This window comes from Lathyrus oleraceus, chromosome 2, assembly GCF_024323335.1.
Source record: "Lathyrus oleraceus cultivar Zhongwan6 chromosome 2, CAAS_Psat_ZW6_1.0, whole genome shotgun sequence".
NCBI classification, from domain to species: domain Eukaryota; kingdom Viridiplantae; phylum Streptophyta; class Magnoliopsida; order Fabales; family Fabaceae; genus Lathyrus; species Lathyrus oleraceus.
Window position 1 is genome coordinate 421112894 of NC_066580.1, and position 72089 is coordinate 421184982.

General features: G+C 33.8%; 1 protein-coding gene across 4 annotated transcripts; it reads left to right on the forward strand.

The window, feature by feature from the left end:
• The first annotated feature begins 32313 nt into the window (after positions 1-32313).
• On the forward strand, positions 32314-37527 carry LOC127119889 (pectin acetylesterase 8). 4 transcript variants are annotated; one of them, XM_051050250.1, is made up of 18 exons: positions 32314-32638; positions 32794-32869; positions 33050-33177; positions 33570-33652; positions 33742-33871; positions 33952-34031; positions 34147-34233; positions 34317-34441; positions 34541-34601; positions 34776-34829; positions 35002-35079; positions 35156-35261; positions 35380-35525; positions 35724-35843; positions 36157-36231; positions 36638-36700; positions 36801-36865; positions 36987-37527. In XM_051050250.1, the coding sequence occupies exons 3-17, from the start codon at positions 33051-33053 to the stop codon at positions 36810-36812; spliced, it is 1347 nt and encodes a 448-aa protein (XP_050906207.1). In that variant the 5' UTR covers positions 32314-32638; positions 32794-32869; position 33050; the 3' UTR covers positions 36813-36865; positions 36987-37527. The 4 variants fall into 4 exon arrangements, with proteins under 4 accessions (XP_050906207.1, XP_050906206.1, XP_050906205.1 ...); XM_051050249.1 differs by lacking the exon at positions 32794-32869 and having other exon boundaries at positions 32315-32638; positions 36801-36874; XM_051050248.1 differs by lacking the exon at positions 32794-32869 and having other exon boundaries at positions 32315-32638.
• The last annotated feature ends 34562 nt before the right edge of the window (positions 37528-72089 follow it).

Below are 72089 nucleotides of genomic sequence, written 5' to 3' on the forward strand. Positions count from 1 at the left end.
GCAAGAGATCAATGACATTAATGCTGACAATTAAAGTAGTAGCTTGGGAAGACATTTTATCACCAAAATCAGAGCTTTAATGCATCAAGACATTAAGGTTAGGATTCAACACATTTATAGGGAAGCCAACATGTATCCAAATGCTTTAGCTAGAGAAGAAAGATTGCAGTCGACTTCTACGTACATTTTTTAGGAGTGCCCTTTGCTTCTCAATCACATTCTTGCTAGTGATTTGTTTGAGAGTTCCTTCTCTCGGTTAATCCTATTATAATTTAATTTTTCTGGGTTTAGATCCCTCCTCTATAAAAAAAAATTCATGTTCACAATGATACCAACAAATTTAAAATAAAAATAAAAATATTTAAAATGACAATGTTTTGATCAAATCCACGTCTTTGACCTCAATGATAAAGAGTATAATACTTTGACACTCATGTTAATGTGTTTAAAAGTTTTAAGATTTAAAATAATATATCACATAAAAAATAGTGAAGTAAGACTTATTTAGTTTAAACATGCGTTCTCTTCTTCTTTTTCTCACTAAAATAGTCAAATACTTAATCAGTTGATGTTTCTCATTCTAGTCGGCTTCTAAATGTAACAATGTAGTAACCATATTTCATAACGACCACATCAATATCATCGTCACTTGAGATAAGATTACACTAATAATAACGACTAGTGTTTTTTTAGTTACCTTATAATTATTAATTCAGAAATTAAGAGTATATAAATATCATCTTTTTCCTACATGTAGTTGCTTACTATTTAGATGACTTGAGGCAAAAGCAAGCAATTCAGTAGGCAACAACATGAGAATTGAGAGGTGCAGTTGTTGGCTTTCTTTTTCAGTTAGTTAAAACAACTGATTAACAAAGGAAGCTGTGACGTTTTAACTCCTTTAAATCAAACACACCTACCTGCTTTTACTTTACTACCCTCCTTATAATACTAACGTCCTTTTCAGAGTTTCCTTTTCACATTATGAATGAAATTGCAGTTTGTCTTTATTAATTTCACTTCCACATATCATATGGTTGGTGCAATGTACTTAGTTCAGCTGCCACTATATGGATTCGTTTGTCTCATTGTCATATGCCATAAGTAGGAGTAACACATAGACTATATTCGATTGTACCAAAAAATTATGATCTATTTAACATTATCAAGAGAAATTTTCACTTCAATGTGAAAATTGATCTTTTTTATATATTTTTTTTTTATAGTTTTTCAAAATCAACTCTCTTTCTCTAAAAACAATTCTCTAATCTCAAAATTACAAAATTGAAAATCTATTACAAATTCACTCCACTTGGACTTATATATTTATCCAAATTCAAATGCACATTAAATGCAAATTCAAACTTAAATTCAAATGAAATTCAAAACTAAACTAATTTGAATGTTGACCATCCCTTAATTCACATTCAAGTTTAAAAATCAACAACACCAATTTCATCCATTAAATTGATGAAGTGTTCAGTTTTTATTGTCTTTGTCAGCACATCTGCAAGTTGCTTCTGAGTGCTGACATAAACAATCTCAAGTACTACATTCTGAACTTGATTACACAGAAAATGGTACTTGGTATCAATGTGCTTCCTTCTTCCATGCAACATTGGGTTCTTAGAAAGACTTATGGCAGATTTGTTGTCAATCATCAACTTGACTGATTTGCTCACATTGAACTTCAGTCCCTACAACAAATTCATTAGGCAAACAGGTTGACAAGTTGACAAAGCACCAACTATGTATTCAGCTTCACAAGTTGACAATGCAACCACTAGTTTTTTTTTGGAACACGAATAAGTGGGGCTCCCAAATACATAAACATGTATCCTATAGTGCTTATTCTGTCTACTCTCAGAATCCTGACTGCAACTTGATAATGTGACAATTTTAGTTTACTCATAAACATACTCACCATTCCAACTGCATAGCATGTGTCAGGTCTGATGTTACACAAATATCTCAGACAACCAATCAAATGTTTGAAGGTTTTAGCATCTACTTCCTCACCATCATCATCAGAGTCAAGCTTATGATTTATCTCAACAGGCGTGCTTGCTGACTAACAACTCATCAGCTTGAATCTCTTCAGCAGCTCAAGTTCATACTTTAGTTGATGCATAATAATTCTCTTATAAAAATGCAAAATCTCCATCCCTAGAAAAAACATACCATATTTCCAAGATCAATCATATCAAATGCATTCATCAACACCTTTTTGAACTTGTTTATATCAGAAGTACAACTCCCTATCAGAAGTATGTCATCTATATATAGACACACCAGAATCACACTGCCTTCAGAATTATGTTGCACATACACACCATATTCCATTTCACATTTTTTGAAACTCAGATGCTTGAAAAATGAATCCATCTTCAGATTCCAATCTTTTGAGCTTGTTTCAGCCCGTTCAAGACTTTATGCAGCTTGTACATCATTCCTTCTTTATTCTCTTTCATAAATTCAGGAGATTGTAACACATAAACTTCTTCTTGCAATGGACCATTTAGAAAAAATGACTTTACATCTAAATGTATCAGAGGTCAATTCATATTTGCAGCTATAGGAATAATCAACTTTATGATTTCATGTGTAGCTACAGGTGTAAACAATTCAAAGTAGTCTAAACTAGACTTTTGCAGGAATTCTCTCGGCACTAACCTTGCTTTATGCTTAGAAATTGAACTATATGGCTTCAACTTTATCTTGAAAACCCATCTCACACTGATGGTTTTCTTGTTTTGAGGTAGAACAACCAGTTCCCATGTCTTATTTCTTTCAATAGCCTTAAGTTATTCCTTCATGGCGTTCACCCACACCTTCTTCTTGAGAGCCTTATTGTTGCTGACAGGTTCAAATTCCACCATCATGGCACTCTATATGACTTCTTCTTCAAAATCAATCTTAGTATCTTGCAGCAACTCAAAATCTACAAGTCTCCTTGGTATCTGTCTAACTCCATATGGTCTCTAAAAGCCTTCTGAAGCAGGACCACCTTCAGAAGTTCCTCCTTTAGAAGTTCCAGTTTTATAGGTCAGATCACCTTCAGAGTCAAAGTCATCTTTAGAGACATACTCACTTTTAGAGTCAGAGTCATCTTTAGATTCAGACTCAGTTTCAGAGTCAGAGTCGTCTTCAGATTCAGACTCTCCTTTAGAGGCAGAATCTCCTTCAGAGGAAGAATCAAAATCTAGTGTTGACACTACATTAGAGTTGGACTGAGACTTGCTCAAATCCCATGTTTCTGATTCTTTCACTATGTCATCTCTGTTGAATTTAACTTTGTTGGTGACTGGACAATAAGGCTTATAAGCACTTGTACTGTGGTAACCTATAAGCAACACGACCTTGCTTTTGTCATCCTATTTGTTTCTAGTAGCATCTGGTATATGTTTGTAATATACTGAACAAAACACCTTGAAATGGATGACACTTTGCTTTCTTCTAGTCCACTTCTCAATAGGAACTACTTCATTTAACTTCTTTGTTGGAAATATGTTGAGCACATATATTGAAGTAGAAATTGCTTCACCCCACAATTGCTTAGGCAGATTCTTCTCCTTCAACATGCTCTTTGTCATATCAAGCATAATTCTATTTCTCTTTTCAGTAAGACCATTATGTTGTGGAGTGTATGGAGAAGTCACCTCATGCTCAATACCATGTTCCTCATAGAACTTCTTGAACTCTGTTGAGTTGAAATCACATTCACCATCAGTTATGAGGATCTTCAACCTTTGCCCACTTTGATTCTCATCCTTGACTTTGAACTTCTGGAACTCAATAAATACCTCATGTTTGAACTTAATGAGTGCTACCCATATCATTCTTGTGAACTCATCCACAAATGACACAAAGTGCTAGTTTCCTTCAAGTGAAGGTACCTCAAATGGACCACATACATCAGAATGCACCACACCCAAAGCATGAGTTGCTCTTGGAGGCATTTCTAATGAGAATGATAATAATCTTGGTTGTTTTCCTTTCATGCATATATCACATGATTTTTATGGTGCCACAATCTTAGGAATTACATGTACCATATTTTTTGAACTCGGATACCCTAAGCTTCTGTAGTCCAAATGCCCCAATCTATTGTGCCATAACTCACTTTCCCATTCAATACTTCTTGCACTAAGAGTGTCTGTTGTTGCAATATTTACTCTGAATGTTTTATTTCTTCCCAATTCAGACTACATAATCATCTTCTGATTATAGTCATACAACTTCAAGAGATTGTCCTTCTTGGTAACTGAAAATCCTTTTTCAATCAGCTAACTTACACTCATCAAATTTCTATTCATTCCAAGAATATACCATTGTTCAAATTAACTCTGACATTTCCCATTCATTTAGCATTCAGATACTCATCATCATTACATATGATCTTGGTCCTCTTACTAGAGTCAAAATCAACCAACCATTACTTGTTTCCAGTTAGATGATTTGAGCAGTCAATGTCCATATACCACTACTCTACCATTGATCCACCTACATTCTCAGATTCCATTAATAACACAGGTTCATTATCAGAATTTTCTATTGTTATGTTGGCTTCTTCACCCTTGCTAACCTTTTTTGACCATCAATCAGCAACAAAATGGTCAAACTTGTTGCAAATGTAGCACTTAAAGTTTCTCTTGTCAAACTTCTCATTTCCCTTCTGAACATTATGATATTTCTTATCAGATTGGAGAGTTCTGACTTCTAAACACCACCACCATACTTCTTCTTGTTCGCTAACCATGCTTGTTTCTGGTTCTTCTTGTCAGAAGAAGCTTTCAGAGTCTGGGATTTCAAAGCCTGTTCTAACTCGTGTTCAGGGTTTCTTTCAGTCAGACGCAACTTTTGTGCCTCTAAACTACTATGAAACTCTTCAATTCTCATGGTGCAAGTATCTTTAGAGTGTTTTATGGCTAGAACTATGTAATCAAACTGAGGAGTAAGTGATCTCAATACCTTTTCAATGCTTACTTGTTCAGAGAGCGTTTCTCCAAAAGACTTCATCTCATTAGTGATCACAATCACTCGAGAGATGTAATCAAGTACCTTTTCATTGTTTTTCATGCTGAGATTCTCATATTGCTTACGTAGGGTCTGAAGCTTGACCTTCTTCACTGATGCATCGCCATCATAGCACCGTACCAGTGAATCTCACGCCGCCTTTGTCGTCGTAGAATGATCAATTTTCTCAAACACAATTGTATCCACACACTGATGGATATAGAACAACTCCTTCTGATTCTTCTTATTGTATCCACACACTAACTTTCTAATCTCAAAATTGAAAAACTAAAAATCGGTTACAAATTCACTCCACTTGGACTTATTATATTCACCAAAATTCAAATGCATATTAAATGTAAATTCAAACTTAAATTCAAATGAAATTCAAAACTAAACTAACTTGAAATTGAATTACATTCAACAAAATCAATTCTACATTTATAGTAAATTATTTGTTACAACTTTTTTTAATTTTCATTCTTTAACCTCTTTAATTTTCATGAATCACTTCTTTTCTTTTTTATTTAAATTTATTATCATTTTAGTAATTATATATTTAAAATCAATTTTTATAAAAAAAAGTTATCCAAATATAAATCAATTCTATTAAACTCAATCATTTTAAAATTAATTATACCAAACATAATCTTCTCAAAATCAATTATGTTGACCGTTAATCTAAAGATACAATTACTCACTTTAAAAGTTAGGTAGAGTTACCCATAAAATAAAGTGATTGAAAATCTCTAAAAAAATTTAAAAAATAAATAATAAAATATAATAAATAGTATGTTATTATATTTGATTGATTGAGTGTACACTACTTATCCTCTTTTTGTGATAGATAGAGAGATTATCTCTAAAAAAGTGCATTTGATATTTTTGTCAATATACTTAATATTTCAACAAATTAATTGTTGTATTGGGGATGTCAAGAGCGAACACAACATTTTTTGTTGGGAAGCATTATTAAAAAAAAATTACTATTCAAATGCACAAATTAATCAATTTTTTAAAACAAAAATCTTATATCTCAGTTTAAAAAAACGCGCGTCACCCAGATTTTCCTACAAAATACACTAAAGATAAATTTTACAATTTTCTTTTTGAATTTTAACAAAAAAAACATTTTTTAAAACATATATTTAGAATTCCCGCATGAAAAATATTCCACATATTATGAAAATGATGTCGGAATTACAAAGTATAATTGATTTGGTAAGAAACTCACAAAAATAGAAAAGAAGAAAACAATAAGAATACAATGAAATTCATTATAAACTGATATTTTTTAATTTATCTTCGAAACAAGATTATAAGTGTTACAGAATAAGAAATAGCTTTTTTCACCCTAGTTAGAATTTGCACTATGCAATGATGAGAGACTAGTATGTTATTTATAGGAAAACTAACATATTAAACTAATGAGCTTTTACACACAGACTCCTTACACAAGTAAACTTAGAGAATAAGTTAACTTAAACAATTGCGCATAACAAACAGACTCAATTCGACATCTAACAATCCTAACATATTTCGACTACATCATGTGAAGAGCCTTCGACGACATGCCAAGGTCCTGTCGGATTGTCGAACCAAAAAGTTACCCTTCAACCATACTAGAGTTCACTAAAAAATCTCACAAATCTCCACCTTGGATCAAACTCTATAACATCAAGGGAACAAACTAACTTTTTTCATGCAACTTTATCAACTGCATAGTCAATTTTTCTTTATCCTTTAACGCAACGTGCATGGCTGCAGCTCCCTTCAACGCTTCTAAACAATTCTGCTGAACCAGTAGGGCTTTTTATCTTTAAGGGCCAAAGATCGAATTCGTTCACTCCAGTGAACTTTTCAATCTCATACTTTGTTGACGACGTCTTATCCACGCTCACTGCACAAATTTGTTGTGAAAACGATTCTAGAATTACAAAGTATAATGGTTTCTTGATTGGTAAGAAACCCACGAGGGTAGAAAAGAAAAAACAACAACACTATAAATTGATATTCTTTACTTTCTCTTTGAAACAAGATTACAAGTGTTACAGAATAACAAATAACCTCTCATCCTAATTAGGATTTGTACTATGCAATGATGAGAGACTAATATGCTATTTATAAGAAAACTAACATATTAAACTAATGAGCTTTTACACACAGACCTATTACACAAGTTAACTTAGAGAACAAGTTAACTTAAAAAATTGAGCATAACAAACATGCGTAACTCAACATGCTAACAATCCTAACATATTTCGACTATAACATGGGAACAGATTTCGACGACATGCTAAGGTCTTGTCGGATTGTCAAACCAAAAAACTACCCTTCAACCATATTAGAATTCAATCCAATATCTCACATTATATAATCTATAAAATAGGAATAGTCTCATGCAATTAATGTGCGCTATTAAAATTAGGAGTAGTAAACTTGATATTTATCTAATGTGTTGAATATATATTTAATTTGTATCACCACTACCATAGAAACGTCTGCCCTCTTCTCATTATCAATAAAACACTTCCACAGATTTTAGTTTAAAAAGTGTTGTCCCCTTCTCGTGTTTGTTGAGAGAAGGAAACAAAAGACTATTATGCATATTCATTCATAGGAATACCATGATATGCTACAAAAGACACTGTTCCAAAATAATAAAGAAACTAACATTACAAAATATAATTTTCTTTGATGCAGAATTTAATATAAAAATTGTTTGATTTTGATCTAATGGATACAAATATTTATTCATTGATATAACTTTTATAATTTGAGTGTGAGTTAGAAATTTTATATTCTTTAGAAGAGTTTGAGTTAGAACATTTTATAAGTAAAATAAATAATATATTTAATATTTTAAATATTTTAAGGTTTTAGAAGAAATTGTGATGCGTTTATGATTTATAAGGTTATTCAGCTAGAAAATTAATTGTAAATTAAATAAATTAAAAATAAAAATTTGAACAAAATTATTTTTTTATAGTATTTCAAACACTTTCAAATTATCTTAGAGTTTGTACACATAAATATTCAAGATAATTCAATTTATATTTGAGTTTGTATATGATTGATGAAAACTAAAATATATAGAAGATGAAATTTAAAATTTTGTGTGAAGAAAACAATTTTTTCTAATGTAGGGCTGGTTTGTTTCAGCTTTTAAAAATAGATTTTTTTTGGTATTTTCAAAAATAAATTTTATAAAATTGTTTTTTAAAATATTACAAGTTTTTTAATATTCATTTTTTTAATTGAAAGATTAATTTTGAGATCGTATAACATAAAACTATATTATTTAAGATGAAAACATAGTCGAAATCGCAATTTTTTCAAACAATTGTATCTCAATGATGTTTTTTATGGAAAACTATTTGCAATAGCTTCAAAATTAAATGATATTTTGAAATTTTGATATCCAAAAAAAGTTTCAATAAAATGATAAAATATCTAAAATAATATTTTAAAAATAACTATTTAAACCAAATTTTCATTTGAAGTTTTTATGAAAAGTTTCTGTGTAATTTTTTATACATAAAATTATGTTACACTATAAAAATCATTTAAAAAAAGACAAAACAAATGAGCCTGTATTTTTTTTTATCTGAAATGCTCAATTTATAGGCCAAAGTATTTTTGTTTAACAAGGTTGCGACCCTTGATTAAACTTACCTATTCAAAATCACTTTTGGTGAATGTTGCAACTTTCGCCTATTGCAGCACTTCAGAAGCATTGCTTCTTCTGCCTGCATTTTGGAACACTTCACAAAGTGTTGTCTATTTTCAAATTCAAAAACTAACTTTCACTTGCATGACTTCTTGTCATTTTAGAACACACTTATGGTCATTAACTATTATTAATTATAACAATCACTACTATGAAAAACACATAATGACGATTGCAAAACACATATAATAACGGTTGCACGTCCGTTGTTAAGTAGCATGTGATTGTATGTATCTTGGTTTCCACAGCGGACGTGTGGCCGTGGTTATAAACTAGGTAGCACTTGTGTTTTAATATTTCACCACGGTTATTTGTTCCAACCGTGATGGTATGTGTAACAGTTTATTATAAAATATGGGATCACTTGTTTTCCTACCCCTCATTAATCATATACAACAATTCAAATAGACTTTTGAGACAATAATAAGAAAAATTAAATTATTCTTGAAAAATAACTTAAACGGTCCAATGTTTTTCAAATTGCATGTATCTTGTAATTCATGATTTCCTCGTTAACTCATATAATTTGATTCAATCCCAAATTCTTCAAAGTAAAGATGATGAATAGATGTCTTTGAATCAAATTCTATGGGCTAAATAGGAAACCATGAATTACAAGATGCATCAAACTCGAAAAATATTGGATCATCTAAGTTGTTTTTTAAGATAATTTAATATTTATGATTATCATCTCAAACATCAATTTAAATGAATGCAAGTTAAATGAGAGATTAGTGAAACAAGTAATCACATATGATATAACAAACTCACTAACAACAAAAACTCACAAAATTTAATTAACATAGATTGAGAGAACTTGATAACTAACCGTTTTTGGAAATTTAAGTCAAACTTGTAAAACGAAAGAAAGATGAAACTGAGGAGAAAACTACAAACTTGTAAAAAAAGCAACATGTTAACATAAACTAGCAATACATTGTCATCCAACAAAAATTTATCAACATACAAAAATTTGTCAACAACAACAACCAACAAAAAATCATGCGAAATATAACAAGGCCTTCAATCTTCATGCCTAGTTGAATTCGTCAAATTCTTAAGGTCTTCATAGTTCTCAAGGTCTTCATCTGATTCAGAGTCTAATTCAGAATCAGTTGCATTCAGATTCATTAGATCATTCATAATAGCCTCTACCTTCCTCATATTTTCAAGATTAATATTCTTGAAAAGAATCTTATTATAGCCTGTTTCACCAAACGGTTCAACAAAACTAATGTGATCCCTAACAACTTCAGCTTCCTTGGCTTTGTTCAACCATAATTCCACCATATCAATAATCCCTTTGTAACCTGAATCTCATGGATAAGTTTGTTGATCCCACTATTCATATTGAGAGAAGGATCTGAAATATGAGAGAAGGACCTTAAATTTGAACAAGAAGAGAAATCTTTTTTCAAAATAACATACAATAACATACAACAACAATAACAACATACAAAAAAAAATCACAAACTCTCGAACAAGAAAAAAATCATGTGAAACATAACAACAACATAGACGAAAACGAGAGAACAAAGAAGAAGAAAAATAACTGTATGTATGAAGTGGGAGCTAATGACGAATAAAAAGAGAGAAAATGTATGCTAGGGTTTTACTGTGAGAGATACGAAGATACTGTTAAGAAGCGAGATCTAATTCTCTTATATATGGGTAGACAATTTCACCACAGTCTTATTCAAAAACTATGATGAAATATAATGACTTTCACAATGGTTGATATTAACATATATATAAGGACAACAATCATTGTAACGAAAAAGTAGAAAATTGTTGGAGCTGAGATTCGGACCCTGTCACTCCATAAATGTATAATCACGGTTAATTAGTTTGACTGTAGTGAATGTTTTTTCATAAATATAAAAAAAACAAAACGGATCCAAAAATAAGGTATTACAACGGTTAACCGTCAAACCATTGTAATTTAGTATTACGAAAGGTCTATTTTGTAGTAGTGAATCTCCCACTTGTTCTAATAATGACAAAATCAACTCTAGAAAAGGAAAACAAAGAATGTTAATACATTTATGTATCTTTCAATTTTAACTTAACCTTAATAAGGACAACATAAAGCCTAATCGAAATTTTAGGTAGCGATGATTTGAACCATTTGTTGGAACAAGTTTGTTTCTACATATATAATCCTTGAGTTTTGATGATAGAAAAGTTTAAATAAAAATTATGTACTCTAATAGTTTATTGAGTGTGCAGAATCTTAACAAGCCAGATGTTGAGTACAACAGACTCTGAACAAGCTAGACGCTGGACAAAGTAAGACTCTGAACTCTGGATAGAGAGACTCTGGACTCTGGAATTCATCAGACTTTGGACTCTGGATAGAGAGACTCTGGACTCTAGACAACATCCGACTCTAGACTCTAGAAATCATCGGATTCTGAACCAAAGCAAGAATACAAAGAAGTGCTTAACTTAAAGTCAACTCTGGGTATCCCAATCAACGCTTCTGAAGCAATCAACCCAGATCTACTCTGATAAATTCAAGTCTCATTCTCACTAAACTCTTAAGTCTATTTATCAACGCTCTGAACACTAATCAAGCTTCAAAACATCTCTTATACAAAACCAATGATTTAGACAAAATGACTGAATGGATATTCTAGAAGATAATACAATTTGAGCTGCGAAATCAAAAGGACAGACCGACTGATATTTTTAAGGACTGTAGTACCAACGACTATCAAAGATTTTATCTCTACTACCCACAATTTTCGAATCAACCTTGTACAACTATTACAACTGTGAAATTAAAGAAGTTTCCAGTTCCATCCTACAACGGTATTATTCGTCATTTATATAAAGAGGACAAAGGAATTGTGAAGAAACAACGATCAACATACAACGAACTTCATTGACGAAACATTTATACAAATACTGAAAGAATTTCAATAGAGAAAATCAATATTGAGAAAGAGAAAATAGAGAGAAACACTTAGCACTCAATTTCATATATTCTAAGTGTAAAGTCTGATTATTAGTTTGTGTATCTGCTTATTTAGAAGCAATATTGTAAATGCAAATCTTGTATTTAACTATTGTTAAATTCCTTGAGGGACTAGGTTTTAGTCATAAGTCTCAAGAAGTTATTGATTAGCCTTTGATTTGTAATTCCTTGAGGGACTAAGTTTAGTCAGAATCCTTGAGAAGTCATTGAACGATAGTCTTTTAGATTGTAATCAGTTTGATAATTGGATTAAGTCATGTTGAGAAGGCAAAATCACTCTGACGAGTGGGGACTGAACTAGCCTAGTTAATGGTGAACCAGGATAAATATACCTTGTCATTTTTATAATTGTTGCTATTATTTTTTGGTAACGAAAAATCGTCATATTTGAAACCCAATTTAATCCCCCATTTCTTGTGTTTCCTGAACCTTTATTACTATCCCTTGTGATTAGACCGAAGTTACCTTACACACACTCTCTAATGGTTCTTCTCCTACATATCTCGCCTAATACTATTTATTACCATGTGCTTTTTCATGGAAGAAACTCTAGTTGTCACTTTAAGACGAAAACCATCTCGAAATTCACATAGGTTATGTTCATATTGTATCTATTTTCTTAATATACTTATTCTCGTAATTGAACTTCATTAAGAGTTTTGAAAATTCAACCCTCAATATGCAATAGTCAACATTATTACATAATGTCACACAAACATCCAAATCAACAGCTTGTTGTTACTCATTGAATCTTAAGTTAAGGTTTTCTTAACTTCATATTGGGTTGCTACCATTGTTGGAACTCTTATTTAAGGAGTTTCAATCCAATATCTCTCAAGGTAGCCTTTACTAAATCTATGGCTAATGGTCTAGTAAATGGACCAGTCAAATTATAGCTCAATCGTGTATATGTGAGTGAAATGATTTCATCGTTAATTAATTTTCTCACAAAAGAGTGTCTAAGACCTTTGTGCCTAGACTTTCCATTATACACTTTGCTTAATGCTCTAGATAAAGTGGTTTGACTATCGTAATGTATAAACACCTTTAAAACATTGTCTTTATCCAATGGAACTTTCAATATAAGGTCCCTTAACCAATCAGTTTCTTGACCCGCTGAAGCGAGAGCTATAAACTCTGATTCCATGCTCGAAAGAGTAATACATATTTGTTTCTTGCTTTTCCAAGAAATTGCACATCCAGCTAGTGTAAATATCCACTCAATTGTAAATTTATGATCTTCATCACTCGATATCCAACTCACATAGGTGTAACCTTCTAATATGGAAGGAAACCTACCATAATGGAGGTCAACATTTGTGGTTTTTCAAAAGATAATCGAAAATCGTTATGATGGCCACCATATGGATTTCTAGTAAATCTACTCATTTTATTAACTGCAAATGTCATGTCGGGACTAGTACATTGCATCAAATACATTAGACAACTAGTCACACTTGCATATTTCAACTGAGTCACAAATCTTCCATCATTATTTTGAATTTTGACATTAGGATCAAATGGAGTACTTACTTCATTGAAACGTAAGTGTTCGAACTTATCAAGTACTTTCTCAACATAATGTATTTGGCTAAGTTCATAATACCCTCAAATTTTCTTTACTTTTATCCCTAAAAGAGTGTCAACTTGCCCAAGATCTTTCGTCTTGAATGTGGAGGTTTTTTTAACATACTGTGTTTAACTAAGTTTATAACTCCCACTATTTCGATTTCCTTTGATACCAAATGAAGTGTCAACTAGTCCAAGATCTTTTTTTATCTTGAACGTGGAAGTTAGAAACCTCTTTATTTCTAAACTTTCATTCACCTTATTTCCAATGATAAACATGTAGTCAACGTAGCTATAAAGGTATACCACACAATATTCTCACATAACTTTATGTATAAACACTTGTCACAATAATTAGATGAATAAGGTTTTTAGATGATCATTCATGATGATGCAAGAAGGTTTTTAGATGAAGTGAGAGATGAAATTCTGAGCAATTTAAAGCAGTATAGTATGAATTGCAATGAGCATCTTAGTTGTGTTCACCTGTCTCAAATATGTTCAACCTTCTTGATCAACTTCATCATTGATGTGCATACTTTTGATCCTTTTCTTCTTTGATAATCGTTGTCTTCATCAAAATTAAACTAGATATAAGATTTATTCTTCACAATCTCCCCCTTTTGATGATGACAAACTCTTTGAATTTATGTTTTGATAATGATTGAAAAATCTTCCCTTAAGTTATGTATCTTCCCCTTAATTGATGAATCTTACAATGACAAAGTCAAACTTTTGATGCCATTGTTTTGGTGCTTGTTTTAATTCATACATGGATTTGATAAGCTTGCACACCTTTTGTTCATTACTAAGAAGCACATAACCTTCTGGTTGCTCCACGTAAATCTCCTAATCGAGATCTCTATATAGGAATGTTTTTTTAACATCTATTAGATGAACTATAAGGTCATGCAAAGAAGTTAATACAAATAATACTCTAATTTTTGTTGTGCTTGTTACTAGTGTATATATGTCAAAATACAACAACTTCTTTTTGTATAAAACCCTTGACTATTAATCTAAACTTATAGGTGTTTAGTGTACCATCACTATAATACTTCTTTCTAAACTCACACTTGCATTCAATGGTTCTTTATCCTTAGGTATATCAACAAGTTCTTAACTATCGTTTGACATTATTGAATCCATTTTATCTTGGATAAGATCCTTCCAAAAGGAGGAGTCATTTAAAGTTACTACTTTCTTATAAGTCTTAGGATCATCTTCCACTTGAAGAATAATAGAAACCTTATGAACAAAATTTTAACTATTTTCTTCTACTAGATAAAAGAAATAAATTGATTATCAATTTTGTTCGGTCCTATAAAAGAAATAAATTGATTATCGATTTTGCCTTTCAGACTCTCTTGCTTATCCTAAGTTCGGGTTATTTTTCAATAATCTGTGACGAACTTTCGTGTGTTTCAAAATAATCCGTGGAGAACTTTTGGGTTGTGTTTCAACAACCTTTGGAGAACCTTCCTCACGAGATTCTTCATTTGTGGGAAAAATCTTATTTCTTATCCTTCGTGATAAGGTTCTCAAAGAATTCTACATCTGAGGATTCAATAATTACATTAAACTTAAAACTCATAACTCTATATACTTTATGTGCATAGCCAACAAAAGTACACTATTTGAAGAAACTAAATCGATGCTAAACGAACATGTTTTAATAAAATTAATCATGCTTAGAAAACACATCCACATCTTTTGATATACAAGCAAAAGTTATGACAACAAATACTTTAATTCCATTGATTATAAGTCAAGATCCATCTTTGGATGCCCTTTATGAGTCTTATAATAATAAATCTCCTCCAATAGGAACATATGATTCACATAGCATCTAAATCATAATTCAATTGCATATTTTGAAATTATAAACTTTAAATAAATTTGACCACTTTGTTAGTTAACGAATTTCGATTTTAATATAATTCCAAAATATATATGTAACCTTTTCTTTTACCACTAGTATCCGATCAATTTGACCGACTAATTTTATTTAGGGATTAATTTTAACATCAAGTAATTTCAAGTTTCAATCCCCTTTCGATTCCAATTAACGGAGAATAGAAATAAAAATGTAACATTTAAAATTTAATAAATCAATTAAAACATATAATAATTAAGTTTAACTTTAAAATCTCCTTCATTTGCGAAAAAAATATCATGAAGATTCCATTTACTATTTAAATTTCCATTGATTTTCGTGAAGTCACACCAATTATACAATGCATAAAATTCAAAATGAATTGATGTAAAACCCCCCCCCCCCCACCCCATATATATATATATATATATATATATATATATATATATATATACACGTTGTAAATAGTAGCAATTATCAGGAAGAATAAATTTGGTTAATTTACATTAACGTTATTTAATGATATACGTTAGTATGATCATTTGGTAATACTCTTGTTATATCTAGAATGTAAAATATCTTAATTTATTTCCTATGAGAAGATGCATTTTTTTAACTTACATTTTAGATAATAGCATGACAAAATGCATTATAATATATATTACATGAGATATAAATGTTAAAGAAAGTTATTGTAAATAAATGGAACGAAACTAGAATTGTAACGAAACTATTTTTTTTTATATGTATTTTAAAATTTTCAAGTGTCTTATAGTTGAAACGTATGAACATTTAAGATAATTCAGTTTATACTCGAGCTTGTACAAGATCGATGAAAATTTAAATGTAGGAAAGATGAAATTTAGAATTTTGTATGATGAGGATATGATTTTCTAAAAGTGCTTTTCCTGAATCCGGAATGCTCAATTTATAAGTCAAACTGATGTAATTTCATAAAATTGCGGTCATTGATTAAACACACACTCTTAGCAACACTTTTGCTGAATGTTGTATTGTTTCGTCTCCAGCAACACTTTTCAAACATTGCAATGTTTCGTCTACAACAACAGTTTTACCAAATGTTGCATTGTTTCGTCTACAACAACAATTTTCAAAGATTGTACTATTTCACATTCTACAACACTTTACGAAATATTGCATATTTATATATTAAAAATACAAATTGCCTACTGCAACATTTCACAAGTGTTGCCTATTTCATAATTAAAAAATCTAGCATTCACTTTCATATTTTCTTGCCATTTTGGAACACAATCAAGATTATTAATTGTTAATAATTTACTACAATCCCCAACTTGTTCTAATAATGACAATATCAATTCCAGAAGAAAAAAAGAACAATAATACAGTTAGTTATCTTTCGATTTAAAACATAACATTCGTGAGGACAACTCAAAGTCTAATCGAAATGTTAGGTAACAATGCTTTGAAATCATTAATCCATATGATTAGATCGACGTTACCTTACACACATTCTTTAAGGGTTCTTCCCCTACATATATCTCCTAACATTTATTTATGGTCATGTGCTTTCCTGTTTCATGAATTTTTCGTGAAAGAAACTCCAACTCTCACTTTGAGACGACACCATCTCGAAATTCACATAGGGGAAGTTCATATTGTATCCTTTTCCATGAGATACTTACTCTCAGTATTGAACTTCATTAAGAGGTTGGAAAAACTCAACCCTTAATTTAAAACAGTCAACACTATTATCAAATGTTCGACAAACATCCAAATCAACAACTTGTTGTTACCCATTGAATCTTGAAGTTAATGTTTTGTTAACGTAAGATTGGGTTGCTGCCGTTGTTGGAACTCTTATTCAAGGAGTTTCAACCTCATACCTCTCGAGGTTGTCTTTACTAAGTCTCTGTCAGTGGCTTAGTAAATGGACCAACCAAATTATAATTCGACCATATATATGTGAATAAAATGATTATATCCTTAATCAATTTTCTCATGAAAGAATGTCTAAGCCTACTTTCCTAGACTTTATGTTATACACTTTTTGTATGCTCTAGGTAAATTGACTGGACTACCGCAATGTATCAACACCTTTGAAACATTGTCTTTAGCCAATGGAACTTCCAACAGAAGGTCCTCCAACCATTCAGCTTCGTCACCAGCGGAAGCAAGAGCCCTGAACTCTGATTTTATGGTTGAGAGAGTTATCCACATTTGTTTTTTACTCTTCTAAGAAATTACACCCTGGCTAGTGTAAATATCCATATAAATACATATTGATGATATTCAACACTTGATATCAAACTCGCATCAGTATATCCTTCTAATATGGCAAAAAATCTATCATAATGGAGATAAAAAAAATTGGTTTTCATAACATATCAAAAAATCCTAATGATGGCCTTCGAGTGCTCATCATTTGAATTGCTAGTAAAATCTACTCATTTTACTAATTGCAAATGCTATGTTGGGTCTAGTACATTGCATGCACTTGCATATTTCAATTGAACCATAACTCTTCCATCATTATTTTGAAGTTTGACACTAGGATCAAATAGAGTACTCACTTTCTTGAAATGTAAGTGTTTGAACTTGTCAAGTACTTTCTTAACATAACGTGTTTGACTAAGTTCATAACCTCCATTATTTCACTTTACTTTGATTCCCAAGAGTGTGGCAAATAGTCCAAGGTCACTCATCTTGAATGTGGAGGTTAGAAACCTCTTTGTTTCTAAAATTTCATTAATCTAATTACTAATAACAAATATGTAATCAACATAGAGATGAAGGAATATCGTAATATTCTCACACAATTTTGTGTACAAACACTTATCACAAGAATTAGATGAAGAAGGTTTTTAGGTAATCATGCATGATTATGCAAGAAGTGAGAGATGAAATTCTGAAAAATTTAAAATAATATAGAATGAATTATAATGAGTACCTTAGTTATGTTCGCTTGTCTCAAATCTTCACTTCAATTTCTATGTTCAACCATCTTGATCAACTTCATCATTGATGTGCATGACACTTTTTGATCCTTTTCTTCTTTGATAATCTTTGTCTTCATCAAAAATTGAACTAGATATAAGATGTATTCTCCACAATCTTCCCCTTTTGACAATGACAAAATATTTGAATTTATATTGTGATAATGATTGAAAATATCCCCTTAAGTTGTGTGTCTCCCTTTAATTGATGAATCTTACGATGACAGAGTCAAACTTTTGATGTCATTGTTTCATTGCTTATTTTACTTCATATAAGAATTTGACAAGCGTTCACACATTTTGTTCATTACCAAAAAACACATAACCTTATGGTTGCTCCATGTAAATCTCCTCATCGAGATCTTCATATTAAAATTTCATTTTGACATCCATTTGATGAAGTCTAAGTTCATGCAAAGAAGCTAATTCAAACAATACTATAATTGTCGTCGTCCCTGCTATATGTTTCAAAATGATAAACACATTCCTTTTGTTTAACAAACTCTTGGTCATTAATCTAGACTTGTAGGTGTTTAGTGTACCATCACACTATGATACTTCCTTCTAAATAAGATGAGTCCTTTAAAGCTATTGCGTCCTTATAAGTCTTAGAATCATCTTCCACTTGAAGAATAATATGAATCTTACAAACAAAATTCTTACTATTTCCTTCCTACTAGATAAAAGAAATAAATTTATTATCGATTTTGTTGGGCCCTATCGTCTTAACCTTTCTGAATCTCTTTCTTATTTTAAGTTCGAGTTGTTTTTCAACAATCAGTGATAGACTTTCGATTTGTGTTTCAACAATTCGTGGAGAACTTTCCTCACAAGATTCTTCATTTTTAGGAATCTCAAATTTCATATCCTCCGTGATAAGGTTCTCATAAGTCCACATCTCATAATAATTAAATTATAATCTAAATTCAGAAATCTATATAAGTCATTTTACTTACCAGAATAGTAATGGAAGTACCGTTCTTCACATATGGTACTGATATGGTTTGAATTATATTGGATAAGAAAATTAAAAAATGTTCAAAGTTGTATATATCATACCATACTAGTAGAACAATTATATGAACCTAGTTATCTAACATAATTATGTCGGAACAATTTCATGCACACACAAAAAAATCCTTCAATAATGATATACGACATAGAAAAACAAAATGGATATTGTACCACATTTTTTTCGAAATGATAAACAATATATATTTGCTATAACGGTCTGATACAGTATGTATATAAAAAGTCAAAAAGTTGGAACGGAAATGGTAAGAAAATCAATATCTTGTACAGTACTACAAATGGAAAGAAATGAAAGGATATAAGATTAGTTACTTTTAACTTTAAATTTTTTTTTTTTATATTTTTGAAAATGAATTTTACAAAAATGTTTTTTAAAATATTATAAATTTTTCTAAATTCATCTTTTATAAATATAAATATATATTATTGAAGATTAAAGTATAATTAAAATTACGGTTTTTCCAAAAAAAATCATTTCAAAAATAATTTTTATAAAAAATTATTTGAAATAATTTTAAAATTAAGTGATTTTTTTAAAATTTTGATATAAAAGAAAATCGATAAAATGAATAAATAGCTAAAAATAATTATTAAACCAAATTTTTATTTGAACAAAAAATTTCTTTGTAAGATTTTTTTACATCAAAATATGTTATATCATAAAAATCATTTTAAAAAAACAAAACAAAAGGACCATAATGACAATGTTTTTTATTTTTTTATTATTATTATTTTTTGTGCACAAGGTACAACAAAGACCATATTGTATCATTTTTACACTTTACATATATAATGGATTTTCAGAATCATATGTATATTAAGATCATTTAACAATCAATATATAAAATCCTTCTAAAATGAAAGCCATGATTTCTGGATTGATTCGCTAACAAGAAAACCAACAACGATGAGACGTTTTGTTTATCTTTAATTTAAAAAATGTTTATATTAATGAATCATTATCAAAAAAATCATAAAATCGGTAACCTGAGTCTGATACTAACTATTAGATTAGATTGTTTCAAATTTGAATCTTGATATTATGATAAGTAGTAAAACGTATCCGGATTCATAATGTGTTCATGACACAATAGTTCATTCTCATTTTGTGATGCATTTCTTATTTTTGGATTCTAAATACAAAGTGTCTATTGCAACACTTCATAGAGCGTTATCTATTTTCAAATTCAAAAAGAATTTTCACTGGCATATTTCTTGTCCGTTTAGAAGACACCTATGGTCATTAATTGTTATTAATTACAACAACTCCACTTATTTTAATAATGACAAAATCGATTACAGAAAAATGAAAATCAAGAATGTTAATACAATTAAGTATCTTTTGAATTGAATTTAATTTTAGTAAGGACAATACAAAGTCTAATCGAAATTTTAGTTAGTAATGCTTTGAACCATTATTCTTTGTAATTAAATCGACGTTACATTACACATATTATTTAATAGTTCTTTGCCTACATCTCTCGCCTAACACTATTTATGACCGTGTACTTTTCTTGTTTCACGAGTCAAACCATATTTCTCATTTTGAGACAAGACCATCTCGAAATTCAGATAGGTGGAGTTTATATTGTATCTATATTCTTGAGATATGTATTCTCGACATTTAACTTCATTGAGAGTTTTAAAAACTCAATTTTCAATATGGAATAGTCGACATTATTACACAATGTCACACAAATATCCAAGTCAACGGCTTGATGTTACCCATTGAATCTTAAGTTAAGATTTTTTTAACTTTATATTAGGTTACTACCGTTGTTGGAACTCTTATTTCAGGAGTTTCAATCACATACCTCACGAGATAGTCTTTACTAAATCTTTGGCCAATGGTTTAATAAATGGATCATCCAAATTATAGTTTAATAGTATATATATGAGTGAAATGATTTCAACGTTAATCAATTTTTTCACGAAAGAGTGTCTAAGACCTATGTGCCTAGACTTTCCATTACATACTTCGCTGAATACTCTAACTAAATAGCTTGACTATCGCAATGTAAGTTAATCAACACCTTTGATGCATTGTCTTTAGCCAATGTAACTTTCAATATAAGGTCTTTCAACTAGTCAACTTCTTGACCCACATAAATAAGAACTACAAACTCTAATACTATATTCGAAAGAGTAATACACATTTATATCTTACTCTTCCAAAAAAATTACGAACACGTATATATTTTCTTGTCATTTTAAAATACACATGTACTTATTAATTATTATTAATTACGAATACTCTATCCTCAACATAAATGTCCTCTCTAATGCCCCATCATCATCAATAACATGTAACATGGTTGGCAAAACTGTCTCTGTTGGTGCGGATTATAACTTGGTACTATTATTTAAAGCAAAAGCCAAACACATGTCTTGTGTTATCTGTGTTATTTGTTGACTAAACCAATAGTTTACAATAATCATAAAAGGAGAAGAATGGTTGGTTGGTATTCAAGTCAATAATTCAGATGCATCCACTAATAATGTACTAGTATTAAATGCAGGAATTTCAAATACTTATTGGACTACTAGGAACATTTAAGGATGTAGGGTTTAAGTATAAGAAAGTACTTTTGAGTTTGGTAGTTGGCACAAACAACAAAAGAAGGTTGGAGAAAAGCTTAAGTTAATTTATTTGGCACATATATAATAGTTCTTGTTTGTAGGTGGGTATAGAACTAAAATTGGTAGAGTTTAGAGATTTAAGAAAGCACGACACTGTCATGAGCTGTCATGATACAACAACTTTGAAGAAAAAAAAGAGATAAAATTATGGGAATCACATTCCTCAAACCTTGTTCATACTACATGGTCTAAAACATGTTTACTCCTCGTGAGTTGTGTGTGTCTACTACACTCTTTTTATAATCTGAAATAAATGTGAACCAAATTGTTACACTATTAAGGAGTTGAAAGTTTTCAAATCAAAGCTCTAATTAGTTGTGGAAAGTTAGACACACATTTTCCTGATTGGTGTGGGAACGCGTAAGTTGACAACTATCCTTCAACGACAATTGGGTCGATCATGTCTACTAGCCAAGGCCAAAATAGCATCAAAAAATCATAATGTATATCGTATAAAAAATTAATATAATTTAAGAAATTATTTTTAAAAATTGATTAATTTTTATATATAAGTTTATCTCAACTGTTTTTTCCCTACATAATCAATTAAACTGGCGGACTAAAACAGTATAGCCACAATGCGAGGTTAGCGGTAGTGGCGGCCGCATGACAATGGATATAGGTCTGACGGAAAGTTCTATCCAAGTTTGGGTATGTCTTTTTTTTCATGTGTAATGTTTGGTTTGCGGATATGTTTGTTAATGAATTATGTTTTGAGAATTTTAGTGTTAATTTTAGAAAGACACTTGTAAATTTTTAAATATGTATTTTTGGAATTTGTGAAATTTTTTGAGATATTTAAGTAGGATTGAGAAATATTTTTAAATATTTTGGATTGAGTTTGTGTAGTTTAGAGAGAGTGAAAAATATTTTGGTAAAAAATAAGGTTTATTATTAACTTTGAGATTTTTTTTAAATAATCATATTTTTCAATTTAAATTCTAAAATAACCTATTTTTCAGAATAATTACGGAAATAACCATCTTTCATTACGTATGCGGCAGTCCAACCGGCGCATCTAATTTCCAATGAATACATATGATATTTGGTAGAGCGCATGCATGCCTTGCAAATTTCCAAAAGAACATAGACGCCATGCATGCATTTGAAGTCAATTGCATTGGCGCATGCATACACTACATCATGTTTATGCGTCAATGCATGTGGCGCATGAACTATGAAATGTTTTTTTATTTTATTTTATATTTTATATTTATGAATAATCATACTAAACACTTAAATGAAAAATATTATAATATAAAGTTAAAATACATAACAATTGACAAGAAAATCAATTACCCGCCCGATTGAAACGCCCCCTTCTCTACATCTAGATGCGTTAATTTGTCTTCGAGGTCTCCCACGATTTCCCTGAGGTGTTTGGGGTCTTTGAGTGCTGACATGATGCAATGGTGGCTGGTGTGAAGGTCTGGTGATATTTGATAGATTTGTCATAATTTCTCCCCAATAGCTGGGGAGGGGGGTGTTGTCGCCAACGACGCTTCCGTAATTGAGTTTGGTGCCCATGTTGTCGTAGTTGGGTTGTTGTAGTTGGGCGAATTATGGACTGTATGGTTGCCCGAATTGGGACATTGAATAGTTTTGGAAACGAAACAATGGTTCCTGTGGTGTACTAAAGTCAAACAATGATTGGGTGTTGTGGCGATGAGATGTTTGGGTGTTCATTAGTGGGGGGCTACGATGGCATGACGTTGAATCGTATGAATCACCCGGGCTATAGCTATTATGGTGGCTGTGTATGGTTGTTGGTGGTTAGGGTTTGATTCCTGATTTTGAGTTTGATTGTGTGGCATGAATTGGTCGCGAGGTTGGGTGTTTGGTGGTTGGATGTATATGATAGGGTGATGGTGTGGGTTTGGGTGGGTTGACATTGTTCTTGGGTGAGGATTTGTTATTGGGCGTATGATGACAGAGCTCGTTGGCGTGGATCAATCAAATACCTTGGCTCAGACACAAACTGTGGCGTTGTAATCGACCTAAACCATGTCATATAATGTTGAGTTGGTCTAGCACCATGTATGACTGGCTCGTTTAAGATGTGTTATCGTCGATTCCTCCAATGACGACACATCTCTTTTGCGAAGTCTCTCAAATCAGAATAATCCCATTGGCCATCGACTCTTTGTTGATGTCAATCTCCCAAACGTGTTGGAGGTTTTGGAATTTGTTGTTGTATGTCGAACTGCAGTTTTAGACGGTCACTTTGGTGCATCTCCACAGTAGTGAACCGAATAATTGGTGTTTCTGTTGTCCAAAATACAGCAGCATCATGGCTAACCTGATGATCAAGACCGAGATACGGCCTCCAGATAAACTGTATAAGAATTGACAATGCTTAGAGGATATGTAATTGGATAATTTTTTTAAATTAAAGAGTTGTTTAGTAGTAATAAATCATCTGGTCCAATGTGGTCTAAAAGATTGCGATAGACTACTACATCGTGTTTGGGACACCTGCTGTAATTTATCCCTTTAACTGGCCACCTAGATCAAAACGTTTGAAAATATATTAGTTACGGTTAGTTATAGTATAAAGTCTAAAAAATTAGAAGATTAAATATAAACTTACTTTGTTGTATATGGGAATGTGAATGGCTTCTCGTTGACCGGGGCGAGTGACGGCAGTCTTGACCAACCTCATGCTTTTAGCAAATACGTGCAATAATAAAATATACAAGTATTTTTTTGGCATTTTTACACAACGAACTATATAGATGAGACAAAACAGCTGAACCCCAACTATATGTTCCTAGGGCATACGACAACGGTCAACGATGGGGCCACATGACAACAAATCTTGTGGAATCAATGAACTATATCTTCAAAGGCATCTGAAACCTACCTATAACCGCTTTAGTGAAAGCAACCTATTTCAGGCTAGGGGTGTTGTTTGAGACCATACGTTCCAAATGCAGTTCAGTGTTATAATTTGGGCAGTTGTTCAGTGATGCTTTAATGAAATTCATTAAAGAGGAAGCTGCAAAGCTAACTCACATGTGGTCACAATGTTTGACCTTACTAAATATTGGTACAGTGTCGTTGAGTCCATGGATCACAATGAAGGCATGCCGATGGGACACTATCAAGTGGAACTAGATAGAGGTTGGTGTGACTGCTGAAAGTTCCAAGCCTTTCGTATACCCTACTCCCATGTCATAGCGACATGTTCAAAGGTTCGACGGGATCCTTCCAACTTACTATCTGACATTTACAAAGTCATAAGCCTTTGCAATATTTACAAAATTAACTTTTCAGTGGTAGCAAAAGAGGATTACTGACCTGCATATCAAGGGTACATTCTCTGACTCAATGAAATAATGCGAAGAAAGAAAAAGGGCTGCCCAAACAGCACCTGTATTCTAACCGAAATGGATACGACGAACAATATGGTTAGATTATGTAGTTCATGTCGTCAGCCCGGTCATAATCATACTAACTGTCCTAGTGTTTGAATAAGCACAACAAGATAATTTTAATTGTAACTCTTTTGCTTTATATTAAAAACAACACTTATTTCATATGATAACTTTGTGAGGAAATACCATCGCAAACAAATACAACACATATGCAACACATAAACAACAACACAAGAAACTACAACAAATAAAATACCATCACTAACAAATACAACACATAAACAACATAATTATGCGATTACAACAACATAACTATACGATTACAACCATTCAAAACAATTTTGTGAGGAGTATACATCATCTTGTGAACGTCTCTGTCAGTTTTAATATCCACCCTGAAACGAACTTCTCCATTTTGGTTGAACGTCGTATCAAGCCATTGAATTCTTATGATCCTTTCACCATCTGTAATGTCTCCATCTAACCAATAGTTCAAGGTCCTGTTAAGATGTTCGAACGTATCTACATTCCAAAGTCGGATCTTCATCGGAGGCTGCACTAGTGAAAAAATCATATCGACATTTCTCTTGTGAATATATGGACACATGTATGAATATACAGACATTTTAAAGAAAATTGAAGGAGATTGAAGAAAAATGGAAGGATGGTAAGAAGTTGTGTGAAAAATTATGGGAGAAATGTTGTATTTATAGATGAGTGCACAAGCATGCGTCATTGCTTTGGGCACAAACACACATGCTCTATGCATGCGCCAATGCTTTGGACGCACACACACATGACTACATGAATGCGCCAATGCATGTAACGCCTTCACATGCATGACCTAATGCATGCGTCCAAGCCATTGGTGTCTCCTGTTCATTGGAAATTAGATACGCCAGTTTAACTGACGCATACGTCATGAAAGGTGATTATTTTCGTAATTATTTTGAAAAATAGGTTATTTTAGAATTTAAATTTAAAAATATGATTATTTAAAAAAAAATTAACTTTGATGACAATTTTTTTAACTCATTTATAATAATTTGTAACAACTTCTTTAACTCATGTGTAATAATTGTTCTCTTATACATAATAGATCATTTAATTGTTTAGTCACCCATTATTATATTTTTTTTTCAATTTAAATTGTTTGATTGTCAAATAGGATGCCAATTTGGTCAATTTCTAGTGGTACGTACCCACAAAATACTCACAATAGATAGAGTAAAAATTCACAAAAATGAGTATGAACACGAGTTCAGATAATTATCCACTTAAATTAACGGGGATGAGTGTGGGTATGGGCACCTTAGTACTCATTTTGCCCCATACTCGCATAATATATATTTATATATTTTAATTTATATTATTATATAAAAATAAATTATATCAATTTTTAAATATACATCAATTTTAAACCACTATATATTAAATATAAGTGATCATTTATTTCATAACTTGACAATAAATTTTTTTAAAAACTTTTTTATGTTCTTAAGAATATAAAATAATATAATATTTTATACTTGATATATTTATTTTTATTAGTAATGCGGATAATAAGTACAAATACTTACATATCCATAGGGTACGGGTACGAGTACACGTGCCAATATTGATATTCAAGCGGGTATGAGGATTTTTCCAATTGCAGATATGAGGACATGTCCTATAATACCATAGCAAAACTCCACTCATTATCATCCCTAATTATCAATGTATTTTGTTCTTACACATCAAGTTTATTGATGTGGTCGAACCTTTCAATTTCACACTTATTTTAATACAAAAATTACTTTTTGTATACATTAAATAATTGATTTACCTTGAATATATATATAATATATATATATATATATATATATATATATATATATATATATATATATATATATATATATATATATATATATATATATATATATATATATATATATTTGAAAAATATGTTTTTATAATAAAAATATTTTTTTTAATTCATTAATTTATGATATTTTATTAAGTACAATATATATTAGTTTTTAAAATATCAAACTAAATAGTCATGCACAATGAACAATAAAAAATAGAAAACATGACTATGATATTATATTTTTCATAAATTATTTTTTAAATATTTTTTTAATTATATTAATTCGTCGAGTAATCAATAAATGAAGTATTTGCCCTAAGTTTTGTTTGTCAATTCAATTGAAAGCTACGCAAGTTAAAATAAAATAAGCCTGTAAATTTTTTTTGTAAAAAGATTAAAAATAAAATAAGTATTTCAAATATAGAATCAAAATCCTTCCTAGTTTTCAGTTTTTTTTAACTTAAAAAATAGTTTGTATTATTAAAAAATAGTTTGTATTATATATTTTCCATGAAAATATTTATCCTTAATCTCTTTTAAATTTTTTTTATGATTATCATTCTTTAGTCAGTTGTAATAAAATGGAAGAAATTTGTTAATGGATAGGTTTTGATTCTTGTTTAGAAAGCTTCTATAATCTTAAATCTCACACTTATGAATATCACTGATTTAATTGTAGTCAGATTTACATGTGAGTTTGTGGAAGCCTCCTCCAATGTTTTTGCTATATTTCTAATTAAATTTGTGAAGTATTCATCTTTATTTTCCTCAAGCATATTTGAAACGGTTTCTTGGAAGGGGTACTAATCCCAAACTAAATGAAACACTAAAAATATGATTCACCATAAATAAATAAATAAATAAGTAAAATTGAAACATGGGTGCTCAACATTTTTTGTTTTAGGAATAATAAAAATTAAATTAAAAAATAATTTTGCAATTAGGAATAATAAATAGCTAACAAGAATATAAAAAGAAAACAAAAGTAGGCATTATAGGTACAATAAAACTATAAACCTAATAATACTTAAACAGACTTAAAAAGTGTGTGATAATCGAAGAAACAAAAATGCTAAAAATAAAATAAAAATGGAAAGCTAATGTGATAATCAAAGAAAGAAAAATGCTAAAGAAAAAAAAAAAAAAAGAATGGAGAGCTACCGAATGGTTGATGATGGATGAATGCGCGAAGCATAGAGGTGCACGTGATCGTGTTGCGACAAAATCTACGATATAAATCATTATTATAAAAAACACATTTAATTTCGAACGCAAATTTGATTTAATCTAGATTATAGAGGTGTGGTAATAAAAGACTTCATGAAAATTCTCAATTATACCCCTCAATTTTAGAATAATTGATGAGATAGTTGAAATGGTCATTGGTTCAATCCCCAACAATATTGTTTTTATATTTTCAAAACTAATGTCACATATCTCTCTGTTTATGGCCATAACTGAGGAAATTTTTTATTTATTTAAAATACTCATTATATAATTTACACAAAATATTAATAAATTATTTTGATAGATTACATTGTTTACATAGAATATTAAAGTAAAAATATCTTAGAAAAGAACAAATATTCTGCATCCTCGTTTCATTGATCTTGAGTAATATCAAATGTTGGATGTAATATATTCCTATGTCTTTTACATTCATTTGTCTTTAATATAAATAAAATTAGATAAATAAAATAAATATTATGTTATATGATTATTTAAGAACACAAATCTTAAATCCAAATGATTTTCTACTCTTGTAATCCATAGTAGATGGCTTTTTTCAAATAAAATAAACACTTTTATAAGTTTTATAATTTTCATGTCAAATGTTCATTATCATTTTTTAATATTTAAAATACTTTTATAATATCTTTTAGGTTTCACACGAATCACTAATGACAGTGCCTTGAGCGTTGATACTCATTAAATGAACAATAAAGATTTGTTTAAGGGCGGTGATGAAACTCAATAAACACGCTTATATTTTCCCTCAGTTATTACTCAAAACCGAGGTAAAATGTCTTTCTTTTTAAATAAAAAGATACAATAAAATACATTTCATTCCAAGTGCCACATAACTCTCAATTCATGTAAAAAAACGAAGGGAGTAAACTTTTTTCCCTTCGATTATATTTAGAAACCGATGGAATATGTGATATTTTTTTTATATATTTTAAAATAAGAATGACGCACCTTGACATTATGCCTCGATTTTTTATTGAGTGAAGTGTATATTTTATTATAAAATATATTATTTATAGTAGTAAATATTTTATTCCTCTTCTTTCTTTTTTTGATTTGTTATTTTTTGGAATTGTGATATTCTTTTTTTTTTAATTAGTTGCTCTCTAAAAGAACTTTCAAAAAGCTCTGTCTTTTTTTCTTCACAAAATGATATAATAGAAAATATATTTTTTATGAAATTAAATTTAAAGATAAATAATAATAAATATTTTTATTCACTTTTTTTTATTAAAGATTAATAATTGAAATAAAAGATTTTGTGATTAAACTAAATAATGGTAAATATAATGATAATCAAATTAAAAGACTAAAAAAATCATTTAAAAAAATAGATTATATAAAGAGGTTCAACAAATATTCATCAATCAATCATGTCACACAACTTATTTAAAAATATCAGTATGACTTGGTAGAATACATGATGATGATTATTTGACAATATAAAATAATTTTACATTGTCGGTTTATATCCTTTTTTCTCTTATTTAAATAATGAAAATCTACATTTGTTTTAGAATTTTTTAATTGCCATGACAAAATTGGGGCACTCACATTTTCACTTACGTTTGGAAAGATCAAGAGTAAGGGGATATTGAAAATCAAATTTCTGGTCAAGTTATGCGTAGTGTCCTCAACCGTACATATGAAGTTGAGATAATACATCAACATGGATGAAGTTTCCATACTTGAAGTTGATTGGGAAACGCCTCACTCATGTTTTCTCGTGTTACTAAAGAAATACCATGATCTCAAAGAAGCCACTACCTCTGAAGTCACAAGTGCGAATTTGATTGATCAAGATGCCACCTTTGAATTGCGATCCATTAGAGATGACAATGAGGGTGAGGAAGCACTGCCCTTACAGGCATGGAGTAAGGTTGAACTCCTGGAGCCAAATAAAGAGGTAAATGACGAACTTATGAGATGCTTGCATGGTTATATCGATTTTTTCAGCTAGTCTGCATAAGAGATGCTCAACATAGATCGTAAAGTAGTCTGCCAATTTATAGGCACACGTAAAAATTCTCCTTATGTAGCCATCGTTGTCATAAACAATCACCTAAGAAGGAAAAATACACCAAGAAAGTTGTGCAATACCTCGTGAAAACCGACTTCGTGACCAAGGTAAGGTATACCATGTGATTGTTGAAAGTTGTACTCATTGAAAAATTTAATTAATGGAAAATGTGTGTTGATTTCTCTGACATCAGTAGAGTGTTCCCAAAAGACATTTAGCCTTTCGTCAACATACACAAACTAGTAGACAAATAATTTGGATTTAAGATTTAGTCTTTCATGGACACCTATTATAGGTTCAACCATATACTAATGGATCCTAAAAATTGTGCGAAAACGACTTTTATGACTGACATAGGAAACTCTTTCTACAACGTAATGTCATTTGGGCTCAAGAACGCATATGCAACATGTCAACAAATGAGGAATATGGTTTTAAAAGTTCAAGTCAGAGAGACAGAGACATGTTTGAAGTGTACATGGATGTCATGATAGTAAAAATTGTCAAAGAATATCACATAACCCGTATAGATGTCATTTTTAAAGATGTTCGGATGTATAACAAGTGACTGAACACCGAGAAATGCACATTTGACGTTCGAACATAAAAGTTTTTGAAATACTACCTTATGGAGAGGAGGATTGAGGTTAACTCGGACACGTGCACAGTCGTTATAGACATGGAGACATCTAAGACAAAACAAGGAATACAATGACTAAACTATATTCTTTTTATGAACGACCGATCACCTAATCAGGCAGATGCTCTTTAGGTCAGATCTTGCATGAAGGATGACAAAGTAGGTCGTAGAGCTTTCGAAATTCGACATTATCTATAAAACTCGAAAAGATCTTAAAGCTCAAGCCTATGAGGGTTTCATAGAGGATTCTATGTTAGAAACCACCATATACATTATCCAAGTGGTCAGGGTTCGTCAATGGATCACCCAACGTCAAAGGTAGCAAGGCTTGAATTTTGCTTGAAAGTGATAACAAACTCATCATCGAGGTGGCAGTGAGGTTCGATTTTCCAACATCCAACAACGAGATAAGAGGTTTGCTTTGCTTAAATTTAAGTGACTCTCGAGATGGAAACTGTGGACGTAGTGCTCAGGTCTGATTCTCAACGAGTAGCGTTCCAAATCAAATGGGACTACCGGACAAATGACTTGATCATGCAATAATACATGGTCTTTATAAAGAGAACCATGACAAAGTTCAAAAAGGTGGAGATACTCAACATACCTATGGAGCAGAACTCAAGGGATGACCTTTTATCTAAACTCGACAACTCCAAGGCAATAGATTGCAACAAAATAGTGATTCACTAAACATTGACCTCCAATAGCAGCACTAACACGATAAGTGTAATTAAACGAGCAAACGAAGAGTCATAACCAATTACTTAAATACATTTTCATCAGAAAACTACCAAGGGAGAAGAAGGTGAATAACTTTTGTTCTTCCAAAAGAAATATTACATAGTTCATAGACATTATTCTTCATTACAAAGAATTGTAATATATCCATTATAACGATTCTATAGTTGAGTTTGTAATAAAATAAACGCCGAATCTGCCATACCCTAATTTTCTTGTAGGACAAATTAAGATTTTAGACGAACACCCTTTATTATGTTTGTTCAATCTTGTTTTCATCGATACGACCTAAATGGAATGAGCATTTGTCACTCTACAATTTAACCACTTTTAAGTTTTTTAAGTTGATACTTAATGTCAAAATAAAAATAAAAATTGATAGTCTATTTTGTTTACAAACGAATTCATCTACTCATTTCATAAAGGATTTATGTCCTTGCTAATAAATAAATAGGCCATAGCATAGCATATAGCATGCATAATTCATAAAGCATATAAAAAAATGACCATCAATGTATTTAACACAAAAAAAAGGTTCAACCTTACTTTTTTAAGAGTATAAAAACTCAAATAAAGCTACTTAGTGTGTTCTCTCTGTCACCATTGTGTGCTCTAAAAAAGTATATATAAATAAATATTGCCCACATTTTTATTCAGTATGGTTTCTGTGCAAATGAGTGTCGGTTCTTGGTTTCTCTGCCAAAACAGAAAATCTTTGTACTCTTCTTCTCTCTCTCTCTCTTTCTCACACATAAATTGGAATATTAACAGCCACTTCTAATTCCATTCCACTCACTTTCTTCAACATTTGCGTCACCACTCATCAATCATTGTTTATTTTCTGTTAGTTACATTCTGTTTCTTACCGTTTCTTCATTTTACAACTCATCACCAAACTCACCTCAAAAAACAAACTTTCCGCTTCTTTCTTCAATTCAGGTACACTTTATATCTGGGGTTACGATAAAGTTTCAGTTTTTAGCGTCAGATTCCATGATATGATATTGGGTCAGAATTGGATTGATGATTCGTTTAGGTGATACTATATATGAAGTGAAAGTCGATTTTTTTATTGAAATGGATTGAATTTTCAGGTACCCTTTGGATGAAGCAATTCATTGGTCCTAACTAAGATCATGATATAATTCCATATTGTTTTCATGAAATATGGTTTGTTAAGGACATTGGATTCCATTAAAATATATTTCATATTCTTTTTCTCCTTTCCCTTTTATCTGCTTATCTTTCAATGCAAGACATCAAAATGGATTATTTTTTGGTATCCATTCACTTTGAGTTACAAAGGGAAAATCATAAAACTATTTTTTCATATTTGTTGGGTTTGTGCAGAATGGAGAGCACAAGATTAGGCCAATGGTTAAAGTTAAATCTTCTGGTGTTTGTACTGGTATTGCTCAAGGCAGAAGCAGGTTATGTACCAATAACTTATGTCAAGAGCGCGGTAACAAAAGGAGCCGGTTAGGAGTTTTTCCTTCTTTTTCTGTGTGTATGTTGTTAGTTAGCTAGCTTTTTGGGTTCTGTTTGGATAAATTATTTAAGCACTTATAGTATAAACACTTCTCTTATAAGTGTCTATGAATAAGTTATTTCTATAACAAAAGATCGAATTGTTTTCGTATAAGCTGTTTTCATAAGGTATAAGCTATCCTTGAGAGCTAATGGAAATAACCTGAAAAAAGCTTATGATAAGCTCTTTTGGAGAGATAATGGAAATGAGCTGAAAACAGCTTAGTATATAAGTTCAAATAAATCAATTCAAACAAGATTCTGATTGTGCTATGGATGTCTGTTTACTATTTTGATTGATGTTTATGGTAATTGAGAAATTGAAGTTTTAAATACTGTGCAGTTTGTTTGGATGGTAGTCCACCAGCTTACCATTTAGATAGAGGATTTGGAAAAGGAAATAACAGTTGGTTAGTTCAATTTGAGGTTTGTACTTTTCTACAAATTGCCATCAATCATGGAAGATTCGCGTTTATTGGCGATGGATTTTAATCTTGATTTTTCGATTTTGTTAGGGAGGAGGATGGTGCAACAATATCACTACTTGCCTTGGGCGTAAGATGAATCGCTTAGGTTCATCTAAGCGAATGGGTAATCAAATTGCCTTTTCAGGAATTTTGAATAACAAGAGATTGTTCAATCCAGGTATTTTTGTACTAGTAAATGGATCTTGTTTCTTTTCATGAATCGCGTGTTTTTGTTTTAACGAATGTTGTGAATTGCAGATTTCTACAATTGGAACAGAATCAAGGTTAGATACTGTGATGGTTCATCTTTTACTGGTGACGTGGAAGCTGTAAATCCGGTAAGTTTTACAAAATTCAGAATCTAAATTTCCAAGAAAATATTAGCATTTTTAGTATAAACTTTTCCTATTTTTGTTTTTCTTTGAGATGAAACTTTAATGATGTGTAAATCAGGTAACAAAGTTGCATTTCAGAGGAGCAAGAGTTTTTAATGCTGTCGTGGAGGATTTGCTAGCAAAAGGAATGAAAAATGCTCAAAATGTATGAAAAAATCAATGACTTGCCACTTCATTTTTTCTTCCTCGATTGTTTTGTTATTCATAAACCAGAACTTGCAACTACAGGCTATTATCTCAGGATGTTCAGCTGGTGGTTTAACTTCAATACTTCATTGTGATCGTTTTCGAGCTCTTTTACCGCTGGGAGCTAAAGTGAAATGCCTCTCAGATGCTGGTTATTTTATCAACGCGTAAGCAACATCTATAACATGCTTTCTTCATTAACATTTTCATGATCTTTTGAAGTCCCTTAAATCATTTTATTTGATTCAATATGTTTCTGTTAACAGAAGAGATGTATCTGGAACACAGCACATTGAACAGTTCTTCGGTGATGTTGTTACAACACATGTAGCCCTCCTAACTCTGATCATTTACCAAATTAGATAACACTTGCACATGTTGTGTTTCCACACACACACACAAAAACATATTTTCTCAACATTTTTATTTGATCGACGCTTTGTGAAGATTTATTTCAAGGGAGGTCTAAAACATTCTAGTCTGATTTTGTCTCTATTTTAGGGATCTGCGAGGAATTTGCCTAGATCGTGCACTTCAAGGCTCATTCCAAGGCTGGTATGTTACTACTTTCCTTCCTTTGCCATTTTTGGTGTTACTAGTCCCTATGCAACAACCTAGTGGTTTGGCCGTGTGAACGTTTTATGCATGTGTCTGGATTCGATCCCTGGTTTTCCCCTCCCGTGTGCCTGTGTGGTTACTCATCTCTGACTTATGATCCGTGTTGCAGTGCTTTTTCCCTCAATATGTTGTATCGCAAATCACCACACCGATTTTCTTTGTAAATGCGGCATACGACTCATGGCAGGTTAGATCCTTCTGTTGCTCAACATAAATCAGTTTATTTGAGTAGTCCTGATCCTCAAGATATTGCTTTGATTCAGATTAAGAATATTTTGGCACCGGGTAATGCTGATCCTCACGGACACTGGCATAGCTGCAAGCTAGATATAAACAACTGCTCTTCTAATCAACTAGATCTAATGCAAGGTCAATATTTTGTTCTTAAATTTTTGTCACGTGATGAAAATAATGCTAATTTTGTAATCACAGGTTGTGACATTACAGCATTTATCTAAATTTACTTTTACAACAACTTGATTTTCAGGCTTTAGAACACAATTCCTAAGAGCATTGACTGTTCTAGGAAACTCTCCATCCAAAGGAATGTTCATAGACTCTTGCTACGCTCACTGCCAAACTGAAATGCAAGAAACATGGTTTAGAAGTGACTCTCCATTGTTGGCCAAGACAGTAAGAAGCTACGCCATTATTTTTTCCGTAATCTTTTGGCACAGCGTCTGCAAAATCATTGGATTCAGGTCCAAATCCAATTGTACCTAGATCCAACGACTCTGCAGCCGCCGCAGAGAATCCACACATGTAACTATTTTGTTCTGTTTTTGGTTTCCACCGAATAGCTGACTTTATGCATTGCATAACATCTTGCAGACCATTGCAAAAGCTGTAGCAGACTGGTTTTATGAAAGAAGGCTTTTCCATCAAATAGACTGTCCTTACCCCTGCAATCCGAGTTGTCACAACCGCGTTTTTCAACAAGACATCCCAGGAGTATAGATTCATTCCATCAAAATCAATCCATATATATACATAGCATATATATAAATATATTTCATTATTCTTATAAAACCACAATTATTGGTTTTAATTAGTGATTGAATAAGAAGAAAAAAATCATTCTTTTTTACAAATTTATCAAAAACCGCCGCCACTGCACTAAACTTGTGTGCTGGGCTGGGCGCCTCCATCATTAATTGTTTAATACTAAAGTTACTATATTCTTAATAAAGTTTATGGTGTTTTTTACTCTATTTTTATGCTACATGATTTGTAAGAGATTTTTTACATGTTGTGTGAATGTTAGAAAAATGTCACCACCAAAGGAACTTCATCAGATGCATCTGCTATAAAGTCCAGTTTTCCAAAACTATCAAATAAGGTGAGTTTAATAACTGCATAGAATAGAACCAATGCACAAATTTCACACAGATATTCAATGCCTTTAATTTAAGTGAAATATGCTTAATTTAAGTGATTATAAATTAAGATTTCATTTAAAAATTAAAATAAAAAAATAAGAAAAAGAAATTAAGAATTCATCATTAACTTTGTAAAAAAGAGAAGAAAATAATGCATCATTAACACAAGTTAGTGCTGTTTTAACACAAGTTAGGAAATTAAGAATTCATCATTAACTTTGTTTATTGATTTGCAATTCTCGATCTCTGTCGTGACTCGCCGTCGTCGTCACTGCGGCTGTCACCGTGAACTGAACTCAGCTTCATTGGAATGGTAGAACCGGTTACATTATGTCTTATTTTTGCATTTTTAATTCCTTATATCAGGCGCAATGGATTGAACTTTTGTGCAGTAGAATCGGTTGGCTTCTATTGACGACGGTTATTCTGGTAAGCATATCATATCAATGTTAAAGCTGTTAGTTAATCTGTGTTTAATTTGTAAATCCTGCAAATGAGTGATTTTTGTTTCTGTTCTTGCATCTTGTAGGTCATCCTATAAAAGCTGGTTTTTGCTGATTAAATTTGATCCAATTGGCCTATTTCGCCTTACAAGTATGGTTTGTGAGTTATGATTGATATGAACCTATTCCTCATGAAACTTTTCAAATACTGTCTGCTAAACTTTATTTGAAGAACTAATATTCCTGTGGTGGAATTTTCTTTGTTGTTTTAGAAATAATGGATGCTGAAAGTGCTGAGCAAGAAGGAATAAAAGCCAATCCCATTGGATTGAATCACTTTTTACTTCATTCATATAGACTTGCATATACTCCACCAGACAAAGAACTTCAATGTTAAGTTCAATCAGCGTAAACTTCTCGGCTACAATTTCTCAAATCATATGTCAAAATCTTAAATAAGTAACAGCACAATATACATTATGTTGCTATGGAAGCACATAATTCAGAATATAATTGAGCATATTGAAGCCTTGTTTTCCTTTTAATATCCAACTCTTAGTTCAACAGGCCGACATCTCGTGCTCGCGTTATTGAAGCTGATGATCAGTTTGTTTGACAATTACCAATAAAGGAAGAACAATGTTTAGAATGAATGCTGCATCTGAAGATCTTTCCATTTACTCTTTATTTACTTTATCTTTTAAGACACAAATCATTTTGAAAGTGTGACACTTACAGTTGTACCAATGTAACTATAGTTTTGACAGTTAGATTCACTAAATGGTATTAATAAATTTTTATCCAACTGTCAAAGTTATTGATGTTTGTGTAAACTAAATTGATGTTTGTCCAACTGTAAGAATGCTGATTGGCAACTAAATTTAATCGTTCCATCTTGCAAAACAACTTCTTCGCTAAACGAACAGTACAATTCTTGCAACAACAGTCGATTAGTGTAGTGTATATGACAACATTAGGAGACAAACTCGTCTCTTCCTTCATACCAAGAAGCTAAAAACTAAACTAATGGGAGAGATCAATTTTAGATACGGAAAAGTTTGTAATGACCATTATTCGAAAAAAAAAATTTAAAGGAACTCAAATTTAATATTAGTATATTTATGAGGACCTCCAAAATATTTAACCATATTCCAAACACTATTATCCGGAAGAAAAAAAACACTTATATCTACAAAATATTTTAAACTCAGCCCTTGTTCAATCATTCATAGTCAATCAATTTCAAATATTCCTTACAAATTGTTGTGGTATTTTGTTGGTGCACGAGAAAAAAGAAGATGGAGATCATAAAGATGGAAGAGGGAGAAGAGTGAAAAATTATAACTAATTTTTTTGTTGAAAATGATTGCTCTAAAAATTTTTGTTACAACCAAACTCACATTAGGTTTTTATACTAACACCCAAGTCAAATGAAACTTAAATGCAATTCAAATTACATCTAAATCCAAATGAAATGCTAACTAAATGTTGAATTTGGATTACACTTCAACATCATCCCTTAATCCACATTCAAGACTAAAATCAACAACACCAACTTCATCCATCAATTGAATAAAATGTTAAGTCTTTATAATTTTGGTTAGAATATCTGTCAGCTGCTTCTGAGTGCTACAATGAACTACTTCAAGAACTCCACTCTGAACCTGGTTTCTTAGAAAATAAAACTTCGTGTCAATGTGCTTGCTTCTTCCATGCAACACTGAATTCTTGACAAGGCTTATAGCTGATTTGTTGTCAATCATCAACTTCACATGCTTGCTCACTTTGATCTTCAGATCCTGCAGCAAGTTCAAAATCCACACAGTTTGACAAGGAATGGAATTTTCAATATATTTGAAGAAATATCTAGAAGTACTTCTTCTATGAACTTTGTCTCTATATTAATCAGAGTTTGAATAGCATATCAGCTCCGACTCAGTTTCAACACTAGAAGAGAACGAAATTCCATACTTTAGAGTCCCTTTAATATACCTCAGTATCCTAACAACAACTTGGTAATATGACCACTTTGGTTTGTTCATAACCTACTCATCATTCCAATTGCATAGAAAATAGTAGGTCTGATATTACAAGGATATCTCAATGAGCCTACCAACTGTTTAAAAGTTATAACATCTACATCATCACCCTCAACATCATAATTCAACTTGTGATTTGTGTCAGCAGATGTAGACTTGCAATTTGTTAGCTCAAGCTCATAGTTTAGTTGATGCAAGAATATACCCTTATTAGAGTACATAATCTCCATCCATAGAAAATATATCATATTTCCTAGATCAATAATCTCAAATTCATTCATCATCACCTTCTTAAACGTAGTTATCTCATTTGAACAACTCCTTGTTAGCAATATGTCATCAACATAAAGACACACCAGAATCATATTGCTATCAGATGAATGTTGAACATAAACACCATACTCCATCTCACATTTTCTAAATCCTTGAAGCTTGAAAAATGAATCAATTTTCATATTCCGGGCTCTAGGAGTTTGTTTCAGTCCATACAAGGCTTTATGCAACTTGTACATCATCCCTTCCTGACTCATTTTCACAAATCTAAGAGGTTGTGATATATAAACTTCCTCTTATAAAGGACCATTCAAAAATGCAAATTTTACATCTAAATGTATCAAAGGCCAATTCATGTTAGCAACTATACCAATCACCAGTCTGATTGTTTCATGTCTAGCTACATGAGCAAACACCTCAAAGTAGTTTAATCCATATTTCTGTAGAAATTCCCAAGTTACTAACTTTGTTTTGTGTTTGCCAATTGATCCATCTGAATTTAGTTTCACCTTGTAAACCCATTTCACACTTATGAATTTCTTGTTCTTTGGAAGCTCATTCAAATCCCAAGTCTTGTTTCTTTCTATTGCCTTAAGTTCTTCTTTCATTACCTTCAGTCACACTTTCTTCTTGAGTGCTTCTTATGTACTGAATGATTCAGAACCTACCAACATGGTACACTGAATGAATTCCCCTTTAGAGTCTATCTCAGTATCTTGCAACATGTCAAATTCTTCAAATCTTCTTGGTATTTGTATGATTCTTTGTGGTCTCTGAACTTGTTCAGAATCTTCATCAGATGTTGGACTACCTTCAGAGGTTAAATCACCTTGATAGGCATGATTACCACCAGATTCTGGATCATCATCAGAATCTGGATCATAATCTGATTCACCTCCAAAGTCGGATATGCCTTCAGACTTTTCTTCAGCCTCAAAGTCACTTTAAGACTATGTCTCATCTTCAGACTCTGAATCTCCTTCAGAGGAAGATTCTTCTTCAGAGTCTGAAATTTCTTCAGAAGTTAACTCAGGTGTCAACATTGCACCAGAGTTGGATTCAGGCTTGTTCCAATCCTACACTTCTGATCATTTCACAATGACATCTCTGTTGAATTCAACTTTGTTGGTAACAGGACAATAGAGCTTATACACACTTGTATTTTGGGTACCCTACAAGCAACATGAATCTGCTTCTGTCATCCAACTTCCTTCTTTTAGCATCTGAGACATGTTTAATACAAACAGAACCAAACACCTTTAAATGGCTCATACTTTTCTTATCTACAATCCACTTCTTAAAAGGAACAATTTCCTTCAGCTTCTTAGTTGTACGTTTGTTAAGCATATATGGTGTAGTGGAAACAGCTTCTCCTCACAAGGCGTGGGGGAGCTTCTCCTTCTTCAGCATGTTCCTTGTCATATCAAGCAAAGTTCAGTTTCTTCTTTCAACAAGAACATTATGTTGAGGAGTGTATGGAGCAATAACCTCATGCTCAATTCCATTATCCTCGCATAACATTATAAACTCTGTAGAGTTGTACTCACCTCTACCACCGGTTCTGAGAACTTTTCAGCTTCTGACCACTTTATTTTTCAGCTTCACCTTGAACTTATGAATCATAGAAAACACCTTATGCTTAAACTTGATTAATGTTACCCATGTCATTCTTGTGAATCATCCAAAAATGGCACAAAGTACTTGTTTCCTCCAAGTGAAGGTACTTCAAATGGTCCACACACATCAGAATGCACTACTCCTAAAGCATGTTTTGCTCTTAGATCCACTTCTGATGCAAATGACAATCTATGTTGCATACCTTTCATGCATATCTCACATGACTTCTTAGGCTTCACAATCTTAGGAATTCCATGTACCAGCTTCTTAGAACTCAGATTCCCTAAGCTTCTAAAGTTTAGATTCCCCAATCTCGTGTGCCATAACTCATTGTCGCCTTCAGTGCCTTATACATTAAGGCATTTAGTTTCAGCTGTTTCCACATTCGCCTTGAATGTTTTGTTGCTTCTCTATTCAGTTTGCATAATCAGCTCTAATCAGAATCATACAATTTCAAGAGATTTTCCTTCATAGTAACTAAGAAACCTTTCTCAATTAGCTGACATACACTCATCAGATTGTTCTTCATGCCAGGAACGTACTAAACATTCTTGATTAGAACAATTTTTCCATTCTTCACTTTGACCTTGACATTTCCCATTCCTTCAGAATTCAGATACTTATCATTAGCATATCTGATTTTTGTCCTCTTTCTAGAATCAAAATCAATCAGCCATTGTTTGTTTCTAGTTAGGTGATTTAGGTAACCATTGTCCATATACCACTAGTCTACCGAATATCCACCATCAGACTCAGAAGCCATTGATAGCATGGGTTCATCATCATATTCTCCCCGGGATATGTTTGCTTCTTCTAATTTTCTTATCTTATTTAACCAACAGTCAGCAGCAAAGTGACCAAACTTCTTACAATAGTAACATTGAACCTTCTTCTTATCAAACTTCTATTTTTCCTTCTGATGTTTCTTTTCACCAAAGTTGGAGACTTCGGACTTCTGATAACTACCACCATGTCTCTTCTTGTCCTCTGACTAAGAATGCTTCTGATTCTTCTTACCAGAAGATTACTTCAGATCATGCTCTACCTCTCTTTCATAGGTTGTCTCAGTCAGATATAACTCTTGTGCCTCTAAATTTCTTTGTAGCTCTTCAATTTTCATGATGGTAAGGTCCTTAGAATGTTCAATCGCTACAACAATGTAATCAAATTGAGGAGTAAGTGATCTCAGTACCTTTTCAATGATTACTTATTCAGAAAGAGTCTCTCCACAAGATTTTATTTCATTTGTGGTCAGAATCACTCTAGAGATGTAATCATGTACTTTCTCATTTTTCTTCATATTGAGATTCTCATACTGCTTACATAAAGACTGAAGCTTCACCTTCTTCACTGATGTATCATCATCGTAGCACCATACTAGTGTGTCTCACGCAACCCTCATCGGCATTGAATCATCGGTCATCTGAAACACATTCACATCCACACACTGATGGATGTAGAAAAAAGCTTTCTGATCATTCTTCCTCATATCTCTTTACGTGTTTCTTAGTATTTCAATTGCATCTGCTACAACCGCTGCATAACCGTCATTGACGAGATCAAGAACATCTTGAGCGACAAACAACACACGCATTTGAATCATCCACATATTCCAGTTATTTCCATCAAATATTGGAAGCTTCATATTTAAGCTACCATTTCCATAGTTCATCTTCGTTCTTATGCAAGAATTCACTCAAATCTCACCAAAGACCCGCGTTTCCCAATCCCTCAGAATCAAGAAATGTGAATCTGTTATGACTTTGAACTCCAATTCACATTGAATTTCAGAACTGAAATCAATCACACACACCTCACGTTTACTTGTGTTTCCTTTGGTGTTTCCTGTGGATCCGAACTAGAGCTCTATATACCAATTGTTGATGCACGAGAAGGAGTAAGATGAAAATGATGAAGATGGAAGAGAGAGAAGAGAGAAAAATTGTAACTAACTTTTTTACTGAAAAAGATTGCTCTAAAAAAATTTGTTGCAACCAAACTCACATTGGGTTTTAGACTAACACCCAAGTGAAATGAAACTTAAATGCAATTCAAATTACATCTACCTGCAAATCAAATGTTGACTAAATGTTATTTGGATTCCATTTCAACATATTTCAATGACTTTAACCTCATTACTTTTGGTTAGTATTTATTGATCAAGTAACTCCAAACATCGCAGGGGATGCAATATGATAAAAAAAAGGTTTTCTTTAACATTAAAGAAAAATATTAATTATACTTGATTGATTTTAAAAATATAGATGAATTAGAGATTAAGCGCGAAAGAATAAATAATTGAAAAATTAAAGAAATAATGAAAAAGAAAAAATACGTCGGAAATTATATTGATTCAGCCATAAATCATATTGTCTACTTCAGTCCCTAAAGATTTTTCTTTTAGAGTTCCACTGATAATAGAACTTTTACCACAAGACCATCCTACAACCTTCTAACACCAAATTTTTACTCATATTAGACTTGCAACCTTTATAATTATATTAGAGTTATAAGAAAATATCGCTCTCTTGATATACAATTAAAACTCAAGCAGATTTAAACAACAAATGCACAAGCACAACTCTTACTAAGAATTTAGTTATAAAATAGTTCGAAGTGTATAAGAAATATATAAGAAAAGAGTGAGACTAAGATAAATAGTATTATTTTAGACTTCTTATGTATTTTAAGTGAACACAATTTCTTTTTATATAATAAAATATTTGATCAAGAATAAAACATTTTTAGTCTAGGTTCATTCCAAAATTGATTAGACTACGGCTCAACTCGATATGGCCTAGTACATTAGAAAATAATCTTCTACATTTTGAGCATAATCTATTAGAAAACTTCTTTATCGATTATAAAGAGTTTGCTTCATAATCAATTAGAGAGTAAATATGTGCTTCCTAATTGATTAATAACTTTCATAATTGATTAGTTTTTTTGCCAAAATAATTTTAAAGATTATTTTAAAAATATATGAAGTTTAGAAAAAGATTTTAATGTATGTGTGTGCGCGCATGATCCTAGTACTTTGAGGTCTATTCACACTAAATATTACGATTTTTTTTTTAAATATTCAGAATTTTTAAAAAAATTTCAAAAATATCCATTTTTTCCAAAAAATTACCAAAATGGGCAATTTTTGCCCGTTTCCTACATGGGCGCCACCCTAGTTGGCGCCTATCCTTAAAGGGTAGGGCAAGTCGCCACTAGGAGTGGCGCCTACCCTTAAATTTTTTTTTTTTTTTTTTAAATATGTTTTTTTTTTTTTTTTTTTAATTTATGAATTTATATTTTTTCTAAATTATCTTAATTTATATTAACACATATATATAAATAAAATTATTTACAAGATATATATATATATATATATATATATATATATATATATATATATATATATATATATATATATATATATATATATATATATATAATTTATATATATACTAATTTAATTTATAAGTAATTATTATTATTTAAAATTTTTTGGAAGAATTAGGGTTAATCATGTTAAGGTTAATTTATCAATTATAATTAGGGTTTATTGATCGGTTATAATTAGAGTTTGGTAGTTATGACCTAATTGAAACCCTAATTCCCTATAAGATTAAGTAATCAAGTGCGACACTAATTAGGGTTAGGTAGGCTGGTGTACAACCCAGATCTTTTCCTATAAATAAAGTGTTATTTCCTTGCATTTTCTTCACCACTGTTTCCTATCACTTTCTGTATCAAGTTGAGTTCATGGCATCCCCAAGACCGTCGTCATGGCAGCGAACATCATCAAGGCGCCCGGATCCTGAACCAGTAATCTTAAAAAGGGATGGGCATGTTATTTTCTCGCCTTTGAAACCTCCAATGGAGATGAAATTTTGGAACATCCATTCGTTGGACCAACTAAAAAGGTCCTTGATGTCTTGGTTAGAGGGAGATTACCAACCTGGTGAAGTCATCAGAAGGATTCAGAGGCTTAGAACAAGGTTCTCATTTGAAACTGGAGAAACGATACGTTGGTGGGTTGAAGTTGAAAGCGACATTGATTGCATCCAAATGATGCATGGATCAGACGACATAGTGTTAACTGTTGTAATTTCTTAGATTTTAATGGTTGTTTGTCATGTTGTTGTTGTATTTGTTATTGTTCTAGTACTTGTTCTTGTTTTAGTACTTGTTTTTGTTCCAGTATTTGTTTTTGTTTTAGTAATTGGTGTTGTAATGTTAGATGTTTGTGTTTGTTGTTCAAGTGTCATCTTCTATTTGGAATAAAAAGTAAACTTTAATTTAAAATGATTTTGGTACACAGATTTATGAAAGTGAAAACTAAGTTGTGGAACTAGATCCACGATATGGACATTTGTTCTTATTATGCCCTAGTTGTCTACATATGCTACACTTCCTCTGCATTTTCTCTGCGACGTCCATTTCAGTTCTAATGCGCCTGCTATTTGGGCGACCACTTTTATTCCGCCGCATCGATTCGTTGTGCCAAACAATTTCCCCGTCATACTCTGGCCAATACGCCTCCAATGCTACCACCGGAAAGGGATTGTCGTATACATTGAGCAATGTTGCAACTTTGTAGATTTGAGACACTAGCGATAATGCATCGAAGTGGCTGTGTGAACACGCTGCAATGACATGGGAACAAGGCATACGATAGGCCTGAAATTGACCACAGTCGCACCAACGGTCTGGTATTAGGACCCTATACTCTTGTCTGGGCAGCCCTTGGTTGTGGTCAATTGTTTCCTTGACACTAAAAGTGTGGCCATGGCGGTCGAATTCCGTAACCCGATGGCTGCTGGCTTTGGCAGATTCCTGCCTCATAAACTTCATGCAGGCATCACTATATACTTGACTCGTCTGCAACACTTCATTCCAGCGCCTGCCTCTTGTTACGAACAACGTTGCCATCCGAAAATAGGTCGCACTCACCAATGCGGTTACCGGGAGGTTACGTATGCCCTTAAACACGCCGTTCATTGATTCCACAAGATTTGTTGTCATGTGGCCCCACCTCACCCCATCGTCGTATGATCTAGTCCACTTCGCTCTATCGATATTATCGATCCACCTCCCTGCATCAGAATTTGCCAACACTATTTCCCGGCAATAGTATTGGAATCCAGGTTGGTTTAATGCATACCCCGCGTTTATCAAATGTTGCTTCAAGAAGTTATCCTTGAACTCCCGCATAAAATTTTGAGCAATATGCCTGATGCAGTAGACATGGGTAGACGGGGGGTCATGCCAACCATTTGCTGGATTATTGTATGCACTGTCTATTGAAGCGTGCCTGTCAGAAATCACGCAGATGCCAGCTTGTGGAGTCACGTGCGTTCGAAGATTCTTAAGGAAGAAACTCCAAGCAGCAGCCGTTTCTCCTTCCACCAATGCAAAGGCTATTGGGAAAATATTTGAATTGCCATCTTGTGCGACCGCCATCAGTAACGATCCTTTGTATTTCCCATACAGCCAAGTTCCATCGACTTGAACAAGTGGTTTGCAGAATGTGAACCCGATGATGCAGGGACGGAATGCCCAGAAAAGTCTATGGAAAATTCCATTACCTTCTAGACGAGTTCCGTCAGGGGATTGTGCGGGCAAGGTCTCCATTATAGTAACCGTCCCAGGTGAATACAATCGTAGTGCAGCCAGGTAGCGTGGTAGTTGTTTGTATGATTCCTCCCAGTTACCGTACACCAGTTCAATTGCCTTGGTTTTCGCTAACCAAGCCTTTCTGTATGACGGTGTATATTTGAAAACAGCCACACAATGGGAGATAATTGTTTTGACCTTCAGTGACGGGTCAGCCTCAACTAGAGGTAATATGGAATGGCAGATCATGTCATGGCTAAGTTTGCGATGATCCTGTGCCATGTTGGTGTTGACGCAAATGTGAGCTTGAGATATGGACCCTATCACCCACGCATTATGCTTCTTCTTGTACGATGCCATCAACCTATATCCACACTCCGGATTTTTGCATACAATAACGTATCTTTCCGGATTTGATTTGATAACATCGTAGTCAACACAATTTTTCAAGTGCCAGTTCTTTATTGCTAACAGACACTCTTCCTTGGTCCGAAATTGGTCACCCTTCTTTAAGTCCTCATCAGACCTCATATATGGGTTGTAGAACATATCTGATGAGGGCTCATCCTCGCCCAAGTTAAGTGTTGTGAAGTGCGCAGGAGGTGAGTAGCGTTGCGCTATAGGTATTTGAGCTTGGTCTTCGTCTTCAGAATGACGGTTCACCAAGTCATCAACCACGTCTTCAGCATCATCAACCACATCGTCTTCAACGTGGTGCTCAGCATCTTGTTCGTCATCAATCACAGGATCAATAACCTGTGATTGAATATTCTGAGTTGGTTGAGGTTGTTCCAACACAATGTACAACACTATGTATTCGTAACCAGAGTACTCATGGTTACGAAGCATGTATTGTGTCTCCATGTCATTTTGAATCAATGACTTATAAAACTTGATAGAGTTGTTTTCTGAAAAAAAAGGTTGTTGATAAAAAATTTGGGACACGGGTTGTCTTAGTTTGGACTCAATCTTCCTCTTCAGATAAGAGAAGTCAGCTCCTCTATTTAGACAAAAACGAGTGCATTCGGTGTTTCTAAATAGGAAGCCAGACATATCACATTCATAAGTCTCACCATTGACGTGAGCTTTGATTTTGTATTGTGATGAAGATGCCATGTTTTATGAAGACATTGTGAAGGTTTTGTGAAGGTTTTGTGAAGGTTTTGTGAAGATATTGTCAAGGTTTTGTGAAGATTGCTGTGAAGATATTGTGAATACCTTTGCGAAAATGTGTGTGAATATTTATACTGCAAGAATCTTACTGCCTATCCATCAAGTCTTCACCACCAAGTTTGAACTTAGTCTCAGAGATTCCCATGCATGCCTGTTCCCTATCAAGTCTTCACCACCAAGTCTGGCAGATTCCCACGCATGCCTTACACGTGTCACACCCTTGAATGCAACACTCCCACCTAGTCTGTACTAATGCATGCCAACCTATCCACCTAGCCTGAACTTAGTCTCAGAGATTCCCATGCATGCCTGTTCCCCATCAAGTCTTCACCACCAAGTCTGGCAGATTCCCACGCATGCCTTACACGTGTCACACCCTTGAATGCAACACTCCCACCTAGTCTGTACTAATGCATGCCAACCTATCCACCTAGCCTGAACTTAGTCTCAGAGATTCCCATGCATGCCTGTTCCCCATCAAGTCTTCACCACCAAGTCTGGCAGATTCCCACGCATGCCAACCTATCCACCTATCCATATTTCCCCCCATTTTGATGAGGACAATGCATCTCTCAAGGGGGTGGTAAATAAAAAATGTTGGATAAATATTTGGAGTGATTAAACGAAAACAAGGGAGAACTAAAGCCACATTTATTCACAAGCATACAGTGAACTCATAGAATTAACATTTGAAATCACAAAAGCCACATCTAAAATGGATTCCAGTCCTAATCAAACCCAAAAACCACATGCTGTATTCGTACCATTTCCAGCACAGGGTCATGTGAATCCTTCCATGCAGTTAGCCAAACTCTTCCGTTGCAACGGTTTCCACATAACCTTTGTCAACACCGAGTTCAACCACAAACGTTTGATTAAATCTCTTGGAGAAGAGTTTGTGAAAGGTCTCCCAGATTTTCAATTCGAGACCAAATCTCTTGGATTCTACTATCTCTGTGACACTTAACTTCTAATCTGACCTGTACAGTCTGACACTGTACAAAACAAATCTCAATAAATCACGTGAAAGATTCCCATCTAGTCTGCACCAATGCATGCCAACACTACCACCTAGTCTGCACCAATGCATGCCAACACTACCACCTAGTCTGCACCTATTCTGCAAGATTCCCATGCATGCCTTCCACGTGTCACACCTTTGCATCATCAGATTCCACCAAGTCTTCCCCAAGACAAGACAACTCCCACCTAGTCTGCACCTATGCATGCCAACACTGCCACCTAGTCTGCACCTATTCTGCAAGATTCCCACGCATGCCTTACACTTGTCACGTTTTTGCATCATCAGATTCCACCAAGTCTTCCCCAAGACAAGACAACTCCCACCTAGTCTGCACCAATGCATGCCAACACTGCCACCTAGTCTGCACCTATTCTGCAAGATTCCCACGCATGCCTTACACTTGTCACATTTTTGCATCATCAGATTCCACCAACGCATGCCAACACTACCACGCATGCCTTACACTTGTCACATTTTTGCATATTCAGTCTACTTGAAAACGAGTATAAATAGAGGGTCATTCTTGCAAGTTTTCATCAACCACTAACACTTTTATTCAGAGAACTCAGGCGAAACTTCTCATCCACCAAGCTTCTTCCTACATTGCAGTCATGTCGCTTCTTACCATGGGCCAAGAACACAGAGGAACTAGGGCAAACATTGCCTCATTCGTAAGTTTTTCTTGAACATTGCCTCTTTCGTATGTTTGTAATTAGTTTTTTAAAAGTCCAATATAATGATTGTTTATATTGTTTGTTTTTAAAGGATCCCAAGAAATTTCGTCAACGTTCACACCCAATGCCTTATCCAGACCCATGGTGCGTACCTTACATAGAGCGTGCGGGTTTCGGTCATGTAATGCATGTCGTAAATGCCACCATTGATGCCAAATTCATTTTGGCTCTGTGTGAACGTTGGAGACCTGAGACACACACTTTTCACCTACCAACTGGTGAATGTACCGTCACATTAGAGGACGTGTACATGCTTTTAGGTCTTAGAATAGATGGTAAGCCTGTGACCGGAAATGTTCAACAGCCTAACCAAATATGTGTTCAAATGTTGGGGGTAGATCTGGTCGAGGGTGAGGGGTCTGCCAAAGCAAGGGGTCAGGGTATTAAATTATCTAGCCTACAATTGTACCACGACTCCATAACTTTGACTGAGGAATCCTCCGAACAAGAAAAAGTCATAAAAACCCGGGTTTACATTATGCTATTGTTTGGGAACTTGCTATTTCCCGAAGGGACGGGAAATAGCATAAATTTTATGTACTTGAGTTTGCTCGGGGACATTGATAGAATAAGCACATATAGTTGGGGTTCTGCAGTATTAGCATTCCTATATAGCTCTTTGTGTAAAAATGCACAAAATGAGCACTGTACATTTTCTGGATGTGCTTTTTTGCTCCAAACATGGGGGTGGTGGAGATTGCCGAGGCTAGCCCCAGAAAATCCTAATGACTACTCCTTCCCCTACGCAACTAGGTAAATTTATGAACTTATTTCATTTTGTATATTTATTCTATAAATATTTGTAACTAATATTATTTATCTTTTTTTGTTTAGGTTCATTACAACTGGACTGGATTACAGTCTCACCCCCAAAAATAAAATTATATTTTATCGTCAATTGTTGGATCGTCTCCAAGCACAGGATGTATTACCACTAAATCACTCAGCTTCTAACTGATTTATTAATATCATGCATTCTCGATAAATAACATATTTACTTTTTTCTTTGCAGTTTATTTGGAGGCCATATTTGGGATTGGAACATCAACCCAACCCCGAAGATGCAGCTGTTTGGACAGCAAAAACGGCCATAATGCGGTTCACCACTGTGGAGATGCACCAAAGTGACCGTGTCAAGCTTCAATTCGGAATGCATCAAGAAATCCCAGGCCCCCCAATGTCTATGGAACCTTGGCATCTAAAAAAAGTCAGCCACCAGTGGTATGCCCAAAATTGGAAGGAATTTGCTAAGGAGTTTCGTAAAATGTGGAAAGACCGTGCCCACTATGTTCTATAATTTCCGGTGGCGCCCAACGAAATGAAGCCGACAAGGGAATATGTGGATTGGTATAGAGCAAATACCAATCCAAAAATGATTGTGTCTGACCCGTTCTATTTGGACGATCCCCGGATGCAACAACCATATTTCCAACAACAACAACCACCACAGTATTCCCAACAACAACAACCACCACAGTATTCCCAACAACAACAACCACCACCTTATTACCAACAACAACCACCACAACCATTTTACCAACAACAACCACCACCACCTTATTACCAACAACAACCACCACCACCATATTACCAACAACAACCACCACAACACATGTCCACCCCCCAACCAAATCAACAATACATACCACAAACTCAATCCCAATACCATGAAGACTACCAACAACAAACTCAACATTCCCACCACCATCAACAGTCCCAACACCTACCACAATATCAATCCCCCTACTTCCACCAATCCCAACACTTCCAACACGACAATTTCCCAAGCTCTTCCAGTCCTCCACCTAGCCCCGACACGGGTATACAAGAGGACTACCAACAGGACTACTACACACCACAACAAACATTGCACTTTGGCCAACCCGATTCAACCCTAAACTACCAAAGACCACAATTCGAGGGCGCACCCAGCAGTAGTCAGTTTGTCCCACCGAGACAAAGCTTCGAGGGCGCAGAGGGGACCCGTCTTTCCTACAGCACTGAAGGGACTTCGACCCAACCACAACGGCAAGCGGCAAGGGGGCGCGTTAGGGCAAGGGGTGGTAATAGGGAAGCACCACCACCACGTGAACCGTCTAGGCGAGTAACTAGACCTCCCCCGTGCGGATCGTACCAGGGACCGCATCATATGTGATTAATCATATCTTTGTAATATTTGTCTTGTCTATTATTTAAATAAAAATATTTTCTGTTTATTATCTTTATATCTTTATCTTTATCTTTAAAAATATTGTCTATCATATCTTTATACGTATATAAATTAATTTTTTTCCAAAAATTTACAAATAATATTAATTACTTATAAATATATTAATATATATATATATATATATAAATTAATATATATATATATATATATATAAATTAATATATATATATATATATATATATATATATATATATCTTGTAAAAAAATTTATTTATATATATGTCTTAACATAAATTAATATAATTAATAAAAAATATAAATTTATAAATAAAAAAAAATTAAAAAAACAAAAAAAATAACATTTAAAAAAAAAAAAAAAAAAATAGGAATGGGCATAGGCGCCACTCCTAGTGGCGACTTGCCCTACCCATTAAGGGTAGGCGCCAACTAGGGTGGCGCCTAAGTGTAAAAAATGGTCAAAATTGGCCATTTGTGTAATTATTTTGAAAAATTGTATATTTTTGAAATTTTTTTAAAATTTTTGGATATTTTAAAAAAAAATTCAAATATTACACAAGATAGATAAATATAGAAAGTAGAGATCATTGGAGAGTTTTTTGCAACATGATTTTGTTTCCTGGAAGAGATATTTTGCTTTGGTTATTTTTATGCGGATTACAAGAAAACTTCTCATTTTTTGGTTTGATTTACAATGATTTATTTATTTGATGATGTTTATGATTTTACCCTTTTTTTTATATATTCCTTTCATTTTTAATTTTATTTAATGTACACTATCTCCCTTGGATAAATTCTCACTAGGGATTGAGGTTGGTTGTTTTTGTTTTGAATTACCTTCGAATTTGGGGGCTAGGATAGCATGTTGTATTATGGTTCGATAATGTCTGACAATTACTACTCGTAGACCATGTCAGGATTTTAATTGTCTTGCATATAATAGACACCATAATTGTTTTCATCAATTGGTTTGTTACTTAAATTTATCCTCTTTTCATGTTGTTTGTTGATATTACTCGTTACTAGTTAGAAGTGTGTATTTCTTATTAGTGATGATGGTGTTTTGATGCTTTAACTATTTGATTTTTCTTTTTTAGATTGTATGTGTCAATTGATATCCTATCAATATTTGGTTTTAGATAAAGTCCATCTCCTTAAATTTGTCCATTAAATTTATGTTTGTAAACTCTGACACATTTTTCCCATAACACCTTGCTATGGAGTTATGTGTCATAAAGTGCATGAAGAACTTATTTACATCTTCATAGCTAGAAATCCACAATAGTTCATTGTTTATCTTCAATTTTTTGTCTCGTTTCTTAATTGTTATATGTTTAGCATCTAGCATATTAATATACGGTGATTATATTAATGACTCTCTTTGTGTCTGAGGATATCTTTTATCTGATGTGATTATAGAAAAATGGTTAATGAACAATTAAGATAAACACATGGTTGATTATCATGACATGTTTTAGTATGCAAGGAAAAATCTAAAACTTCTAGGGCTAAAATTGTAGAGTGTGAAATAGAGTAATCATCTAGCACTGTTGAGGCACTGTCATCACATTGTCGAGGATCTCCGTCTCATGAAAGACCACATGCTCGTGCTCCTGTCGCACCTGATGTCATTGTGCCTGAGGAATTTCGTTGAGGCCTATCCGTCATGTTGCTTCTCATATTTGGAAAAAAAAGTAGAAACAAATATTTACTTATGATTTTAAACATTTGATTTATGATATTTATATTAACATTAATCATTTTACGTTGAGACACTAATTTTTTAATTTCGTGACACACTAAAATGTGTTTGTTAACCATGGTAGGAAGATAACATAGTTGAAGTCGTCCGATGAACCATGGTTTTAGGAAGTATTAGTATCATCTGGACTGAACAATCTTTATAGGACCGAATTCTGTTACCTTGATCATGAACTTGTGCCCACCTTTGTTGAGAAATGGTACTCATAGACTTCATTATTTCATCTTCCTATGGGAGATATGAGTATCACTGTAGACGATGTATCATGTATCTTGCAACTTCTTATCACATGCACATTATTGGATTGCACTCCAAATCAAATATCCAGTGCATTGGACCCGATCATTACACACTTAGGAGCTAATCCGGGTGAGGCCCAAGATGAGATTATCAGTACACAAAGAACATATACACAATTTTCATTTCTAAAGGATAATGTTGGAACAAAATTGATTTGTCTCATATCCTTTAGGTTTTTGTTATAACAAAGTATTTAAAGAACAATAGAGAATACTAATATTTGTTCAAGTGCGCAGAACCATAGACTAAAATTTCATGAACAATCTAAGTATTGGTTTTGACAATGAACATCCAAAGAGAAGCTTAAAGTCCAGAATTAGATGGATCAGAAGCTAAAGACCAGACTTTGAAGAAGTCAATTTCTAAAGAGGTCAACGTCTAAAGGTCAGAGTTTGAAGAAGTCAACCTCTAAAGACCAAACTTTGAAGAAGTCTTCCTCTAATTATCAGACCTTGAATACTAGTCAAAGCGCAAGGAACAATGTGACTCTTATAGGTCACTTTCAGCCTCTTAGCCTACTTTGTTACGTGAATACCTAAGCTCTTTTTCTTAATAGAGTCAGTTGGGATGTAACTGATAGTTCCTCTTGCAGCAAAGGAATTTCAAACAAGTTTTCAACGACATTAACCATTTGAATAAACATCTCAACATCTCTATTCAATCTTCTCATGAACTCTCTTGTGATGGATCTTCAATGACTATTTTCCTTCTCTATTTAAGAAGCTGAAGACTTGAAGAAAAAGAACTAATGAACTATAAACATTCAAAGAGCAGTTACTCTGTCAAAACAAAATCACAAGTTTAACTTAGGATTTCTCACCTTTGTATATTCTAGAAATCCATAAGTCTTAAAGAGTTCTTCTTGAGTTGTATTTTGTCTACACCTTTTATTGTTAATCAAATTATTACCCCAAAAATATTTTATCTGTTAGGTAGATTGTTAGAAGTCTCTTACTTAGTATTTGAGTATTGAAAGTCTCTTACTTGTGTGCTTGAGAATTTGAAGTCTCTTGTATGTGCGTTTGAGCATAGAACTCTCTTGCTTATGTGCTTGAGCATTGGAAGTCGCTTGTATGTGTGCTTGATTATAGAAACCTATTGCTTGTGTGCTTAAGCATTGAAAGTCTTTTGCTTCTGTGCTTTAGTATATAAGCCTCTTACATTGTGTTTGAGCATTGGACGTCTCTTGCTTGTGTTCTTGAGAAAATTGTAATCTTGTGTGATTATAGTAAAAATCTCTTGTAAGTATAAGGGGAGTGGATTAATCTTGAGTTGTGAGAGGAACCATGATAACTCTGTGTGTCACTCTTCTTTCTTGCTTTTCTTATCCACTGCCTAACTCTTATCTCTAATTAGATTTTATACTTTGTGTTTAGAATTTGACAAGAGATTTAAAAAGAAAGAAAAAAATTCATCATAATTCAACCCCCTTCTTGTGTTTTTCTGACCTTCAGATAATTATGTAGTCCATTTGATTTTCATTGTTACTCATGTTGGTGATGATGCACATGCTGCTTATCATATACAACATCCGTTGAGGACATTTTTCGTGTATCTGGTTAGCACAACCATTTTTATAGACAAAAGTATGGTCTATATGAATGTTATCTATGTTAATTACTTCATAAACCTTAAGATAATTCATGAGTATAATTGAGGAACACCTTGCTTGATTTATTTGTACTCTAATTTGGATGAATCAAGTCATTAAAGACAAGTCAAATGGCAGGAACAAGATAATATCAACCAAATGCTTCTTCTTTGCCATCTTGTCCCCATTCAACAAATGTTTGTGGTAGAAGACATATAGGCTTAAAGTAAAATTGTACAAAATGACTCATTTTTAAAATCCATCCAATAAATATAATACGACCAACATGATTATTTGGTAGACCACTTTGGAGCGGGAAAAAGTTTATGAAAAACTATGCCTTATCAACTCCACAAGAACTCTATCATACACTCTTGATATAAAATTACTTATTTCATGGAGACACGTCCACCTTTCACTAGGTGCGTGAAAATCAATTCTACAAGTAATCACAACTTATAAAGTATCATTGTATCATAGTGTATTCTCGTATAACCCCGTGTAATAGTTGTTATGAAAACTGAAATCTTTTGTAACATGTTGACAAACAAGTGTATGATTCTCCTCCCTCACACTTGTTAAGATTTAAACAACACAAAATCCACAATTACCATCACAGTGAACGTTTATAATCTTGTCAAAGAGAACACCCTTGATAGAACTTTTTTTGGACACTAAAATAGGAGAATACAGATAAAGTGAGCTGACTTGCTCAAAATAATTACGGTGACCGCTTGGTTAAAATCATCACTGGGAGTTTGTTTAACCTTACTTTAAGCACTCTTAGTTTTTACTATTTCTAGATGTGGTTTCATATAAGTGGTTTATGGATAGGCTATCTTCCACATTTGCTCTTTGATATGCAGGTTCATGTTATAATCATCTTTCAAGCCCCTCTCTTGAAACACCTCCGATTCTGGCATAATAAAAATATCTAATTTACCTTCCTTAATCATTCCATCATCATCATACTTAAGTCTTTTCTAATTATCTCATCGATACGTATAAGTTTACCAAGTTTCATTTTTTTGCCTATTAAATAAGCACGGTGAATATTGTATGTTTTCTAAGATTACAACCATTCTTTGAGCTATCTCGACCTATTTTCTCTACTCGAACAACTTCGTGATGGATAAAGTTAAATCATATTTGAGATATATTATTAGTCAACTATGAATACAAATTTTATCCTTTAATTTATATTATAACATGAGGATGCTTTGACCAAATGATGTTTATATTTCGTTACATTATAATACAATCATGTTATTCTTTGCTTATCAACCCTCGCAAAAAACACATTTACTATATTCCAACCATTTCTTCAATTTATCATGCCCAAATTCAACTCAATTAGTTGTGGTGTTACCAAGGTGTCTACTATGATCAATCCATGCACAAACTATTTTCTCTTTCATCTAGTTTATTATTATAGCTTCAATATATTTAAATAAAATATGAATATTTTGCGCACATATATCTAAACAACCTGACAACATTTGAATCCTTTATATAATATTATATTATAAAATTTCACGTATCTATTATGGGTTCCAATCTTTGTGTAGATTTGACCATTTTTTTATCTTCACCATTGATTTGTTTGTTTTTCAAGATTCCTTTAATTTTAGATCTCACATTTTTTGTTATGTGATACCGAAATAGTAAAGAATATGAAGAAGTATCTTTGCAATGGAATTCATCCGTGAAGTATAGCGATCGGTGGCAATCACCTTTGGCATATTTTCTGATTCTTTTAACAAATTGTGACACATTTCTAGAGGGCAAGTAACATTACTTTCTTTTTCACATTCCAAAAAAGCAAAGTCAATTAAACATGTCATCTATATAGAATTAAAACCAACAATTTCAAGCAAAGGTAACATATATTTGTTGGCCTAAAATGTTGAATGAATTATTAATACAGTGAAAAATGTGTTAAAAAGTTTATGGATTCAAGATGCGTTCAAAATATATCTCACAAGAAGTTTCTATCATGGCACACTCTACACCTAGAAAGTTATTGATTCTCACTTAACACTTATAACAACCGTTCCATTTTACTTCTTTGACATTTTATCGCCTTGTTGCTTTTGTGTAGAACATTATAAACATGTTCAATAATTGAGTCGATTTCGGGTCGTTACCATATCAAAGTTGTGGGGATGTTTTTGGGCTGAACCATGCTCATTGTCATCTCAGCAAAAATAACTTCTCTTCAAAATCTAAATGACTTATAGTCGGATGACCGACTAACTTGTGATCATATTCATAGTCATGTAAACGGCAAATCATATTTATGGTCCAAATGTTTTTCTCTATATAATACTCACACAACTTAAAATGATATCCACATTTCTTTATTTCGGTGTCATCGCGTTTCAACTTTCATATAGATTCTTTATACTTACCACTTCTTTCACATCTTATCGTAGAAAATATTTGTCTTCCTTTAGAACCAAAATAAAACCTCTTGATTATTATCCAAAAACCTAACTTGGAAGCTTCCGCACGAACTCCTTTAAGCGTATGATCTTGTAATATAAACTCATGTTCGGTGGTAATTTTTTTCCAATATCAACACGATTATGGACCTTCTGACACACCATCATGTAATGCATTAATTTGGTTGACACCATCAAAGTGAACCACACCTACTGTAACACCCCGATAAAATATGATAATTATTTAAATTAAGTTAATAGTATATTTATTAATTTAATTAAATAATTGGATTATTATTGGAATTATTATTATTATTGGAATAATATAAATTGGAATAATAAAGTTGGAATATATATATAAAGAGTTCCATTTGGTAAAAAGGGTTTTTTTCACGTGAAAACCAGAGAAGCGACGGAAAGTGGAAAGGGGCAAAGAGGAAGAGCAAGAGAGCAAGGGTTGAAGAAAGGAAAAGCTTGAAGCTAAAGGATTGCTGGATTAACTCAGGTAAGGGGGGTTTATCGTTGTTTAATGGGTATTATGGGTTAACATGTAATGGGTAGTGATAAGCCATTGATTTGACCCTAATTGGGATGTTGAATGCTGAAAAATTGAGATGAATAAGTTATGTTAAAGCTGTAATTGAATCTGTAATTGGATGAGTCTTGATTTTCCGAAAGTGTAGCTTTTTACGGAATTGGAATCGGAGGTCCGGAAGTCCTCCAACGGCGGAAAATGCGGAGAATTCTGCATTCTGCTTCGTGTTAGCGCAGGAACAGCTTTCTGTCTTGCGTTAACCGGTTAACCCAGGGTGTTAACCGGTTAACACTGTTATGAATTGTGAAAAATTGCTGTTTGTCTTGCGTTAACCGGTTAACCCAGGGCGTTAACCGGTTAACACTGTTAAAATTTGCCAGGAAGTGTATTCTGTCTTCCGTTAACGGGTTAACCCAGGGCGTTAACGTGTTAACGCTGTTGAAATACTGTTAGAATTGCATTCTGTCATGCGTTAACGGGTTAACCCAGGGCGTTAACGGGTTAACGCTGTTGAAATACTATTAGAATTGCATTCTGTCTTCCGTTAACAGGTTAACCCAGGGCGTTAACCGGTTAACACTGTTGAAAAACTGAAAAATTGTATTCTGTCTTGCGTTAACGGGTTAACCCAGGGCGTTAACGGGTTAACGCTGTTGGAAAAGTGAAAAATTGATATTTGAATATTGTGTACGTTTTGGAATGGAATTATGTGTACATATTTGATGATTGGCCTATATTGGTGAATGATATATTGCATGTATGATATAATAGAGATCATTTCCCGTTGTTTTGAGCGGTAGGGGTATTAGTAGAGCGTGCTAATATTGTGATTGATTATGTGGCATGATATGATTATGTGATAAATATGTGGATGATGTATGATTGTATGCAATTGTGAATGGACTGTTTATGGCTTAGAGTGTGAGCATATGTCCATTGTGGATGATTGTTGATGTTTGCATGACTAAGTGATTTAGCTTGCATATTATGGCCTTTATGGTGGTAGCTAATTCCCATGGTGAGGAATTAGTGAGTGAGTTATTGTGGATTGTTGTTGATGTTTGCATGCTAGGTGATTAGCGTGCATAGCATAGCCCTTGGGGTGGTAGCTAATTCCCATGGTGAGGAATTAGTGAGTGAGTCACTAGGTCTCAAATGAGTGGGACTAGTGAGCTTGGTAGCCGTATCTGGATTTGATCGGTGAGGTTGAACTATATGTTCACGAATAGTCGGTACCGCATGCATGGAGTCTCATTGCATAATGTATGTATGGTGTATAATATGAATGGATGTGTTCCAATATTATACGCGTGTTTTGATGTTTATGTTGAGCATGATTATGAGTATGAGTTGATGTTGCCGTTACTGAATGTGTGATATGATTAGGGTGATGAGATATGTTCATTTACTTAGCATTACATGATATTTTATAATGCTTATTATATCGATTGAGGAACTCACCCTTACAACTATGTTGCAGGTAACATGCAGTGATTGAGTAGAAGCTAGTCCTTGGAGTCTAGTGTAGTTCCTTAGTGAGTCATGCTCTGGTAGATGTAACATCGGGACGGGATGTTTTGCCTTGTTTTCGGTTTGGTTGTTGAATAACCTTACATGTAATGTGTTACATGTTTTGCATGTTGTTGTTAATTTCTATCCGCTGCGAATTATGCAAATGTTTATTTTGATGAATAAATGAGCATGACGAGTTAAATTGGAACATGGTGTGAAGTGTCAAGTGTGACACCCTTAAATTGCATATATACTCTGATTTATGTTTGGTTGTTTTAATTATTTATTGGGGTATTTTAGAAGGGTGTTACATTAGTGGTATCAGAGCATAGTCGGTCGAGTCGAGTCGTAATTATTCTGTTTCCCTGTATGGGATAGGTGTTGTGTAACCCTATCAGTACTTATTGTTTTAGCTTGTTGGATTAAATCAGATTAGAGATGGCTGGAAGAGGTAGAGACGATGCTGCGATTGCTGAGGCTCTGGGTATGCTAGCTGGAGTACTTGGAGGGAATCCGAATGTTGTGGGAATGGGAGCTGCTCGTCAACTGAGTGAGTTCCAGAAGAACAATCCTCCAATGTTCAAGGGAGCATACGATCCAGATGGTGCTCAGAAATGGTTGAAGGAGATCGAGAGGATCTTCCGAGTGACTGAGTGTGCCGATAACCAGAAGGTCAGGTTCGGTACGCATATGCTGTCAGAGGAAGCAGATGATTGGTGGGTTGCTGCCCGCACTGAGTTGGAAGCTGCTGGGAATGCTGAGATCACTTGGGCGGTGTTCAGAGAGAGATTCCTGAGGAAGTACTTTCCAGAGGATGTCAGAGGAAAGAAAGAGATAGAGTTCTTAGAATTGAAGCAGGGCAACCGGTCTGTTACTGAGTATGCTGCTAAGTTCACAGAGCTGTCGAAGTATTACACTCCCTATGATGAGGCTACTGGGGAATTTTCTAAATGTGTGAAGTTTGAGAACGGGTTACGTCCCGAGATCAAGCAGGCTATTGGGTATCAGCGGATTAGAGTGTTTTCTGACTTGGTTGACTGTTGTAGGATTTTTGAACAGGATACCAAGGCCAGAGCGGAGAGCTATCAACAGAGGGTTGATAGGAAAGGCAAGAATCAGAATGATCGTGGGAAACTGTATGCAACTGGCAAAGGTTTCCAGAGACAGAGTGGGATGAAGAGACCTAGTGGGGGAGACTCCAGTGCCCCTGCTAAGTGTTACAGATGTGGTCAGGCTGGACATCGTATCCATGAGTGTACCAGTAATGAGAAGAAGTGTTTCAAGTGTGGAAAAGGTGGTCACTTGGCTGCAGAGTGACGGTTGAAGACTATGACTTGTTTCAACTGTGGAGAGGTGGGTCATATCAGTCCACAGTGTCCTAAGCCGAAGAAAGAGAACCAGTCAGGAGGCAAGGTCTTTGCTTTATCGGGTTCTGAGACTTCTGTAGATGATCGTTTGATCCGAGGTACGTGTTATATTAATGGCTTTCCTCTTGTAGCTATTATTGACACAGGTGCGACTCATTCCTTTATATCTTTGGATTGTGCTGTGAAACTTAAGTTAGAGATATCTGAGATGCATGGGGGTATGGTGATTGATACTCCTGCGAAGGGTTCAGTGACTACTACTTCAGTTTGTTTAAATTGCCCTTTGAGTATTTTTGGTAGAGACTTTGGGATGGACCTCGTGTGTCTTCCACTAGTGTAGATTGATGTTATCTTGGGTATGAACTGGTTGGTGTTTAACCGAGTTTATATCAACTGTTTTGATAAGACTATGATCTTTTCTGAGATTGAGGAAGGAAAGAGTTTGTTTCTATCAGCAAGGCAGGTGAATGAGGCAGTAGCAGATGGGGCAGAGTTGTTTATGCTGTTAGCGACTTTGGAGGCTAAAGATAAACTGGTGATTTGCGATCTAGCTGTGGTGTGTGATTTTCCTGATGTGTTTCCCGAAGAAGTGAATGAATTACCGCCAGAGCGTGAAGTTGAGTTCTCGATTGATTTGGTACCTGGTACTAGGCCGATATCGATGGCTCCGTACCGTATGTCTGCTGTTGAGTTAGCTGAATTGAAGAGTCAGCTGGAAGATCTGTTGGATAAGAAATTTATTCGTCCGAGTGTGTCACCGTGGGGCGCACCGGTGTTATTGGTTAAGAAGAAAGAAGGTACTATGAGGTTGTGTGTGGACTACAGGCAACTGAATAAAGTGACGATCAAGAATCGGTATCCTTTGCCTAGGATTGATGATTTGATGGATCAGTTGGTTGGTGCGAGTGTGTTCAGCAAAATAGATTTGAGATCGGGGTATCATCAGATACGTGTGAAAACTGAGGATATTCAGAAGACTGCTTTCAGAACAAGGTATGGACATTATGAGTATTCTGTAATGCCTTTTGGTGTGACTAATGCGCCTGGAGTATTCATGGAGTATATGAATAGGATTTTCCATCCGTACCTAGACAAGTTTGTTGTGGTGTTTATTGACGATATTTTGGTGTATTCGAAATCTGAAGAAGAGCATGCTGAACATTTGAGAGTGGTTTTAGGAGTTCTACGAGAAAAGAAGTTATTTGCTAAACTGTCCAAGTGTGAATTTTGGTTAGAAGAGGTTAGTTTTCTTGGTCATGTGGTTTCAAGAGGTGGTGTTGCTGTTGATCCTTCTAAGATAGAAGCGGTATCTAAGTGGGAAGCTCCGAAGTCAGTTTTTGAGATAAGGAGTTTTCTGGGACTTGCAGGTTATTATAGGAAATTCATTGAGGGATTTTCTAAGTTGGCGTTACCGTTGACGATGTTGACTAGGAAGGGGCAAGCGTTTATTTGGGACTCAAAGTGTGAAGAAGGTTTCCAAGAGTTAAAGAGAAGGTTAACTACTGCTCCTATTCTGATATTACCAAGTCCATCGGAACCATTTGAGGTTTACTGTGATGCTTCATTGTTGGGTTTGGGTGGTGTTTTGATGCAGAATAAGCAGGTTGTAGCTTATGCTTCGAGACAACTCAAGGTTCATGAGAGGAACTATCCGACACACGATTTAGAGTTGGCAGCTGTGGTATTTGTTCTGAAGTTATGGAGGCATTACTTGTACGGGCCAAGATTTGAGGTTTTCAGTGACCATAAAAGTTTAAAGTATTTGTTTGATCAGAAAGAGCTGAATATGAGATAGAGGAGATGGTTAGAGTTTCTGAAGGATTATGACTTTGGTTTGAATTACCATCCGGGTAAAGCAAACGTAGTGGCTGATGCATTGAGTCGGAAATCATTGCATATGTCTATGTTAATGGTTAAGGAATTGGATTTAATTGAGCAGTTTAGAGACTTGAGTTTGGTGTGTGAGAGTACTCACAATAGTGTTAAATTGGGAATGTTAAAGTTAACGAGTGGTATTCTGGATGAGATTAGAGAGGGTCAGAAATCCGATGTGATTTTGGTTGATAAGTTGACTCTAGTGAATCAAGATCAAGGTGGTGAATTCAGAGTCGATGAGAATGGTGTTTTGAAATTTGGTAATCGGGTGTGTATTCCGGATGTTACCGAACTTAAGAAGAGTATTCTTGAGGAAGGACATCGTAGTGGCCTGAGTATTCATCCTGGGGCTACGAAGATGTATCATGATTTGAAAAAGTTATTTTGGTGGCCGGGAATGAAAAGAGAAATTGCGAGTTTTGTTTATTCTTGTTTGACTTGTCAGAAGTCAAAGATTGAGCATTAGAAGCCGTCTGGGCTAATGCAACCGTTGGCTATTCCAGAGTGGAAGTGGGATAGTATCAGTATGGATTTTGTTTCTGGTTTACCGAGGACAATTAAGAATTTTGAAGCTATTTGGGTGATTGTTGACAGATTGACAAAATCGGCTCATTTCATTCCGATCAGAATGGATTATCCGTTAGAGAGATTAGCTGAGTTGTATATTGAGAAAATTGTAAGTTTGCATGGTATTCCGTCGAGTATTGTTTCGGACAGAGATCCTAGATTTACATCGAAGTTCTGGGAAGGTTTGCAGAGGGCTTTGGGAACTAAGCTGAGATTGAGTTCTGCATATCATCCGCAGACTGATGGTCAGACTGAGAGGACGATTCAGTCACTGGAGGATCTTTTGAGGGCTTGTGTTTTGGAAAAGGGAGGTGCTTGGGATTGTTATTTACCTTTGATTGAGTTTACCTACAACAATAGTTTTCATTCGAGCATTGGTATGACACCGTTTGAAGCTTTGTATGGTAGGAGATGTCGGACACCTTTATGTTGGTATGAGTCCGGTGAGAGTGCTGTGGTTGGACCGGAGATTGTTCAACAAACTACGGAAAAGATTAAGATGATTCAGGAGAAGATGAGGATTGCTCAGAGTCGTCAGAAGAGTTACCACGACAAGAGGAGGAAATCACTTGAGTTTCAAGAGGGAGACCATGTGTTTCTTCGTGTTACTCCGATAACTGGGGTTGGTCGAGCTTTGAAGTCGAAGAAGTTGACACCTCGATTTATTGGTCCTTATCAGATTTTGGAGAGGATAGGGGAGGTAGCCTATCGTATCGCTTTACCGCCGTCACTTGCGAATTTGCATGAGGTTTTTCATGTGTCTCAGTTGAGGAGGTACATTCCTGATCCGTCGCATGTTGTCCAAGTAGATGATGTACAGGTGAGAGATAACCTGACTGTTGAAACATCACCTATGAGGATCGAGGATCGAGAGTTGAAGCAGTTGCGGGGTAAAGAGATTGCTTTGGTAAAGGTAGCTTGGGGAGGACCAGCAGGTGGCAATGTGACTTGGGAGCTTGAGAGTCAGATGAAGGAGTCTTATCCTGAGTTATTCGTTTGAGGTATGTTTTCGAGGACGAAAACTCTTTAGTGGGGGAGAGTTGTATCACCCCGATAAAATATGATAATTATTTAAATTAAGTTAATAGTATATTTATTAATTTAATTAAATAATTGGATTATTATTGGAATTATTATTATTATTGGAATAATATAAATTGGAATAATAAAGTTGGAATATATATATAAAGAGTTCCATTTGGTAAAAAAGGTTTTTTTCACGTGAAAACCAGAGAAGCGACGGAAAGTGGAAAGGGGCAAAGAGGAAGAGCAAGAGAGCAAGGGTTGAAGAAAGGAAAAGCTTGAAGCTAAAGGATTGCCGGATTAACTCAGGTAAGGGGGGTTTATCGTCGTTTAATGGGTATTATGGGTTAACATGTAATGGGTAGTGATAAGCCATTGATTTGACCCTAATTGGGATGTTGAATGCTGAAAAATTGAGATGAATAAGTTATGTTAAAGCTGTAATTGAATCTGTAATTGGATGAGTCTTGATTTTCCGAAAGTGTAGCTTTTTACGGAATTGGAATCGGAGGTCCGGAAGTCCTCCAACGGCGGAAAATGCGGAGAATTCTGCATTCTGCTTCGTGTTAGCGCAGGAACAGCTTTCTGTCTTGCGTTAACCGGTTAACCCAGGGTGTTAACCGGTTAACACTGTTATGAATTGTGAAAAATTGTTGTTTGTCTTGCGTTAACCGGTTAACCCAGGGCGTTAACCGGTTAACACTGTTAAAATTTGCCAGGAAGTGTATTTTGTCTTCCGTTAACGGGTTAACCCAGGGCGTTAACGGGTTAACGCTGTTGAAATACTGTTAGAATTGCATTCTGTCCTGCGTTAACGGGTTAATGCTGTTGAAATACTGTTAGAATTGCATTCTGTCTTCCGTTAACAGGTTAACCCAGGGCGTTAACCGGTTAACACTGTTGAAAAACTGAAAAATTGTATTCTGTCTTGCGTTAACGGGTTAACCCAGGGCGTTAACGGGTTAACGCTGTTGGAAAAGTGAAAAATTGATATTTGAATATTGTGTACGTTTTGGAATGGAATTATGTGTACATATTTGATGATTGGCCTATATTGGTGAATGATATATTGCATGTATGATATAATAGAGATCATTTCCCGTTGTTTTGAGCGGTAGGGGTATTAGTAGAGCGTGCTAATACTGTGATTGATTATGTGGCATGATATGATTATGTGATAAATATGTGGATGATGTATGATTGTATGCAATTGTGAATGGACTGTTTATGGCTTAGAGTGTGAGCATATGTCCATTGTGGATGATTGTTGATGTTTGCATGACTAAGTGATTTAGCTTGCATATTGTGGCCTTTATGGTGGTAGCTAATTCCCATGGTGAGGAATTAGTGAGTGAGTTATTGTGAATTGTTGTTGATGTTTGCATGCTAGGTGATTAGCGTGCATAGCATAGCCCTTGGGGTGGTAGCTAATTCCCATGGTGAGGAATTAGTGAGTGAGTCACTAGGTCTCAAATGAGTGGGACTAGTGAGCTTGGTAGCCGTATCTGGATTTGATCGGTGAGGTTGAACTATATGTTCACGAATAGTCGGTACCGCATGCATGGAGTCTCATTGCATAATGTATGTATGGTGTATAATATGAATGGATGTGTTCCAATATTATACGTGTGTTTTGATGTTTATGTTGAGCATGATTATGAGTATGAGTTGATGTTGCCGTTACTGAATGTGTGATATGATTAGGGTGATGAGATGTGTTCATTTACTTAGCATTACATGATATTTTATAATGCTTATTATATCGATTGAGGAACTCACCCTTACAACTATGTTGCAGGTAACATGCAGTGATTGAGTAGAAGTTAGTCCTTGGAGTCTAGTGTAGTTCCTTAGTGAGTCATGCTCTGGTAGATGTAACATCGGGACGGGATGTTTTGCCTTGTTTTCGGTTTGGTTGTTGAATAACCTTACATGTAATGTGTTACATGTTTTGCATGTTGTTGTTAATTTCTATCCGCTGCGAATTATGCAAATGTTTATTTTGATGAATAAATGAGCATGACGAGTTAAATTGGAACATGGTGTGAAGTGTCAAGTGTGACACCCTTAAATTGCATATATACTCTGATTTATGTTTGGTTGTTTTAATTATTTATTGGGGTATTTTAGAAGGGTGTTACACCTACAACCATTGAAAACAAGAGAATTCAAGCGACCATTTTAAAGATCCGGAAGTTACAATCCTACCAAATTTAATAAGGTTTTGGAGGATACTTTTCGGATGACTTCCACGGTAAATAAAAAAACTTATTGTTATTTAATGATAAGAGATACATATATACACTACCTATCATTTATGACGACTATGATGCTTATGATGTTAAAATATATGTTTTCAAATACAACTATTGAATAAGAAGAAAATAATTTTTGAGAGAGTATAAGAAAATATGTTATAAGATCTTGAATGAGATTGTTTATGACACTTATTATACAATAAACTTATTATGCAATAATTGTTTTAGAAATTTTTTAGTTGATTAGAATTTTATGAAGTACCGACACCTTTAGTAGAAGGCGTGTCGCGGTGTCCGACATTTGTATGATACATGTACGACATGTGTTGAAAAAGTCAAATAAGTGTCGGAAAAGTCAGACAAATGTCTCCTTAAGAAAATGTTTTTTTTTGCTTTGACACTTTTTGAATCGATCATATATCCGAATGAAACTCATACAACATGTGTCAGATAATTCAGACCAATATTTCAAAAATAAATTGTTTTTCTCTATCCTTCAACACACCTTACAGACATCCGCACATTTTGAGTTCCTCGAGTGAATTGCTTCACAGTTACTCCCATCTCCGTACAAGAAGACGTTACCAATGTTTCACATTACTCAATAAAGCAAACTAGTTGTAACTCATAAATATAGACACATCCATCATTGATATGTCAAAAAAAAAGGATACATCATTGATTTTGACGCAATGCTGGAAGCGTACGATGGTTTGAACACCAAAGAAAAACAATTCATGTTGTCCAAAAGTATGCAATGTCTATACCAAATATGTTAACTTTTCTTATCATATCTTTGAATGTCTTTTTATTCTTTTTTGCACTATTGTTTAACTGTCATTGCTCTATCTTTTTGCAACAACATAAAAGATTGGTTTCATTTCAAACTGCCTTATAATTATATTACTGTTTTAATTCATGTGTATCCTAATAACTTAACATCTCCTTAAAGGTTATGGTGTTTATTCACTTGTAGCATTAGTATGTTTATTTCAAGGTTGAACAAGTTAGAAGTAGAGAGTAGCTTGTTGTGAAACCGCTTAGCAAATGGAAATCAAGATGTTAATATGGTAGCATAGGCTAATGAATACATTATCTATCATAATTTCTTAGACATGAGAATTGGAAGCATCGAGTACTTGAACATACTAAAGCCACAATCGTGGGAGTTTGGCTTCAAAACTAATTTTTGGAGGATTCGTGAAAATGCACTATGTTTGGTATAAACACATTGTGTTCTAGGAACATAGTGTGTCTGGGGACGTAGTCCGTTCCCGTGTTCTTAAAGAAACAAATTACATTTAAGGAAATACAATGTGTTTCCCCTTTCATTTATAAAATGTCTTTATCGGTTTTTTTTATGTGTTCGTAAGTAATTGAGATTCGATTTTAGTGAGAGAAATTTAGAGAGATAAATAGAAAAAAAACACTACAACAAACAAGACCTTAAACAGCGCTTTTTTTAGCCTTAGACAGCGCTTTAAAGCGCTGTCTAAACCTCCGCTGCTAAAGGTTTAGACAGCGCTTTTTTAAATCTTAAAAGCGCTGTCTAATCCCCCCCCTTAGACAGCGCTTTGGCCAAAAGCGCTTTATAAGACCCTCTTATTTTAAATTTTTTAGGTATACCTTAGACAACGCTTTTGAAAAGCGCTGTCTAAGCCCCACCCCCTTAGACAGCGCTTTGGCCAAAAGCGCTTTCTAAGACCCTCCTATTTTAATTTTTTTAGGTATACCTTAGACAGCGCTTTTCAAAAAGCGCTGTCTAAGCCCCCCCTTAGACAGCGCTTTTGCCTAAAGCGCTTTCTAATCCCCCCCTTAGACAGCGCTTTTTACAAAAGCGCTGTCTAAGGTATACGAAATTTTTTGAAGCTTTTGTTTTAAACCACATTTTTTCCAGGTTTATAAACCAGAATTTCTACCTGTTTTCAACCAGATTTTGACAGACAATTATCACATTTTATATATGCCATTTTGGCCTTTTTTCTACCAATTTTTGGCTAACAAATAATATATATACCAATTCAAACCAATTTTGCCTTAAATGTATCAAAATATATACAAATTTATATACACATTTACAAGTCATAACATATACTACAAATGTACACATTAATTACACAAATTTATGAACAAACATTGAGCTTTATCATGAATTGACACCACTCCTCTTTGATTTCGTCCACTTGATCCTTTGTATAAAATGCACACTTGAATTCATCAAAGTACTACATAATAATATAACATATTTTGAATTAATTCCAACTATTTAATTATATGAGATATGTGTAAATATAAAAATAACTCATAAGTTAGAAATACATACATCGGTGGGAATCTTTAATCGGCCCAAAGCAAGAGTATCTCGCATAAACCTCAACATGAAATACCCGCAATCTATTTGATTACGTTGTTGAGGACACTACATATGAAAAAAAAATATGGATTATAAATCCTAAGTTTTATCAAGTGTCATCACTAATATAATAAAAAATGTGGTAATTAAAAATATACCGCCACTTTAATCCATGTAATGGAGTTGGCGTCCCTCCTTGAGGTTTGGATATCTCGTTGGGCCCGAAAAGCTTGTAGGACGCTAATAAAATAAAAATGAAGCAATTAGAACAATTCACATAAACTAAGAAAAATTTTGAACATTCTCACTTACGTGTCAATTAGGACCTTCATATCCGGGTATGTTGTCCAATCATTTCCTAACGAGTCAAGATAATACACAATTTCTCGGATAGGATTGATTGCGAGCAACAACCAATGTCCACTGTAATGATTAGGCAAATGTTAGATGGTAACTTCGAAAATAATTATAATAGATGAATTTAGAATGAAATGCTAACCCGGTATTAAACGGTATAAAAAACAACTTCTCTGCATCTTTATTGTCCATGAGGATCCGAAGAACGTACTCCGTCACGGTATCCGGTCTACTTAAGATTAAACCTAAGTTGACGGTCGCGGGTGCTAAGAATCCGAATGACACGTCCAAACCATTGGGGCGCATCAATTTGTCATACAAAAACCTAATATAAAAACATCATTAACACCTCTTTTGAAACATAAAGTAAACCGGATTAACATAAAGTAAACATCATTAACATAAGTTGTTTAATTAATAAAACAAAGTAGACCGGATTTACCTAATATATGTATTGACAACGGTGACGCCGATTTCTTCATGACTAAAAACTTGCATGAAGTCTTCATTACCAATCATTTGGTCGTAATCAAAGCCGAAAATCCCTACCTCCATATGTACAGTCCGAACACCTCCGGTCGGTATATCGGTCATCTCTAGAAATGTCCTGAGGCACGACCTATACTTGGTGGTAGGTTTTTTCCTAGCTACGGTCTTCTTAGCACCAGAACTTTAAACCCGTGCGGAGGCGTTGCTAACCTCCTTTTTTTGTTGTGCGGAGGCATTGCTAACCTCATTTTCTTGAAGCTACATGTCATATAAATAGTTAGATCAAATTAAGAATGTAACAACTTCCATGAATATATGTCATATAATTGTATATTACCTCTTTTCTTGAAACCGTGGACTCGGTATGCCGTGGAATCGCATTATCTTTTGATTTGGATTTTGTGGGAGTCTATTTAACATAACCAAGGAAAATATGTAAGTAAAATTTTAAGCATAAATTTTAAACTTTGAATATACACATTAAAGTTAACATAAGTTTTAAGCATACCTCATATCCTACGCATATGAGGTTTGTCGGCCATGCAACAAACGAACCTACTGCTTCGTGCACCGTTGTTGCATCCGAATCATCGCTAGGATATGGTAATGCTGCATTCGGGAGATAAAGACTGAGATAGCTCCTCCTGAAAAATCAGATGAATACCGTATACTTGTCAAATATTTGTGTATAAAAATGTTATTCAATTAATGAAAAAATGTTATACTTACACATTTCTGGTATACGTGTAAAACTTCTTCTTGAGGAACTCCAGATTTGCCCACACGGGCTTTGTAACACCCCGATAAAATAAGATAATTATTTAAATTGAGTTAATAATATATTTATTAATTTAATTAAATAATTGGAATTTTTATTATTATTGGAATAATAATTATTGGATTATTTTTATTATTATTATTGGAATAAAAGTGGAAATCAGTAAAAAGGTTCCATTTGGTAAAAAGGGTTATTTTCACGTGAAAAGGGAAAAAGAGACAGAAAGTGGAAAAAGGAGCAAGAGAACAAGGGTTGAAGGAAGGAAAAGCTTAGAGCTCAGAGATTTGCCGGAATTAACTCAGGTAAGGGGGGTTTATCATCGATTAATGGGTATTATGGGATAATATGTGATGGGTAGTGAGAAACCATTGATTTGCCTCTGATGGAATGATGTATGATGAATTTGTGAACTTTTGGGATGAACGAAATTTGGATTATAATTGAAGAAATTCGTAGGAATTAGAGGTAGAAAGGTTAGCAATTTGTGAAATCGAAAGTGTATGATTCGTGTTAGATGAGATGAATGAATTGTGTGTAAAATTTGGACTGTGGAAGGTTGAATTGGATAGATCTCGTAGCAGAGAAAGCCATTGCAGATCTGGAAATTCTGGTTTCTGGTCATACGCGTATGGCACTAGGCAATACGCGTATGATGTGGCTGGTACGCGTATGGATGAGGCCTTACGCGTATGGGTGAGGAAAATGATATTTTGAACGTAGATTTGTCTTTGTTGGTACGCGTATGGGAGAGTGGTACGCGTAGCATACGCGTATGAGGCAGATGATACGCGTATGGGTTGGGCGAGGAAATGCGCCATACGCGTATGGGCATAGGCAATACGCGTATGGGCAGACTTGTGGTTTTTCTGAGCTGTTGTTGTGCAGTTTTTGGTTGTTTAGGCTGAGTGATGTAACTTAGCTGATGTATGATGTAGTAGGGATCATTTCCCGTTGTTTTGAGTAGTATAGGTATTAGTAGAGTGTGCTAATACTGTGATTGTTGTTTGGCATGATGTAATATGCTTTTGTGATAAAATGTGTTGATAATGTGTAATGGTATGCATAATGCTGTGAATGTATCAGTTATGTATGCATTGTGAATAGACTGTTTATGGCTTAGAGTGTGAGCATATGTCTATTCTTGAATTGTTGTTGATGTTGCATTGCTAGGTGATTAGCATGCATATTATGGCCTTTATGGTGGTAGCTAATTCCCATAGTGAGGAATTAGTGATGTTAGTCATTTTGGACTGTTGTTGATGTTGCATGCTAGGTGATTTAGCGTGCATAGCATGGCCCTTGGGGTGGTAGCTAATTCCCATAGTGAGGGATTAGTGATGTGAGTCACTAGGTCTCAAATGAGTGGGACTAGTGAGCTTGGTAGCCGTACCTGGATTGGTCGGTGAAGTTGAACTATATGTTCACGAATAGTCGGTACCGCATGCATGGAGTCTCATTGCATAAAATGTGTATGGCGTATAATATGAATGGATGTATTCCAATATTATA

What these genes read in the sequence shown, in the direction of transcription:
- LOC127119889 (XM_051050250.1), top strand. Translation starts at nt 33,051, where the DNA reads ATGGAGAGCACAAGATTAGGCCAATGGTTAAAGTTAAATCTTCTGGTG. An exon ending in ACGTGGAAGCTGTAAATCCG is followed by an intron (nt 34,032 to 34,146) that starts GTAAGTTTTACA and finishes TGTGTAAATCAG; the next exon opens with GTAACAAAGTTGCATTTCAG. An exon ending in TTCAACAAGACATCCCAGGA is followed by an intron (nt 35,844 to 36,156) that starts GTATAGATTCAT and finishes TGTGAATGTTAG; the next exon opens with AAAAATGTCACCACCAAAGG.